A 70819-nucleotide genomic window follows, 5' to 3' on the forward strand; every position below is an offset into this window, starting at 1 on the left:
ACACACAAACCTTGTTTTAATGTATGAACATATTACAACAGACAGAAAACCAAGGTCAGGTCAAAGACCTGTGATCTGTGTGGAACTGAAACCTTTACAGACAAAAAGCAGATGGCATCTGATGAAAAACCCAGACTGAACACAGAAAGGCAGATTCTGAAAAGACTTAAATTGGTGGTTCCTGTTTTAGCCCATTAGCTAATCCATCGCGTCAACTTTTAGATTCCTTCGGCTGTTTGCTTCTGACCACAGCTGTCATGTGCTTATGTTTGTCTGATTTTTAAAATCATACCTCATTAGTCGGAGAGTTTACACTGTGACGGAGTGATGGAGAGATCATCACAGGCAGAGCTGAAAACTGTTCTTCAAACATAATAACACCAAAACTGTCACTTACATCAAGCAGCAAACAAAACAACCTCAACTCAAGGTCCACTTACTCACCTGATCCGGAGCTTTTGACTGCATCACTCAGTCTTTGTTAGCAGCTGTTATCAAAAACCTGAGCAAGCAAGCGACTGGACCTGGAGTTGAGATTGTAAGGCTAAATAAGTCAGTGTTCCCCAACAATAACAATAAGAAGAAGAGCTGCTGGCTGTGATGGATCATCTCTCTGCAAATAATTTGAAGTCTCTTCTCAGAGAAACAAACTGAAGCCACTGAACCAAACTGCTGCTCCTGTGCTTTAAGTTTCCACTGAGAGTTCACTTCATGCTCCTTCACAGTGTTTCAGTCGCCTTTATGTCCAGTTTGTAGAGATCAGCTCTGTCATTTAGCGGCCTCTCTGGACCGTCCAGTCTGACGGCTGGATCCCTTTCCTCTGGCGCCTCCGCCCACTCCACCTCCTCCTCTCTTCCTCCTGTGTCCTGGTCTCTGTCCGGTGAAACCTCCACCCTCCTCCCTGTTAGTGGACTGAGCCCACAGGGCGTCGTATCGGCCTGGTGCCTGGTATCCGGGCTGGTTGCTGTCCAGGGGCTCTCTGGAAAGGAGGATCCAGATGGCGGGCAGGTTCCTGCTCACTGTCAGGCTGTCGAGGCCAGCGGCGGGCTCCAGTGGCTCCCACACCTCCACCACGGTGCTGTACAGCAGCCTGGTGAGCTGGTGGAGCCCCTTCATGCGCCGCTTCACAATCTCAGCACAAGTGATGGCTTTGGAGACGCCCTTACCGCTCGCAGTGAAGATGATCTGTTTGCAGAGCGGGCGGCCTGGTGCTTCCTGTTGTTCCTCCACAGCCATGCCTCCCTCCTCAGGCGTGGGTCGTCCCTCCTCTTCAGCTGCTCGGGGTTTGGCCTCCATACGGCTCAGGGCGTAGCGCAGCAGGTTGCGGATCTTGCTGCCGTCTTTGACACGGACCTCTGGCGTGTCAGGGGGGAGACTGGTGAACGGACAGACAGATGGTTGTTCCACTGTCCGAGCCTTCCTGTAGTTCTCCATCTGCAGACACATGGAGGACAGACAGATGTTACCAATTAAAACTATTAACAAAAGGATTTTAATTTATTTGAACAACAAAATCATGAACTTGAACTGAGGATTTCTTTTGTTTGTTAATTCTAACAACGTTTTGTTTTTATTTTTTATTTGCACAACAGAATCAAGGCTGTTGGGAACCACTCAGCTGCACAAACCCTGTCCCTCTGCCACAGGGAGGCGCCAAATCATCAGATTAGAAATCATCAGACTCTGCTTCTCTGCAGCAGGTGACACTGAAGGTCTGTATGTAAATCCTGAATGATGACATTAGACAGGGCAAGAAGAAAGTGTCCATCTCCTCTATCACAGAACCGTTTCTCCATCAACCTGACCAGACAGGAGCCATGTATGTACTGACCTCCGCAGACAACACGCACATCATACACAACACCAGAAGACACACAACATTTCTCCTGTGTATCGCAAAGCATTTAAACCTGAAAGAACATTAATGGTTGGAAGAATTTTTGAGTCTCTTCGAACATGCTCGGGATATAACTGATTTCCCTCCACGGTGATTTAACGTGTAAACATCTACAGTGAGCTCCATGTTTCTATCAATCATTCAGACGTTTGGTGAAGTCTACCGTTAGTAAGCTAGCTCATCATCTGTACAAACGGAAACCAATAGCGTTAGGTGTGATGAATGTATGCCGAAATATGGAAGGCTTCGTATTGATTCAGTCGCTTGTTTTGTAATGTTCTGCCATGAGTCTATGTTCACCTGAGACGAGGAAAAGATTAAATCGATGGTATTCCCAAAGGAAATCGGCGCGATCTTCTTCTGACTGTAACAGACATTGTGAGGCTCGACACACGTCACGCCGATAAAGGAGGGCGAAACCAAACTTTAGTTACCGACCAGTCGAACAGAGATGTTCAATAACTGACAGAAAACTACAGCGATTTGTTATTAGCTGTGTTTGCAAGTGCGACTAAGCTTCATGCTCACAGCCTCGGTTTATCTTCACGGCATCAGCTGGATGCAAAAACACCAGAGTCATAATAAACTTCAACTCCTGTGTTATATTACTGCCTAAAATATATGAATTAAAAGTTCATAATCTTACCATAGGATTTGGTTTTTTTGGTCACTTAACTCTCCACATGTTTACCTCTCCTGATAGACTTTACGTCGCCGTAAAACGATGAAAACTATCGTAAACTGTCGTAGTTCCTCTGTAGGTCGGTTGTTTCTGAACAGCAGCTTATCACAACACCTGAGCGGGAAATGAGCAGGAGGAGACACAACACATGTACGGTTTATTTGGTTTTTGTTTGTTTATTTGAGATTATTATATTATATATTATTTCATCTGAAAAACCACGACATTAAAAAAAGAAGAATTATTAGCAGTGAGCGTTCCCTTTCTTCAGCCACAGGGGGCAGCAGAGAACCCGCTCCTGCTCAGAGAAAATGGCGAAGAAGATACCTCGCGCGAGAGCGACGTTGTACAGGCCATACAAAGGTGAGCTTTATGCATTGTTCGAAATGTTTTCACAATGTATTTTTAATTTCCACAAGAGAAAAGACTTTTAGATTTTGACTAATTCCTGAAACTTTCCAATGGGATTCATTGGACCTGGAAAAAGTCCCGATGTGTTTCTCTGAATGTATTTCGGGAGCTCACCTGTACCTGCCGCCGCCCGGTTAGCTCAGTTGGTAGAGCATGTTTCTCACGGTCGTAGGTTTGCGCCCCCCTCCGGACGGCACCACCTCCCATGGGCTCACCACCTGTGGGAGGTGCCGTAGGACTTCGGTGCATTGTGGACTCAGATAAGCGGCAGATGATGATGACATGACTTGTACCTGCCGTCAACACGCGCACGCGCACACACCAGAGTTAATTTTTTTAAATTAAATAATTGAATAGTTTGGTCTATAAAATGTCAAGAAGTAATGAAAAAAAATCCTAATTTTTAATTTATTTTTTATTTTTACAATAGCAGTGATTCAAAGTCCAAAATTACTACTTGCTTGTTTTTTTCCAACCAGTGATCCAGAAGATGAAGTTCAGTTTACTACCACAAATGCCAAGAAAGCAGCAAATCCTTACATATGTGTAAGTAGAACCACAGAATGCAAGAAAAAGACTTAAACACGTGGTTATCAGAATAGTTTGGTATATATATATATATATATATATATATATATATATTCTTTTTATTGACTAATTGTTGCGGCTTTAGTTGGAACTCACTTTCTCTAGTGATTTTTTCTCATTCTGATGTTCTTGCTGTGTTCTTATAATTTCCTCATTTAAAACTATAATTACCCAGAAAAAGGACGACGTGTTGAATGATCAGAGGGCAGCCCATCAAAGAAAGGTTAGATGTAGAAATACCTAAAATAATTAGTCACACTTGATTTAAACTATAACCGGATCAGTCATTCGCTTATGCAGTTAGTCCAGCGATTCACAATAATATTTAACAATATTTAAGTGTAAAAATGCCCAAATTTCTCTCATTGCTGCTTCTTCACTGGAGATTTGCTGCTTGTATTTGTGGCTAACCATTACAGAGTCAGTATCTTTGGGTTTTGGACGACTGGTCAAACAAACAAAGCAAGTCAATGTAAATCAGTTAAATGCGGTGGTGGAAGAAGCACTGAGCCAAGCACTGACCGACCAACCCTTAGTCTGATTACCTTTCAGCCATGACCAGCTAAAACGATAAAATACACAATGATCTGTGGGGCTGCGAGGTGATTAATGGGGTAGACCAGAAGAAATAGAAAGTATTTCTACACAACTTTGGCATCTGTGTGTGTGTGTGTATGTGTGTGTGTGTGTGATTGTGTGTGTGCGTGTTTTCTTTGGGGACTGATTTTCTTTGTCTTTTTCCATCAAACCATCTGGGAAATTTCGATGGAAATCTACTCCATTAATAACTCACAGACATCTGTTTGAGGTCACACACCAAAAACTGCTGCTTTAATCAGTGCATTGTATGCTTTTTATATGAAATCTTAAAAATTCAAAAGTAACTATGGGTTTCAGATAAATGTATTGGAGTAAGCTGAACAATATTTTGCCTCTGAAATGTTGTGAAGTATAAAGTAAGATAAGATGGAAATAATCATGTAAAATGCCTCAAAATAAAGTGCAGTAATTAGTAAATGTACTTAGTTTCTTTCCATCACTGATTATTTGAGAGGACAATGTGCAGATTAATGAGTAATGAAGAAAACTTTTTTTTTGTCATAGCAGGAAAAGCACAGGTGGAATAACATAGTTCTGACATTTAGTGGAGAAATCTTCTTTTTAAAAATGTTTTAGCTAAGCTGACAGAGTTCATTGATCAACAGACAAAAAGTCTAAATGAGCTAGAGTTGGATTAGGATCTCTTTGGCCTAAAAATAAAATAAAACAACATTACAGCGTCTGCAGCCGTTCTCTCTTTAACACACACAGTTTAATTGCTAATAGATGGAACGCAGCAGACAATGGCTCTGTTTCACACCGACAAAACCTGAAACCATGTTCCCACAGTGGAAAATAAAAAGACTCACACAGAAACACACTCAGAGTCCAGCTGGCAGAGCCACCGAGTCTCAGGTGTTGGCTGCAGATGAGCACTTAAGCTTTACCAAGGAAATTAAAGTGTGTCCCAGACAGATGCCTCTGAGTCCAACAGCAGAATCAGAACACCATCAGCAGTGACGTGGTCAGAAGTTACAGCATCTTGGTCAATAATAATGTTTAGCTGAAGCAAGTAGCCAGTCGATTGATTGAAATTTATTAGGGAGTAATAATAAGAATTGATTAATTCTTCAGTTTATTGTTTCAGCTTCAGCCGCTGATACAATCACTATTATGTGAAAACAGAAATAGTTCTGTGTTCAAGATTCATCAGGTTAAATTTCTGGTGACATGTTTAAGTGAGTGTTTTACGTTTTGGTGGTTTAAGCTAAATCTGAAAAAAAAAATGTTAGTGCAAAAGTACAAAGTCCCACTAACTAACTAACTAAAGACCCAGGACCTCAGTGTTTACTGACGTAGAGCACATGAATAAATACCCTTTATTTCACACTCGCTGAACTGGAGTCAGACATCTGTATCTGTAAGTGTAAAAGGAGATTAAATGAATGTCTTTTAGTTGGCTGGACCTTTTCCACAGCCCCATTCATCACTATCAGGCGCTGCATTGGCCAGCTGGTAAATTGAATCTGGTAAAATGACTCGTAGTCTGTAGCTTGTAACACTTTGCTAATTAGTTGTTTACCCCAAAATCATTTTAACAGAGGTGAAAGTTACTGCTGCAGCTGTAAAATGCTGCCGTGGTTTGGTGAATCTGGAAACCCTTCAGGCTGGACTGATGCCTGACACAAAGAATCCGTTACGAACACTCCCACTGGGCTGTTTATCACCACACCAACAGTTCCTCCCTTTGTTCTGATGAATTCCACAAAATGTTGGAGACCTTCCTTTGAGCTGACTCTGCTGCATGTCGACATGTTGGCCAAAAGTTCTTCACCTTCTTCTCCTCTGACTATAAAAAACCTTGGCAGAACCATCACTTTGGCGGTTTGTTGGAAATCTGTCTTCAAATTCTCAGGAAATCTGGACCTAATGGTCCTTTATGTAAGCAGCGTTTCCTATCCATCCTGGGTTTTATACTCTGGCCTGCCTCCCTCTGTGCTGTCAGCTGACTCACTGAGAAGAAAACGTATAAAGGAAAAGTTTCACCAAAACACAAAGGCAGACTGAGCCGAGCTCGCAGCTCTGTGAGGCTGTACTGTGAAGGTAGACATGCTCACAATGACCATGCTAACATGCTGATGTTTTGCAGGTGTAACGTTATTCATCTCAGTTTAGCTTGTTAGCATACAAACATTTGCTAATTAGCAGTAAACATTAAGTCCAGCTGAGGCTGATGGGAATGTGTTTAATCAGAATCAGAGTCTGAAAAACTTTATTAATCCCCATAGGGAAATTCTTTTATGTGCAAACTCCCAATTGAAAATGAAGAAAATTGCACAGAGAAATGTGTACATAAGAGAAAAATGTTTCTAGAATAAATAAAATTAAATGAGTGTAGTGAAAAGAAAGTAATCCAACGTGTTAAAGAAAAATAACAAAAAGTGCCAAAAGATAAGAAAAAGTAGAAAGAAGTGGAAGAAAATGGGGAGCTACCGTAACAGCCGGCACATGTAGTGATGCATGCACACTATTGAGTTTTGCAGCTTAAGAGTTGGACAAATTAAAATGTTGACCTGATGATGGCGCTGGAGGAAATCTCAGAGGATCGTCTGTAGGATTCATCACCTGAGAACCCTGGATGTTCGTTCAGAACTTCAGAACAATCCTTCCAGTAATTGTTGAGATGTGTCGGTGTGAGACAAAATGGTGGACTGACTGACCAACAGACTGACGGCATGGTTAAAACGCTCAGGCTCGCAGTTCATCTGCTCTGACTGTCTCAAGCATCTTGGTCAGCCACTGGAACTGGTAAATCCTGATTTCACCAGAAACGGCTGAAGCCCTGGTGGGTCTGAGGTGGGACAAGCAGTCGCAGTAAGACCGGTTGAGACATCTGTCTTATCAGGTCCAAGTTTTCAGCCATCAGTGTTATTTCTTTCCTGTTAACTAAAACATGAAGTATTTTACAAGAAAGTGTTTTATGAGCTGTAAACCTTCATCCCAGCTGAAAGGAGAAGACTTTTTCTTTTAGAGGGAGAGACTGTAAGAACACTCCTGTTTTCCTTGGTACTGACTGTGTAGTTGCAGCCTGATAGATGAGCTGCAGACTCCTTAATCTGAGGTGATAGGAAAGCTTGAGTGTTGATCCTTGACTGAGCTGTTGACTCTTCATGGTGTTTTAGCACCAGCTGGGACCTCTTTCAACATGTCTGTGATACAGGCTCTGAACCAGACTGTTACAGTGAAGGATTTACCTCAGTCTGCGCTCCTGCCCTCAGCTGTGTTCGTGACATCTGGACACTGACTGAAAGGAGGGGATGGTGGATACGAGCAGCTGAAACAAGTCTGAAAAGGAACTTCACACATTTAACTGTATGTGAGCTTACAGCAGTTTGTAAGCTGCGCCTTATAACAAAAAATACATCACAAAGTGTGTGTAAGAGTGTGTGAAGGACCCTCAGGTGGTGGGGGGAGAGTGAATTTTTTTAGTGGTATTTAGGCTTAAAATTCTTACATAAATTAGGGCGTGGTTACGTTGAGTGACAGCCCCATAGACAGGCACTGGCAGTTAGCTCTTTGCTAAAGCATCGGCTGGGCTAGGCAGCTACATCCAGAGGCCTCCGGCTACCTCCAGCGGTTGACAGGGGCTGCAGTGTCCGTGGTTGTTTGCCAATGTTAGATAGGTTTTGTGACAGTATGGCTTGTTGTAGTGTAGACTGTACTAACCGACCGTCGAAGGAGTCTGTGTGGCAGTTTTTTCGGTAAGTAAATTTTTCACTATTTTACCTGGATGTTTGCATTAATTAGCATGTATTAGCATATTTTGCCGCTAGCTTATGACTTCATTGCCGATTTCTGGTCGCTGCTGATACAGATAGAGGACCGGAGCAGCTAATGTTAGGAACGCTGCTGCGGTGTGTTCCGTGCTCTCAGAGTCCGTTTATTGTGGGAATACTAGGCTACAGTTTTATTTTTCTGTTTAAAAAGTCCGACATTGCATGGACAGAACAGCTCCGTCAGTCAGCGGCTGCTGTTGTTTGAGTGCTGCTGTAACTGTAAGTGGATAGTGGATGGAGGCAGCGGTGAAAGCTGGTAAATATTAAATATTGTTCCGAGCTAAGTGTACGGGTTCTCGGCCAGCTGACCCCGGCTGACCCGTAGAGTAACCGCCTCTCCACCAAGTATGGAAAGTACACTCCCACTAAAATCCAAGATGGCGCAGCTCCAATGCCCATGGTTTGGTCACAAAACCGACTCCCCGAAACCAATGGGTGACGTCACAGGTGCTGCGTTCATGTCTTATACAGTCTATGGCGGTGACCAGCTCTCTGTAATTCATGTTCCTGGGTGGAAGTTCTGAAAAAGAAAACTGATTTGCTGCTCGAGATGTTTTACTCTGAAACTCACATTAAACCTAAAATAAGCTCCGTTCTTTAAAATAACTCTTTCCAGTTTATTCTGTGGTTTGTTTTTCCGCCAGAACATACAGAATTATCTTTTTAAAAAGTTTGTTTTATTTGTGTGAAATCTTTAAGTATCCAGGAATATTGAAGAACATTCTAATATATTTATAATGTGTAAATTCAAAAACAGGGATGAAATAACAGGAAATGGTCTGAAGTGAAGCTGAGTCCTGCCGCTGGAGGACGTGGTTCGTCACACGACTCAGATGATTGAAGATGTTTGATGTCAGTGACTGGAAATTACATCAGTGTCTGATTTGTTCTGGTTGTTTGCAGCCAGATGAATGACAAAAAAGAAGAAACATGTTTTAATTGTTACCAGAGTGTGCCATCATGTTATTATTGGAAAGAAAACGTCAGCGTGCTTGGTGCTGTGTCTGTGCTACAGACATCAAGGTTACTCTGACCCACATTCACCGACTCTGCAGCTCGTTTACGAGACTCTTTAAGTCAGAAGACGTTTGATAACCCGAGCTGGTCCCCTGTGACATGAAGCCCTTCAGCTCACACACCCACATGTGTTTCTGCATGGTGTTCCCAGGACCAGAGCACCAACATCTGTTTTATTCTTTCGAAGCAGAAAACATTCAAAAATGAAAGAAGCCAAAGGTTGTGGCACATTTACCGTTCATCAAATTTTTAAAAATTTCTTATGAAGAGAAAATTGTTTAAGAAAGTTATTTTTATCCAATAACTTCGGAGCCAACTGGCTCAGGGGACAAGTTTTTAAGGACTTTACTCTTAAACGTAGTAATGGATTTACAAAAAACTGGTGCAACACAATCCAGAATGTGAGTAAAGCTGAGTTAAAGTAAGATATTAACACTAATTATTTGGCAATGAGCCTGGAGCAGCAAGATGAAGCAGCTGCTTTGATTCACGTACCAGCCAAAAGTTTGGACACAGCTTCTCACTCAGATTCAGAGGTTTTTCTTTATTTTTATTACTTTCTACATTGTAGATTCATACTGAAGACATCAGAACTATGAAGGAACACAGATGGAATTATGTAGTTAACAAAAAAGTGTTAAACCAACCAGAATATGTTTTATACTTCAGATTCTTTGAAGTTGCCATCTTTTGCTTTGATGACAGCTTTGCACTCTCTCTCACTCAGTTTCATGAGGTTGTCACCTGGAGTAGTAAAAGCTTCCAGTTCATCTGTCTCTTCTGCAGAATGTGATGGGAGGAGCACGAGTTCATCTGCCAGGGCTCATTGTTCCTCCTCCTCCTCCTCCTCCTCCTCCTCCTCCCTCATCATCCTCCAGAAAAGAGCCTGCAGCACCTACATGACTGAGGGACTCCTGTGTTTGGATGCACAGGGAGCTGAAGCAGAAGCAGCAGCAGATTGGTAAGTGACTTTGAATGTTTACTCGTGCAGAAAATGTACAAAACGGCAGAATTTAATAGCTGAACTCAGAAAATAAATGTGGTGAAATTTGACTTAGTGGACTCACCATGAGATCTGCAAAGTTCAGTTTGTTAAAAGTTCCTTTCAGGTGTCTTTAATGTCAGGAAGGACTTATTTTTGAATTACATTATTTTACTAAGGAAAGTTACTTGTTGCATGCACATTTCACACTTTACCTTCTGTTTTATTTAATGTTTTGTGACATGTGTCCGTCCGGTCCAAATTTGGATTAATACACTGCTGAAAATAGTCCCCAACAAATGCATGTCTTTCTTTTTGTTTGATTAAACTACAGTGAGCAGCTGTTTCAGAGAATTACTGAGCCTCGTTTACAAAATTAAACCATTTATTTTAAACAGGACAGACGAAACGAGAACTCATACTTTAACACATACGTCATGTAAAAAAAAATTAATTACAAAAAAAAAAAATTAAATAGGACGGAAATCAAAGTGCTGGGAAACAAATTCATGCATTGTTGATTTGGGTCTGCAAGTAAAGTTCTGTGTTGGGAACAATCATCCACAGCACGAAGCAGACGGATTGTTTTAGTTTAGCTGGTGCAGAAATCCATAGCAACAAGCTGCAAGTGATTAAATCCTGCTCAGAGCTTGAACGTGGGATGTTTGTTCTCAGTGAACTCAAACTGCAGACCTTCCATACAGAAACGGTCTGCAACGGCCTGATAGCATGAATATAGAAGACTCTGCTGCAGAGGTTTGACCTGCCGACCAGGTGTGCTGGAACCTGCTGAAGATTTTGAATTTGCATTTCAGAATTTCAGATGCTCTCTGGCAGATTCATGCTTAATAGTTTTGGCGTTCATGGGCTAAATGAGCTCTGCCCTGCTTTGCTCAGCCTGACTCTGAAGTGTCTTAGGTCTGACTGAAGTTAGTCTGGAGCCAAACAGCAGCAGGACATGTTTCCCATTCAGCTCTTTCTCAAACGATTCCCCAACATGAGACTGAAGCATCTCTGTGTTTCATAGTGTTTGTTCACAGTTCATAGAAGGTGGGTGTAAAGCCGTTTCCATAGCAACATAAAACCAGTGAAACTGTATGGACTGTTGAAATTTGCAGTTGCAGCAGCTGCTGTTAGAAGCTGAAACCTGATTACACGGACAGCAGCGCTGTCAGTTCTCTCTGTGCCAGTGTTACTTAAGTCAGAGCTTAATGAACGAACCACAGACTCTGGACTGTCCCCCTGTTATCACAGACAGGTGAACTAACCGCAGACACCTGGACCAGCCCCGTCCGTGGGGTTTATCTGAAGTCATCAGCAGAGCATTGACTGGTCCCTTCATGTGATGAAGCCGTTAACCTTCTGCTCTGACTCTGTGTTCTTATTTAAAAAGAGAAAGGTGCCGTGTGATCAAATACAGCTTTATTGTCTAGAAAGATGAAATATAACACGTGAAAGTCTCGTTTAGGCGTCTGCTTTGGGAGCATTTCAGAAAAAAAAGAACATCACATGCTTTTGTTTGTAAAGAGTTGTTTTTGTTTATCATAGATTTAATTTATTGTGATATTTTTATTCTTATGCTTTTCATTCTGTTTCTTTGAATCTTCTCCTACATGCTTTCTGTATTTCTGCTCCTCTTATTTTCTCTTCTATCAAACATACATTGATCAGTTAAATTATAGATTATAACCCAATAATATACATTATTCTGAAATGGGCCATTCTGCATAATGAGTACTTACACTTTTGGTACTTTAGAGTATTTTCACACTAATATATACTAATTTATTTGTACTTTTGAGTAACGTTTTGAATGCATGTCATGCCGTAGTGGTCGGTTCAACTTTCACCGTTTAAAGTTTGTAATGAGGAGAATGACAGCAGCCTTCTGTCATGGAGAATCTGCTCAGCGATCCTCAGGTTGTCCACAGTTGACCTTGTGAATGTCAGATTTGATTTGATTGTACCCCATGGTCCAGTCACTATGAGCTGTACTACTACTCTTACGGATATAACAGGAGTGCAGTATTCTGAAGTGGGCTTAATAGAATACATGTGAAAATGTACTTAATACAGTTTTTACAAAGCTTTCTTTAAACAGTCTTGACCAGTGTGTGTCATACAAATATCAAGTCGTATTTATTTGTTCTTAAAAAGGTAATTTAATGTGTAGTAAGCCAGTATTTGTCTTGAGTATTTATTATATGTTACTGCCAAAGAGTGAAGAAAAGTGCATCGGGTTAACGTATTTAGTTTTAAAAGTTTAGTCATTTCACATCAAAGTATGTTATAAAGTAATAGAAATCCAGGATTCCTGAGTTTGCTCAGTGGACTATTTAACTACTGTGGCTTCTGATTCCATCACTGTGGAACCAGAACGTTTACTGATCACCTGACAGGTAAGTACAGGCGACTGAAGCTGGATTTGGCCTAATTCCCAGAGCTGATTGGGTGTTTGTGAAACAGAGGGGTGTGTCCTGAGCAGTCAGACTGTTCGTGAATGGTTCCACTGATCTGCTGTGGTGACAGAGAGGAGTCTTTTCATGTCACTGTTTAACAACAAACATGTTTTTGTTGTTTTTTCCATCTTATAAAAAAAATGAAATCTTTCAGGAAATTAAAAAAAATCATTTCATTCATTTTTCCCTTTTAATTCATGAATTTCATTAAAATGTTATTATAATTTTCTCTCTCTTTGAACTACACTTCCCATATGCTTCAACTTCTTTTTTTTTGTTTTGTTTTTCATTCCATCAGTTGTATGAACTGACTTCAGCCTCAACACACTCAAGTCCCAAAACAACTCTGTTATATCTGCGTTACAGGAAGAGAAAAACTCATGAGCGCTCCCAAAATGAAGGGAAGAATGGGTCTTCTCTTCAGCTTCATCATAGCAGCGTATACCTATGGTGTCACTGCTCAGACAACAGGTGAGTTGTGCGTTTTTTTTTAATGTGAGATCAGGTACTGCTGTGTTCCCCTTCAAAGGAAAGTGGTGAATTAGATTTTTTTGAACCGTTTCAAAATCTTGTTCAGAAATGGCAGTGTACAGTTCAGTTCAGTAGTGTTTTATTAGCTCATCACAGTGAAGGAACATTTTGACCTGTGATGTTACTCCAGAATAATCATTTGTGAACAGGCACTGCTGACTTTATTCTTCTCCTGTCCAGTGTGTGAGAATGCCACTGTGGCTGACATCGTCTTCCTAATCGATGGTTCCTCCAGCATCACCAGCTTTAGGGAGGTCCGGTATTTTCTCCGCAGCATCATCAGGGCCCTTGACATTGGCCCCAACAAAGTCCGGATCGGCTTGGCACAGTTCAGTGGTACCCCTTACCGGAAGTTCCTGCTGAAGGATCACGTGGACAAGAGATCACTGCTGGCCGCAGTGGATAGGTTTTCCCAACGAGGAGGGGGGACAGAAGTGGGCAAGGCCCCGGACTTCCTCATTACGGAATTCTTCACTAAAGAGGCAGGGAGCAGAGCTGACCAACAGGTGCCTCAGATTGCTGTGGTCATCACAGATGGGGAGTCCTCAGATGATGTGGTTGCACCCGCCCAGCGCCTGAGGATGCACGGAGTCATTGTGTTTGCCATTGGGGTGGGACAAGCCAACCAGAAGAATCTCCAGGCCATCGCCAACTGGCCGCCAAAGCAATTCCTCCTCACCACGGACAACTACCGGACTCTGCAGAGGCTCGCAGACAGTCTCTTGAAGACTGTTTGCATCTCTGTGGTGGGTCAGAAGCGAGGTAAGGCAAATGATTAGAGGAAACATTATATACAGTAGCTGTCTATTTGTTCATTTTGCTATGAAAATATTAAAATAACTATGCAAGAAAAACTATTGGCCAAAAAACAGAATATGGGCAGGTGTAGGTAGGCTGTCAGTTGGAAAAAAAGCATCAGTGTACTGGTTCTGAATTGTCCAGTGTCAAAGCAGCAATAATACGGCTGCCACCACAGAGAGGGGCGAGACAAGGCCAAGGCTCTGACAGGAGTCATGCGTGTGCTAACACTTTAACAGCAACCTCTTTGTTTGGATCAGACTGAAACCTTTAGCCTGATAATCAGACTGTGCTGGACTGTAAATACAATGCAATCATTTTCCTGTTTTGTCTTCTTTCAGCCTTGGCGGACAGGTTTGCAGATATTTTCTTCTTGGTGGACAGTGGCATAGGTCAAGGACAGTTCTCCATATTTAGGCCAGAGCTTATTAAATTGATCGATCAGCTTAACATTGGAGCATCCGCTTACCGCATTGGACTGGCTCAGTATGGTGAAGATGTCAGGGTTGAATTCCTTCTCAATGAATTTCAATCCAAGCAGGAGACCCGGTCCAGTGTCCAAAATTTCAACCTGAGCCCAGAACCCGACGAACCACATAACCTGGGCAGCGCTCTGCAGTACGCCAGCACTAACCTTTTCATTAGTGAGGCGGGGGGCCGTGCAGAGCAAGGCTCCCGACAGTTCCTGGTGGTTGTGAGTGGAAAAGACTCGGATGATCCTGTGTTCGAGGCGGCTCGTATGATTGAAGCAGCAGGGATAACTGTTTTGGGGATGAATGCAGGTGCAACAATGGATGCTATATACCGTTTTGCCAGGTATTCATTTGATTCTCCCAGAGTGACTCTTCTGAAGGATATCTTCATGGCTGAGAAAAAGGACAACGTTACTGAAGGTGAGAAAATTCTCATTGGTACCATTATCATTATCTCATTTTCTGTATCAGCTACCATAGAGTCAGTGTTGAGGTCATTATCTCAGTGAGACCTGTGGCACTTTTGGGGCTGAACAGCAGTTTGTTTTGCCGGTCAGTGAAACTGAAATATAATTTAATGTTTGCTAACGTAACCTTAGCTCAGATATCAGTCTCTGCAGCAGCAAATTCAAAACATTACTCCCTGTAAAAACCACAAATTAGCTGTTTACGTTTGTCTTCCTGTGCTGCCTGTTAGCAAGAAGCAATGTAGCAATGTTTCAGCTAATACCTAGTTTATTGTTTGTAGGCTTTGCCTCCATTGGTGAGCTTCTCCGGACTTAATAGAAAATTTAATAATTTCATTTTACTGTTTGTTGAGAATAAAAATGCAATAATTATTGTATTTTACAAAAGACATCAGAGCTTTTAAGAATTATTCTGTCATACTACATTTTGAAATGAAGATATTAAATGCTGTTGAAACAAGGTGTTATATGCAAAGTAGATATCACTGTGTAAACAGTTGTACATTTAAAACTGTAAGTCACCAAAACCATGCTAACTGCCTAGCCTGTTAGACACTCACAGCACCATAAGCATCAGTACACTGGTCTGTTAGCAAGAATTAGTCTTTCAGAGTCACATCGTGAATGTTTCTGTTATTTGTTTTGTCTTCAAATATATTTGAATGAGTAAATAATTGCACTCCTTTAACAGATTGCAGAGGAGCCAATGTGGCGGACATTGTGTTCATTGTTGATGAGTCGGGAAGAATCGGAAGCCAGAACTTCGAGCCGGTTTATGATTTCCTGCACTCGATCGTAAGCAGCCTGAATGTCAGTGCGAATAGAGTTCGAATAGGCATTGTTACGTATAACGAGATGGCCACAGCACAAGCCTACCTCAACACATTCAGCAGCAAGGCCGGAATCCTGCAGTACATCAGCATCCTGCCGTACATCGATATCCTGCCTAACAGTAAAGGTATCAGAAACACTGGAGCTGCCCTGTACTTCACGGAGAAAGAAATCTTCAGTGTCGCAACGGGCAGCAGGAAAGGTGTCCAGCGGGTGGCAGTGGTAATCACAGATGGTGATTCCCAAGATGATGTGAGCGAAGCGGCAGCCAGTCTTCGTCGGGCTAATGTTACCATTTACGCTGTAGGAATCACAGATGTCAAGGAAGCCGAACTGGTGAAGATAGCATCTCACCCCCCCTCCAGGCATGTTTTTACTGCGAACAGTTTCACCAATCTGATACCCCTGAAGCAGGAGCTGCCGAAAATCCTGTGCACAGACATCATTAGTGGAGTGATCTCAGTCAGCATAAGCAAAACGGACACCAAAGAAGGTTTGAAGAATTGTTTTTTTGATGGTTTTGTTTGGTTACATGAATATTGACAATATTGACAATATTGACAATAACATGAGCACGAAAGTAAATAATAAGTAACCTAAACATTTATAGGCTCCCAGAGTAAACAGTGAAATCCATAAATCCCTGGTCAGTTTCCAGGGTGTAGTTGGTCACATGTCAACAGTCTGTCCACCTCAATCGTGCTTTTTGTGCTGTGAGGGTGTGAAACTGTATTTGTTGACTCACAAGTAGCTGTTCTTTAAAATTATCCTTCAGTCGAATATTTCTCAGTTTGAATGTTCATGTTTAACCTTCTCTGTGACTGTGAGAGAAGAACTAACTCCTGTAGCTGCTTTTCCTTTCCAGCTTGTACACAGAAGGAAGAAGCAGATGTCTTCTTCCTGATGGACGACTCAGGAAGTATTAATAACACAGACTTCACTGACATGAAGGACTTCATCACTGAGTTTCTTCACAACTTCCATATTGGGCCGAACCATGTCCGCATGGGACTTGTGAAATACTCAAAGTCAGCAAGTTTGGAATTTGACCTGACAACATACTCGGATGCTAAAGCGCTGGAGGAAGCTGTGAAGAATATTATTCACGAGGGAGGTGGCACACGCACAGGAGACGCTCTATCATTCATGGCCTCAAAATTTGGGAAAACACCGCGCACTCATGGTTACAAAGTGCCAGAGTACCTGATTGTCATCACTGATGGAGAATCCGAAGATGATGTCAGGGATCCTGCAAAAAAATTAAGAGAGCAAGGTGTCATCATCTACGCCGTCGGAGTGAAAAACTCAAACAGGAAAGAGCTGCTAAGCATGGCAGGTGACCCTAAGAAGACTTTCTTGGTCAATAATTTTGACGCCTTGAAGTCCATCAACAATGACATCGCCACAGACATTTGTGCTTCAGATGGTAAGGACAACTGAACTACACTCAGCTTAACCCGAGCCAAGTTGAAGCCAGAACGCCTGAATTTTGCTCTAGATGTAACAAAACTTTATTTAAAATCACTCAGACATTTGTAATACAGCAAAATTTGAAAAACATGTCCCTGGAACGTAACCTCAGTCAAGTGTATGTTGTGTGGTTCACTTGTTGTGTCTGGATGAGAAGGGTAAAAAAAATGCAAAGATTATTTTTATGTTTCTGGTTTGAACATGACCCGATGTTTCATAAGTCGTAGACCATCATAGGCTGAACGTCACCATGTCAACAGAAGAGGCCAAACAAGGGGCTGAGGTTAGTTCAGATAAGGCTGCAGTAATAGAGAGGACAGATCATTGCAGTTGAGGTTTTTCTGAATAAAAGTGATTTTAAAGACAGTATCTGTAAAGATCATGAACATGGAAGAAACCTAGTTAGCATTAAGTACATGTGGTACACAGGTAAGTTTAACAAGAAAAATAAAGGTTGTAACTTCAGCCATCAGTTTCTATAGCAGATGCTCATTATTTGTGTTTTTTTGCATTGCTCTCACCTCATGTTGCTGTGGGTGAATTCATGGCCATTTGCATACAATTTACATATTGTTGAGAGTAGGGTTGTGTAGTTGGGCTGGAGTTTTAGTAATCTGCAGTATTAGAAATGGCAAAGTGATTTTAAATGAGGTTTTGTCACTTTTCAAACATCCCAGAGGTTCCAGTTTCTCGTGCAGTCTGTGGTTTGTGTCCTGGGCCGAGGTATAATGGCCAGACTGAGCGAGACTAACAAGGCCCTTTGGATTCTCACTCATTTAGGCACAGGGTTCATTTGAGAAGTGATCTTCAAAAATCTTCACTAATTTTAGTTTATTGAAAGAAAAGGAGTTAAAGATGAACGCCACACCTATGCACCACACTAAGGTTTCTGTGTTCTGTGTCCACAGCTTGCAAAGACGTACCGCTCGACATTGTTTTCTTGGTCGACAGCTCTGGAAGCATCTCTGAGCAAGGCTACCAGACAATGAAAGACTTCATGAAGTCTGTCATTAGCAAGCCTGTCATTGGGCAGAAGGATGTGCACATTGGTGTCATGCAGTTCAGCACTACACAAAAACTGGAGTTTTCTCTCACCCGCTACTACAGAAAAGATGAAATGTCAGATGCTATTGATGCTATGACGCAACTGAAAGAAAACACACTCACAGGAAGTGCCATCACGGAGGTGTCCCAGTATTTTGATGCCACCAGAGGAGGGCGTCCTGATGTAAAGAAGAGGCTGGTAATTATAACAGATGGAGAGGCCCAAGATAAAGTGGAAAGACCTGCTGAAGCTCTAAGAGAGAAGGGAGTGGTGATCTACGCCATTGGAGTGCAGCAAGCCAAAAGAAGCCAGCTATTAAAGCTCAGCGGTTCATCAGAAAGGGTCTTTTATGAGAGAGACTTTGATACACTGGATAAATTAGAGGGCCAGTTGGTCTTGAAACTCTGCGAAACAGGTAAGAGCAGCACAGGACTGTCCCTGGAAGTGCTTTGCATTAAACAAACTGAGTTTGTAGGAGCACTGAGTCATTTGGTTAATAGTTTTTTCTTACCTTCTAAGTTTTTTGGTGTAAGTTTATTTGAGTCTGTACACATTCTGTACTGTATGTGTTCTACCCATTAATCTCTAAGTATTGACTCAGTGGGGTGCCCAAGCTTTTTTTTGTTTTAAGTTTATTGAATAGAATGGAACATTGCACTGACAGTTTCAGAAAGGTTCCCCTGATGTGTGTTATTTACCTTCTTCCACTTCACAGCTCAGGGGTCTGATGTGTTGATCAACAACTGCTGGACATAGTTGCTGCTCACAGCTATACATACAAACATACATATACTTTCTTTGTATAGTTTGTGCTAAGCTGAGCTAAACATGTCCCAGTCATAGTTGTATGAAAATGCATGGGCACCCCTGGGCAAACCTTTAGTAACACACATAGGCTGAGTTGGATGTATGTATGAATGTAGACATCTAACTTCTGGTTTGGCAGAAATCAGTGTACTTCCTAAAATATTTGATTGAGCTCTTTGAATTATCATTTTAATCTTTGTTCTTTTTTCTTCAACCAGAATGTAAGAGGACTGAAAGAGCTGACATTATTTTCCTTGTGGATGGCTCTGGAAGCATTGGTTCACGGTTTACAAGCATGCAGACGTTCATGCAGTCAGTAGTGAACCGAACCACAGTTGGCAGGACCCACACTCAGTTTGGGCTCATACTCTACTCCGATGATCCAGAGTCTATGTTTACTCTAAAAACCTATGACTTCAAACAAGACGTTCTTAATGCAATTATGAACATTAAGGCACCAGGTGATAGGACCTACACAGGCAAGGCTTTGAAATTCTCGTTACAGTACTTTAACGCTGAACATGGCGGCCGAAAAGAACTGAAGGTGCCTCAGATTCTCATGGTGATCACAGATGGCGATGCAACCGACCATGAAAACCTGCCTGCACCGTCTGAAGCACTGAGAAACAATGGAATCAGCGTCTTCAGTATCGGAGTGGAAAATGCAAACAAGACAGAGCTGGAGATCATGGCTGGTGGTGACAAATCCAGAGTTTTCTTTGTGGACAACTTTGACGCCCTGGAAACTCTGTACAAGAATATTTCTTCTGCTCTCTGTAATTCTACTAAGCCAGGTAAGTCATGGCACATTTACTGACACACACAATAGTTCTAAGTCCTCACAGGTAATATATAAAAGCTCATAGGTTTGCAACAAGACTAAATATGTCAGTTCAGCAAATTTACAGGAAAACATGACAGTGACAGGCCGACAGTTCCTACCTCTGCATGGAGCCCAGGAAGTGTCAGAAACTCAGTTTATTTTAGTGCTTGATGTACTTATCATGTTCCAACAGTTTAATAGTTCATTGCCCCCTCTCCTTGCTGGTGGACAACAGCACACTTACCACACTTCCCTCTGTAGCAATGAAGAGCTGCAGATCTTCCAGAGGTTTTTTATGAACTGAGTTACTTTCACAGTACCATCAAGCACAGTGGACTGATGCCCTTTTCCTGGTTTGCTTTGACAGTTTGTGACCAAGCCGACGTGGTCTTTCTACTTGACCACTCAAGCAGTATCAATATAGACAATTACGCCATCATGGTAAACTTCACGGCAGACCTTGTGCAAAGCCTTGATGTGCGTGAAAAGTTTGTTCATGTTGGACTTGCACAGTTCAGTGGTGATCCAAAGGATGAGTTTTACCTCAACCAGTACTCCAAGAGGGAAGACGTGGTCAAGCGCATCCACGAACTGGAATACCGTGGTGGAAACACAAATATTGGAGAGGCGTTGCGTCACGTTAAGAAGTACTTTGAGGTGTCACAGGGTAGCCGTAAATCTGCTAATATCCCCCAGAATCTGGTGTTGATCTCAGACGGTGATTCTCATGATGAAGTGGAAGATAGAGGCAATCAGCTCAGGGCTCTGGGGATAGAGGTGTTTGCCATCGGTGTGGGAGACGTCCACGACCTGCAGCTTCTGCAGATCACTGGCACCGCAGAGAGACTGTTCAGTGTGCAGAACTTCAAAGACTTGGCAACCATCAAGAAAAAGGTGCTCGACTCCATGTGCAAACCTGAACCACCCATTAACGTCACCAGTGAGTTGAAAAGTGTGACTTTGTCTCTCTGTCTGTCTCCCTGTCTTTCTCACCATATTCCTCTGTGTCTATGACTGTGAAAAGTAAAGACGTTTTCCTTTGGTGCAGGCTGCAGCATTGATATCGCCATGGGATTTGATATTTCTCTAAGAGCTCCTGGTGGGACGCTGGTCAGTGGCCACACCAAGCTCCAGACCTTCCTGCCAGAGATTGCCCATTACGTTTCCTCAATACCACACCTTTGCTGCGCTGGCACCGCACCTGTCAAGACCAACATCACCTACCAAGTGGTAAATCGTGATGGGGCGTCTTTGTATCAGACAGAATTTAAAGCCTACAGCGCAGATGAAGTGAACACAGTGATGAGCCTTCAGATGTCAGAGCCTACCGCATTCAACACCAACCTGCTGAACGCCTTCAAGGAGACCTTCCAGACCAAGTCCACAGCTGATGTGAAGGTAAGTCCCTCAGAATCCTTAGTTATGTTTCCATTCAGTCATCATGAAATTATCTCAGTGTGACGGATGCTTCCTCATTCTATGACACGCTAATGTGGCAGGAAGCAGGCCTAAAGTTTACCATGTTCACAATCATGATTTAGCACGAGAGCATGCTAAAAGTTGCTAATTAGCAATAAACAGGAAGTATAGCTGAGGCTGGCAGGAACTCCATAACAAACCAAGGTTTTGTTGACCTTGCTCTAGATGAAAAGTCAGTTTTCTCTGAAAATCACAGGTGTAAACTTTATGGTGGTGCAACAGCAAATGTCAGGGGATCATTACTATATAACCTCTGGGGAACATGAACAATTGTTCAAACTTTTATGGCAACCCATCAAATAGTTGTTGAAATACATCAGTCTGGACCAAAGTGGTGGACCAACATGAAATCACAGTGCAAAATATTTCTTTACATATATGATGGGTTACTCATCCACCACCCCCGACTCTGCAGTGCTAAAACAACTGGAATCATTTGTCGACACGTCAGAAAGAATTGATTCTTACCACAGACGTAAACAGTAAAAGCAGTCTAACCTGTCTGACCTTATCTTTCAGGTGCTGTTGATCTTCTCAGACGGACTCGACGAAGACGTGATGAAACTGGAGCAACAAGCAGAGCTGCTGCAGAAGTCTGGTAAAAACTGGGAGGCAGAGTTGTTTCCAGTGTTCTGATAAGTAGAAATATTGATGAATGAATCCTCCTGTTCTATAATTTCTTTACTGGAGTCATTCCAGAGCTCTGCTAACACGTTTTCTCTGCTTCGATTTTTCCATTCTGTCTTCTCTTTCGTCATCCTTTTGCTCCTCTGTAGTTTTTTTTTCATTCATGACTTCAGCCTGATTCTGGATCATCATTAATTCCTCTCCCGTGAATTTGCTCGGGACTTCCCTGAAATTAAGCTCTGAATCCTTGCATTCAGCCACTTCCTGACCCAGACACAGTTACTTCATTTAAAATCCAGTTTTTCAGTTTTTTGAAGTACCTTATGAAATGCATGGGGAGAAATGATATATGAACTCCTACAAATCTGTTGTTTAATTGTCTGCAGGGGTCAGCGCTCTGCTGATAGTGGCTCTGGAAGGAGCACGTAACCCTGCCCAGCTGCAGATGGTGGAGTTTGGTCGAGGATTCAGCTACCACCTTCCTCTCAGCATCGGCATGCAGAGTGTCAGCAGCACCATTCTCAAACAGATTGTAAGTCATTTGTGTTGCTGCTGAGCACAGGTGAACAGCCTCAAGGCCCCGTTCTGCTTCAGACACACCAGGTTTGTTCTGATTGGCCACACACTGGAAGCCCGGGTGAAAAGTCTCCTCCTGGATTCATCCCACAAAAATGAAAACCTACACCTTGCAACAACTCCAGTTTTCTCTGATTTACATGTTGTCTGTTGCTGTTTGAAAGAAATCAGGAAACTTGCACTGGTATTGTTTTCTCCTCTGTTCCCTGTCTGTCTGCAGGACGTAGTGTCACACAGGGTGTGCTGCAAAGTCATGTGCAAATGCTCAGGACATGAAGGCGTCCGTGGCTCGCCAGGCAAACCGGGGCCAAAGGTGACTGGGTTACACACATCTCTTAGCTTTGTGCATTATGTTAAGAACGTTTGGGAAAAGTTTTGGGAAGCAGTAAGGAGGCTGGTCTGTGCTGAGAGCAAACACAGACACACTGGATTCAGAAAGTAAGCAACAGTTCAGCTTCTGATAAACTTCAGAGTTAACCCCCCTGAATTTTCTACTCTTCTCTTCTGGGAGATAATTATTTATGTGTTCAGGAAGTGGAGGAAGTTTATGTTTGTGAACTTATTGTCCTCAGGGACACTGGTTGTTCAGGTGCAGTTATAGAAGACAGACAGACTTTACGAGCTTTCTGCCACTGAAACTGCTGTGTGTGTTTTATAAACAGGGTCTGCCTGGACAGAAGGGTCATTCAGGCTTTGTGGGAGATGAGGGAGTCATGGTAAGTGCTTCAGTTAATCCACACAGCGACCATACCAGCTTTGATGGTCAGGTTTTTGATGATCGTGGAAGATTTGTATCCTGCTGCTGAAGTTTGTCATGAAGTCCTGAAAATATGAGTGTTCCACACAGGAGAGTGCACACGGAAATTTGACATGTTGAACGGGACCTGTTCAGTCCTGTTCAGTCCACTTTGTCACCGCTCGCTTTGTTTGGTCGCTGCAGGGTGAGCGAGGGCGCCCTGGACCAAGTGGACCTCAGGGCCTCCGGGGCTGTCCCGGAGCCAGTGGACTGAAGGTACAGTACGAGCACATTAACACTGAAGATGGCGACTGTGCCAGTGGCAGTAAGAAGAGGCCACAGTCTTCATGTGTTTGTGTCAGTGAAATGTTGAAAATTGAACCTTTGAGGCTTCTGTACTGTGACATTGTGATAGTACATAATAAAAACATGTCTTCATTTGCCATGAGACGTTGGTGATGTGTTTAACTCCTGTTGTTTGTGTCTGCAGGGCAGCAGAGGCACCTCAGGCGACACGGTGAGTGACTCAGACAGTCAAAAGTAATTTAAGCAAAGATGTAAATGTGAAGAGCTGCATCTACTGGAGATGAAGATGTTTCGAGTCTTACTAACAGAGCAGAGCGTGAGGTGTAACAGCAGCTTGTCCTCCAACACTGCAGGGTGAGAACGGAGAAGACGGACTGGACGGAATCGATGGAGAACAGGTACGAATGCCGGCACCTGCATCTGTTCATGCAACAGCCACAGGATGCAACAAACAGTTACTTACATTACTGATTAATCTGCCAATTATCTTCTATTTCCACAAATGATCAGTTATCAGTTTGGTCAATAAAACGTCCCCTCACATATAAAGACCCATGGTGACGTCTTCACGTCTTGGTCTGTCTGACCCACGGTCCTAAAGATGTTCAGTTTACTCTGAGATAAAACAGACGCAGCGAATCATCACAGCGGACGAACTGGAACGTTCCTGCAACAAATCCATTATCACAGATCGATTTTCTGTCGACCAAAACATTACAGGAAAACTCTGGAGTGCGTGAGGAAACTGTTCAGGCTGTTTGTGTTTCTGTGCCTACAGGGAACGACGGGACTAGATGGAGCTGCAGGAGAGAAAGGACACCTGGGAAACCAGGTAAACAAACAAACAAAACCTGTTTATGTTCATCTCCCTGCGTGGTGCTACTGATTCCTGTGTCTGTGTTGTGTCTCTTCATTTTCATTCACTTTTAATGCACTGCAAAAAAACCTCATTACATTTATAGCTGGACGTAACGATGTCGTGTGTTGATAAAGATGATTTGAATAACAGATATTTTGAGGTAGTTCATGACAAATCTTGTTTTTCTCACTTCTTTCTATTGTTTTGGTCATTCACGCTGAGCGTCCTGTCTCACTGTGGTGACTGAAGCTCAGTTCACTGACTGGTTCGCTGAACTGTCGTTTTCAGGGCATCCCAGGTATCAGAGGGGAGGCTGGGCTGAAAGGACAGCGAGGACTGAGAGGAGATCCGGTGAGTATCTGTGTCTTCGATGTGTCTGGTGGGTGGGGGTGGGGGGGGGGGGGGGGGGGGTTAACAGTCCACATTATTATGTTGATTATCTGTGAAACTGCTGATCAGATTTATGTTCTCATTAACTGGAGCTGCTGGAACAGTGTTCAGCCCTGCTGTGACTCCTGATTATTATTATTATTATTATTATCATAATCATTGTTATTATTATATTGCTGCTGATTGAATTGAATGAACTGATGATTTATAGATAGTCCTCTCTCTGTTTGGCTCAGCCACGTTTTGTATCAGTTCAGTTATTATCAGGTGCGTTCGATGTCCGGTCCGACTGCCCCTGAGATCCCCCTCAGACCAGGTCTGTGGTTCACGTGGGTTTTTCCACGGTTCCGTCTTGGGTCAGATCCAAAATCTTGCCTGTGAAGACCTCTGCGGTCTGAGTCTGGTCAGAGATCGGAGCCGGAGCTTAAGAATGTTGCGACTGCACCTCCTGTGTTGCCCAAGAGGCTTATCTCTAAAAAAAAAAGAAAAAAGAAAAAACTGGTCGGTCTCAGCGTGTTGAGTTTCCTCTCTCTCTCTGAGCTGGGAAGATTAAATCTTGAACAGAGTTTGAGAAATTCACCAGTGGTTAGAGGCTCTTTGTCATCGCCACCTTTGGACTCTGAAAATAAGAAGTAAAGTAAACCGACCCCAGAATTGTTGCACTTCAAGAGAAACTATCATACATTCAGATTCAGGAGACATGGAGAGACATGTGACGGCAGAAATTCAACAGGTTTAACGATCGTGCATAAATTGTTGTACAAATGCTACTAAGGGACCTGTAGTAGTTGGACTGTTGTTTTATGAAAGAGAGTTCAGACTGAAATAAAGATCATTTTATCAGACGAATCCAGTCAACAAACCCCGGAACCAAGAACAAAGGCCTGCAGATCCCAGCAAAGAATTTCTGCAGCTTCTGGAGGAAATTGGCACACAAAAGGAAGTCACATCTTATTATTGTCAATTTGCTTCTCAGCTCATTACGTTTGCCAGAGGTCATTATTAAATGGCTTTAAATTTAGTATCTGCTCTGTCTCCTGTGAGAAAGCCTCACAGCCCAAGGGTACAGCCAGTCACAGCTGGAACACAGCTGCAAGCTCCACTGGAGGAAACCAAATGTTGTGTGAGGTTTATCTTGTGACTGAGTTAATACTGTGTCTGTGTGTTTCGGCTGATAGGGTGAACCGGGTACCGACAATACTGCCCCAGGAGCCAAGGGAGACCCCGGGAACCCAGGTTTACCGGTAAGACACATCACAGAATGCAAATGTCTGTCGCAGCACTGAAGAGGAGCCGGGCAGCACCAGGTAATCAGACGGCCAGGTAAAGGTGGTGAGTAAGGAACAAAGACCCACACCAGGCCTCGGACTCACGGCGGTGTGAAGTTAGAAGTATGGCGCCTCGTGTAGGAACCAGTGGCACGCACAAGACATTTAAGACAATCGGTTGCAGATGTTGATGTTTATTTATCAGTTTTAGACATGATGTTAATTCACAGGCGGTCCAGACCTGTGAAAACTGGAAGAACGAGAATATCCTCATCCCACATTAACTGAGATACTAAGATAAACTGAATAACAAACATTTTATGTGTTGGTCCTCATGGCTTTCCAAGGCGCTGTATTTATTTTTTATTCATCATAACATAATTCTGTAGGTCCAGATTTTCTGTTTCCAGGTGTTTTAAGTTTTGTTTTTTGGTTTTTTTTAAAGGAACTTCTTAATTAAATTACCTCAAGCTACATCAGCTACCAGTTTTCTACACGTCTGTGTTCAGGGTTTGGAATTTTACTCTGCAAGAACGTCTCCAACAAAACATTTATCAGCATTTGTCCTGAGCTATCTGTTGTTAATGCAACCGTCTCCATCCTTCATCACTGTGTTTTTAAATCCACAGGGTCAACCTGGAACAGATGGGCGTTCAGGTGAGGGTGGAGTCAGTGGATACCCGGTGAGATTTCTGCATGTTCACATCTACAGCAGCTTTATTCCTCTGTGTCTACACGTGTACAGGGTAGCTATATATGATCTCAGACATGGTAATACACACATGTACATACTGTACCTCATAGCTGTGAGCAGTGGTGGAAAGTGCATTTACTCAAGTACAGTTTTGGGATGCACCACTGGCTGTGATGATTTCAGGCAGGTTTTTACTGTGAATTAGAATAAATGAGTTACAGGTAAAGTCAGGTGCTAAGTGCTAACTGACCTGACAGTCAGTTAGCACAGGTGATGGGCTTGAGCTGCTGTTTTGTTGGTGTGAGGTTTCTGTCAAATCTCTGGGATCCCTCAATTTGGGTTTTTTTTTCTGTTCAGGGTCCAGATGGAAGAAGAGGCTCTGCCGGCGGGAAGGTAAGAGAGGAGATCAAACAAAGTTTCTGTGTCTGTTATAATACCATGAAATACCCTTTGTACTGTTGTGCCCTCTTTTTGCAGGGTACACCCGGTCAGCCAGGAGCTCTGGGACTCCGGGGCAGACCAGGTGCTCCTGGTCCTCAGGTGAGTGATCGGACAGCTGAGCCCCTGAGGAAGTTCTCTGAAAAGTCAGTGCATCATCAAAGTTGTCACAGTTCGTCGTGACTGTGAGGAACATGAGTGTCTGAAGCACATCTCCGTCCTTTCACTCAGAGTCAGGATGATTCATCCTCTGGATCCATGGATGTTTGTACTGAATTTCATGCCGATCTCCTCTGTAGCTGCCAGGCTGCAGCTGCTGGTGTGGTGTGGTGTTCTGTTTGTGTTGGTGGAAACAGGCATTGTGTGTCTCAGTATTGTCAGAGCGGTGCTTATGATGTCCGTGTGAACGAGTTAATTCTGACTTTCTCTGTTGTCTTTTTCTGTGGTGTTCACATCCATGTTTGTGGCTGTGTGACGGGAATGGCCTGTTTAATAACCAGCCCTCTAAACTCCAACAGATGTTGAGTGGACAGCCCTTCACCCTCATAGTCTTTGTTTCATCTTAAATCCACTGTGAAGGAGCAAATAACCAACACAGCGAAAACCGCGTGAACGTCCAAAGATAGACAGACAGTTTGTTTCTGCAGGGATGAAACGATGGCTCGTTTACAGCTGCACACAGCTGTCCCTCTGCCAAACACACTGATGCGCCACACAAACGCACTTACAGAACAACAAGAGACATTGATAAGGATTAGTGGATCAGGATGTGGACTCAGTGTACACGTGGTGCTCAGGAGGCTGGAGTTGGCAGCGCGAGTGTGGTGACTGGTTTGGCTGGTGGACAGACTTCCATGGAAAACCAGGGGAGCTGTTTATGAAAAGGGAAACCATGTGTCTCTGTCTCTCAGTAAGAAGAAAAGAAAAATAGTGCACAGTGCTGCCAACAGTTCTGCTCTCTGCTGTCCAGTTCCCCTGCTCTTAGATCATAGTTTGCCTTAGAAGGATTTCCTCAGAATTCTCAGGTCGGGTCGGAGTGGGCTGAAACTTGGCTGTGATCCGCAGCGCTCGCTCATGTTCGCCGTGAATGATGGGTGCAGGAGAGAGGCCCAGTAAAAACTTTATGGATTTTTTTTTTAATGGTCCACCACCGCGACGTGGCTGCCCACCAGGATTTGTCCCGGTTATACCTGGTGACCCTGATCCTGGCTCCCAGATCTGAATTAAAGACAGACATCAGTGAGTGAGCCATGGTCAGACAGATCAGCTGTGTGTGGGTTTTCCACAGTGTTATATAGTGAAGGCGTGATCTGAAGCATAAAGTGCTTCCTCTAACACTGATAATGTCTTTTTATGAAACATACTGCGTTTTCAGGAGAAATGAGCTGATTAGAGGATTAAACCACAACCTGTTTTCTCTGAGTAATGTGGCTCATTAGAGCAGCACGTTGCAGGGTTGGGAAAAAGAAGCTGGGAACAGCTGAGACGAACAGCCGCAGTTACATGGGGATGATTACCTGCTGTTTCTTCGAGTGTATGGAGCACCGTCCCAAACCGGTGCATGTTGTCTCTGCAGGGACCCGGAGGGGACAAGGGTGATCCAGGACCGAAAGGAATCTCTGGATTTCCTGGACCTCAGGTCAGTACATCAGCTCAACATTGTCCTGCTTTGTCTGTGTATTTACTTGTTTTTCATTGAAATGGCTTTAGGAAGGGTTCAGTGGTTACAGCAGCCAGGAACCGTCTCAGTGTTCACACGAGCAGGTCAGTGTTGCTTTAAGATGGATTTAAAAAAAAAGTGAACCTGACGTATTCACACTGGAAGTCAGAGGTATTCCAGGACACGAGACAAAATATTCTGAGGAACCATCTGGAAACATGAGCTGCCCGTTTTCTTTGTGTAACACACTGTGAGTGTAACAGGACAGGAAAAGCTCTCAGCTGTACAAAGATACTTCTGTGAGTAGGTGGTGGGTTGTGCAGCACCATCAGCACCACCGCTCCCTCAGGTATGCAGAGTCATTTAGATCCAGTCCAACTCAGCTCCCAGTCCAACATCTTTAGGCTTCGAAGTACAATCACGCCACATATTTCAGTAACAGTGATGTCATCATGTGGACAGCCGGGAAGAAAACGTGTTTACATGAACGGGACGGGTAATAATAAAAGTTTCTTTTCAAAACAGCAGCTATAAAATTTCTTATTCTCATTTGTTTTTTATTGTTTGATTTTTGTTTCATTCCAGCTAAAAGTTTTTTTCCCCCGTTTCTTCACTGCGATCTCACATTGGGTCTGTTTGGTTCTGATATGCTGACCTGAGCCTGCACCGTCATTATTTATGAGCTGAGTCAGCGAGTTCATAGTTGTACTGGAAGTAATATTGATCATTGATGAAAATACACCTGGGTCCACTTTTCAGCTCGGATAAATTCCTGGGCAAAGTTTTAGAACAGCCACAATTTTCCACTTTTTATTAAAATTACAGAAACTTAGGTCCAGTGAAAAACCTCCAATGGTTCAAAGGTCAGCGGTGACCGCGATGAACAGCGTGGTGGTTTCGGTTCTGGTCTGACTCTGACTCCGTTTTCTCTGTCGGTTTTCCTGCAGGGTGAACATGGACCACCCGGAGACCCCGGAGCAGCTGGACGTCGCGGCTCCAATGGACAGAAGGTGTGCGACATCATTTCCTGTATCTCATCTGAATCATCAGAAGCATCGTGTTGAGAGTAGATGAAGGCCCATCAGTATTACTTCTGGCTTTGGCAGCTGAGTGTAGTGGCTTTCACTCTGAGCTCAGCGCAGAGAGGATTGAACTTCATGTTGTTGTTTAAGGGTCAACCAGGAGATCCAGGTGTGAAGGGTGCTCCAGGACCACAGGGACCCAGAGGAATGCCGGTAGGGAGCTGAACATTTGCTGTGTTTGTAGATAATGTTTAACAGATTCATAGTCCAGACTCAGCCCGGCTGTACTGTGTTTCAGGGTGAGGATGGCAGAGACGGTTATGGAACTAAAGGATCCAAAGGTGCCAAGGTAGAGTCGACCTTAAGGACTTAAAATATCTCGTTCAGTCTGGTTTCCCTCCTCTCCTGCTGAGTGAGCATGATCTGACTGCCTGATGGAGATAAACATTACACCACAGCAGAGGAAGGTGAGCTGATTCAGAGAGCTGCAGTCGAAGCTCCGACTGTGGAAACGTGTGGAGAACATGGTGGAGAACATGATGAAGAACATGTGGAGAACACGGTGAAAACCTGACGTTCCTGTTAGTTTGATGTGTTGATGTGAGGAGGGTTCAGTCTCCTGATGTTTCCACTCTTCATCATCAGTTTCCTCTGTGCTCTTTCAAAGCTGAAGGCTGCCAGCCAGGCGTTTGTTTGTTTGTTTGTTTTTATTTCTGTCATTTCTGTTCAGATTTTTCTGTGCACAACTTCAAAACGCATAAAAAGAACAGACTCTCTGAGAATTAGAAAATCCTCCTGACAGCTGTGTTTCCCATAGATTATTAATTCTTACCTTCTCTGTAGGGAGATCCTGGTTTTCCTGGATACCCAGGTCAACTGGTAAGTCCACACATTTTCCAGGAACTGAAATCTAAATAAGTCAGAACATGAAAAACAGGCATGTTGGAATTTTCTTGTGCTCAGGGTGAGGACGGCGTGAGTGGAACTAAAGGATATCCAGGACGCAAAGGGAACTACGGTCGAAGCGTGAGTGACAGCATACTTGTATATATATATTTTTTTTACTTTATTTTTGGGTCACAAGTGATTTTTATTTCTTTTATTTTCTGACTCAGGGAAACTCAGGCAGGCCGGGAGCATCGGGCGTGCCTGGAGACCCAGGACGTCCAGGACACAGGGTAAGAGTGGAATCAAACCACCGTCAGGGCAGCAGGAGACATCAGTTAGCTCATCTAATCTGATCTGATCTGATCTCCACCAACATACAGTAAAACTGCATCTGAATATCAGGTCACTGAAATCCTTCTATGGAGAATCACTGTGTTAAATAAGCATGACAGTCACTGACATTCCTCTCCGTCCGTCCAGGGTCCCAGAGGTCCACCTGGCAGCAGAGACACTTCTGTAAGTCCGCCCACCTGTTGACACTGAGGGACATATTTTTCTGTGAATATGACAGAACATCTTCTCTGTTGTCTCAGGACTGTCAGCTGGTCGACTTGATCAGAAATAACTGCGGTAAGTGTTGGAGAAATCTCAGCCCAGCAGACGTTTGTTTCTGAGCCTCTTCATGAATCTGTTAATCACTTATTCTGTTTAAAGTAATAAAGTATAGTTTAATACTTTAAACACGTTAAAGTGTTTCAGTAACGTCAGAGTGGTTGAGTGAGTAAACTGCAGCATGTACTGAGCCGCGGCTGAACATCGTTTTCCTTCTCCACAGCATGTTCTCCTGGTATGTATGTCTCTGTGTCTCTGAGCGATGGGGTGAGTACAGTACAAAGGTTAAAGGTCAGATTTATACTTGAGATGCCAAACGAGTGAGATCATCAGGCAGAAATCAAACTTTTATCTCCACGGTCTTTATCTTTCTGCTGAACTGCTTCAGTGTCATTTCTCATGTGTGACTGTTGATTTTGGACGGAGAGAAGAAATCGTACAAAAGCTGATGGGAAAGTGGTTGAACTGTTCCTCAGTGATGTGTTGTTGTACATATGTTGTGCATACGTTGTGCATACGTTTCCTCTTGATTTATTTTCAACATGAACTCTTCCAGCTGAAACAGAGTGCCCGGCCTACCCCACCGAGCTGGTGTTCGGTCTGGACATGTCCCAGGACGTACCCCCGTCCCTCTTCGAGAGGCAGCGCACCGCCCTCCTCTCTTTGCTGGAGGACATCACCGTTGCCGAGAGCAACTGTCCCACAGGAGCCCGGGTCGCTGTGGTGGGATTCAGCGCCTACACCAAGTACCTGATCCGCTTCCAGGACTACCGGCAGAAAAAACAGCTGATCGAATTGGTGAAGAACATCGCCCAGGAACGCACGTCAAACCGGCGCCAGCTGGGGGCTGCCATGCGCTTTGTGGGTCAGAACGTCTTCAAACGTGTCCGTGCAGGAGTCAGGATTAGGAAGGTGGCCGTCTTTTTCTCCTGTGGGCCGTCCCAGGACAGTACCAACATTGTTACCAGCATCATGGAGTACCAGGCTCTGAACATAATACCAGCAATCATCTCTGCGCAGAGCAACGCCGAAATCAGTCGAGCAGTGGAGGTAGGTTTGACTTCAGCAGCTGATAAACTGGATCCCACTTTCACTTTAGCTCCGTCTGATCACATTAACACTCACTCAGGTGAGACACTCACCTGAGGGTCTCACCTGGGGAGGGGATCTGAATTTATCATGTGACAGAAGCTTTCACGTCCTCTTACACACTCTGCTTTCAGCCCCTGAAGAAATGAGCTTTTTTTGATTGGTTAGAAGAAATTTGGCGTTAAATAAAGACAGACTGTTTCATCTCAGGTTGATGACTCAAGAAGGTCCATCTTTACAGTGATGGGGAGGGACATGGCTGCTCCCCTGAGGAGGGTCAAGAACTGTGCCATCTGTTATGGTAAGCACTCGTTCACGGATTAACTATAATAATCACTGATAATATTCTGAATGAATGTGCTTCATTTTTTCATTTCTTCTTGTTTGTCTCGTGTGGGTTGTGCTAACAAAGTGCTGTGAGGTTAAACTGGCTGAGCACAGACATCCTGCTAATCAAAGTCGTATCAGAGATCCCCAGAGTCTGTGCTCGTGTGTGGATACTGAAGCTGCTCCTTCAGCTCGCAGTGACCGTCTGCTCCATGTGCCTGTCGACACAACAGGACCCCAAGATACTTTAACTCTTTTGTGGCAGCAACTAGTTTAGAATTTGAAGGAAGCAACTCACCATCTAACCACGTCTCCTGGCCTCAGACCTGGAGATGCTGACTCTGATGGGGTCAGCATGGTGTGAAACCTCCTCCCTCCACATCTGTCCGATGTCCATAGTGGGTCAGCTGTGTCTGTTTCACCACCTCTGTCAGTTTTTTTATGCTAACAACCAAATTCAGCAAATTCAGAATGTCTTTAAGAAGAGACTGTCTCACAGCGTTCAAGTTATCCCCACATTTAAATGGTTATTACATCTCACCACCTCACTTCCTCTGACTGTGGCCAATCAGAACCTCTGACACTTTGTTTATATGAAATCCCAGCCCGGCCATTGGCTGTGATACTCCACTAATTGGATGGGTGTTCCCACCCACGTGTATGTATGTGAACTCCATGACACTGAGCAGGCATCATCAACCAGAGCAGCCCAGCAGTACTCACAGCCTTATCTCAGGGCGAGTCTCATTCAGCTCCTGCTGCTGTGCAGCTGTGGAGCTTGTTAGCTGCCTCCACCACAGAGGTGGACGAGGTCTCCCCCATGTCTCTGACACACAGGGTGTGTGCTGTAAACTGTTAGGTCTGTCAGTGCTTCAAAGCTAGTTGGCTTCTCGATGATTACTCTGTTATATACTCAGACCCCTGCAGGCGTGCTGAAGAGTGCGCCTTCATCCAGGAGCCAGTGCAGCCTCAGGACGTCAATGTGGACCTGGTCATGGTGGTGGACAGCTCCAGGGAGATGCAGGCTGATGAGTACGCTGGCGCCCAGCACCTGCTGGGTTCTGTGGTGGAACAGCTGGCTGTGAGCTCGCAGCCCCGCCGAGCTGACAACCGGGCCCGGGTGGCTGTGGTCCAGCAGAGCGGCACCCGGGCTCCCAAGGTGGAGTTCAGCCTGCAGACCTATCAGAACCACAACAGGATGAAGACGCACTTGATCCAGAACATGCAGCAGCAGGGCGGCTCCTCGGCTCTGGGACAGACGCTGGACTTCACCCTGAGGGAGGTGCTCCTGAAGGCCAGCCAGCCCCGCAGGAGGAGGGCACTGCTGGCCGTGGTGGGCACCCAGACGGCTTACCAGGACCGGGCCAGACTCACGTACATCTCCAAGAAGGTCAAGTGTGAGGGGGTGGCCATGTTTGTGGTGACAGTGGGTGATCGGTACAATCGGACGCAGGTGGAGGAGCTGGCCGGTCTGCCCGTACAGCAGCACCTGATCCATGTCAGCAGACTACAGGCCGAAGAGCAGGGCTACGCCCAGCGCTTCTTCAGAGTCTTCCTCTCTGCCCTCAACAGTAAGACCGCACTCTGGTTCCCTCTAAAAAAGTATTCACCCCATTGGAGGTTTTCCCTTTTGGTCGATATAATTTGGCTTTTTTTACATTTATTTACAATAATTTATAATTTATCAAAAAAGAAAACTCTTTAATGTCAAAGTGAAAAGAGATTTCTACAAAGTGATGTCAATTAATCAAAAATATAATGTAAAATAAGTGATTGCATAAACATTCATCCCCCTTTAAAGTGACTGACCTGATCCAACAGGTCCAGCTGATCGGTGCTAGTAGTTTCACAGTTAGTGAAATCATCTGTATATTTGCCATGATTCCATTAATAAAAGCAACAGAAGAGGAAGTGAATACTTTTTATAAGCCCTGTAGTTTTCTCACGTTTGTTTTCATCGTCCAGTTCAAATTCATGTGAAACTTCAAACACTTTTCTTCATATTGTTTCTAAATTAACTCATTTTTAACAACAACGATGTCTTTGTCCTTCGCTTATTTCAGAGGGAGTGAACACGTATCCTCCTCCTACATTCAAACAGACCTGCAGCCGGCTGGAAGACCGAGAAGAGGCACTGACACTTGTAAACGGGTAACTCACACTTCCTAAGGATTTACACACAGCAGCAAATTAAACAGGATAGCAGAAATAACAGGTCTGTAAATCTACATTCAAACTGGGCTGAATTTGTTCCTTTGTTTTTTTAACATGGCAGTTATGAAAAATATGGCCATATTCTTTTTTGCAGATTAAAGCAAAAGCAAAATCCTTTCACTCTACACAGTTGATCAAAAGCTTAATCAGCCATTAATATAAGGTATTGATGAGCGCAGCTTTAAGAAGATGAGCTTTGTGGGTAAATCCATGCAGAATCTGACTGACTTTCATGTACTCTGATCGTGTTATTCAGAAAAATGTGAACATGAATGAGTGAATCTGGCGGCTGTGTGTCCAGTCAGGGGTCGGCAGAGCCTGAGGATGAGCTAGAAGAGTTTCAGGCACAGACGGGAAGAAAGACTCAGGCCATAAAACTGGAAGTCACCGACACTTTGACCGGAGGGCACGACCAGAGGCCACTGTCAGCAGCTAACCCCAACGGTAGCACACACACACACAAACAAACACACACACACAAGCAGTACACTCTCTATCAGGGCTGCATTAAAATATACCTGAGGCCTGAACTACGAAGCAAGTTCAACATACCCAGGATATCTTTTTGTTATCTGGCTTCTCTGAGCTGAACATGGATCACCTGTGCTACAAAGCTGCTTCTCCACTGGCTCCTTTAACTCTGGGTCTGCTTACCTGGCTACGAGCGCGTTCATGTGGAAAAACCAAAAAACAAAACGTTTAGTTTTAATGAACGATCGTGGGCACAGAGTCTCCTCAGGTTATTCTGAGCTGCAGTGATGGAATCAGAGAAGAAGCATCAGCACCGTCAGGAATTCTGTCCCGTTAAAGAACCTGTGTTCATGTCACGTGAAGCTGGAACTTTAATGATGTGGTTATTTAGTGAGAAACTCCCCGTCCGTTTTAGAAGCTGTTTCAATCTGGTCCTCTGAAGTTAACCTGCTTAACTTAGCCATCCAGCATAAGTTACCGTGGTGATGTAACCCGGTAAGAAGTGAGCCGCTGTCGTAACCCTGAGAACCAGAGTTAAACCTGAACTTACCTCACTGACCAAACATCCTGCTTGGTAGTCCAGGACTCTGGCATTATATTGACTGCAGTTAATTATCTGTCTGCAGAAAGTTTCATGTCTCATGGAATCAAATAGAAAATGAATGAAATATATACATTTTTTTGCCTTAAATTCTGAGGACTTTATTGTGAGAACCTGTTGGTGCAAAGCAAAGAGATGAGTGACATGCTCACAACAACCTCTCTCTCCTGCCTTCATCCAGATGCTTGTTCGCTCAGACAGGACCCCGGCAGCTGCCAGAACTACACCCTCATGTGGTTCTTTGACAGCAGTCAGGGTAAATGTTTGCAGTTCTGGTACAGCGGCTGCGGCGGCAACGGGAACCGCTTCGAGACGCAGAGGGAGTGTGAGGACCTCTGTGTGATGTAGGCGTCATGGGGAAGAGGAGGCGTCACAAGACATCAGCAGATCGATGAAAGAAAACGGACATTCTGTGCCAAGCATGAATCTGGAAACCCTTCAAAAACATGCATCTTCAAGGAGAAACATCCGGATTTAAAAGCCAAGTTCACAGCTGAGTGAGTTCACAGCAGTCCAACCGTGGAAACGCCTCCCTGAAAGTGACGCTGACCTGTGGGCTTTTTGTCAGGGCGGCGTGTTTTTGGTTTTCATCCACCTTCATGTGTAAATGCTTCATAAAGTTTCTTTTTTTTAACGTCTTTATGAGATCAGGTGCTATTTTTGCTACTGACCAGACACAGAAAAACAGGTCATGTGATTCATCCAAAGTCAGGAACATTTCTATTTTGTACAAGTTTCTTATACAAATCTATATTAATGCTGAGTGCTGTCTGATTCAGTAAGTAAAGGATCATGTTATGTCATGTTATCATCCGTGGTAGCTGCTCATCACTGCATGGAAGCAAGATGAAGTATATACTGTTCTGTTGATTACACTGCATCAGGCCCAAGACTATACAGTAATGTACAGTAGACTTAAACTGACGTCTGACCAGTTTCATCTTACAGAACCGAGCAGTTCTCCCTTTAATTTACAAGGTGGCGGCAAATCACTAGATTTGAGATCTTGCAGCCTGAGAGCAGCGTGCTGCAGGTTTCCTCACAGCGGAGATCTGTGTGCAGACTGCAGAGTGGTAGTGCTGGATCATCTTAGGTCAGAGGGGTCACAGCTGCTTCACTGGCTGAGCTCAGTGTTCTTTAAGTAGTTGCTGTAACACCTGTAAAACAGTTGTGGATCTACTCAAGCACTCTACTAAAGTACATGATAGAGGGAAGTTTTGTGCTTTTTATTGCACTACATTTATTTGACAGCTTTGGTGACTTTACAAATAAAGATTTTGCATAACAACAATATGTACATGTGCAGCTGGAAAAGTTAATTGATTAATAATTGATCAGCTGAGTGACAGAAAATGAATTCGATCAGTTTCATTATTTTTCATGTAAAAATACTAAATGTTTTCAGCTTTTAAATGTGAATTTACATAAACTCCTTTGAATTATTTAAACTTTCTTTTTGATGACTTTGAGGTGTGGACAAAATTTATAAACCAATCAATCGATTAATCAAGAAAATAATCAGGATCCATAATGAAAATACTCGTTCCACTTCAACCAGCTGCAGCAGTGAAATGCTGATGTAAATAAGATGTGCGTTAATGCCGGAGCTGTAATGATGATGATGATATGAGGCCGTTTTTCTGCACTGAATTGTGTGAATGCTCTCAGCTCCTACGTTTTCCTGTTGTTCATCTCCAAGAATCCCAGACAACCACAGACAGCCTACACACCAGACTTCATTCGAAAACAAGGCCACTTTAAATAGGACGTGTATTACAAAGTGCGCAAATCTTCAGAACAGAATTAGTGTCTTTTAATAAAATAGTATTATAATTAGGTCAATTATTTCAACTTGGAGTGAGATTCTCGGTTCTCACTGCTACCGACCATATTGGTTAAGAGTAACAATAGTTAAGAGGCTGAAGAACTGTTGGTATAAATTACACCTTAAATCGACAGTGTTTGGTTTGCTTGATGTATGCCGAATTGACACAGGGGTCATAATGATTCAACAAAATGTAGTGAAATACTCCGTCATGTGTGCAGCTTAACTGGGGACAAAGCCGATGATAAACGTCTGTTTTTTTTAATGCAGTTTGGTGCGGTGAAACCTTTACAGAGAAAGATAATTGCTAACATATGCTCCAGGCTAACAGACTTGGTTTATGTTAATACAGATGAACATTTTATTTCTAATGTCTGGTCATACATTTCTAAGGGGGAAAGTTGCATCGGGGGACTTGGATTTACAGCCTTTGTAAAATCCTGGCTACTGTGCAACACTAAATCTGTTTCTGTTCTAAATTCTGGAGCGGCTGTGTACTTTGACAAACAGTAGCTAAACCACCACTGTATAATCTCTCAGGGCTGTTCCCCAGTTTGCACCTTGAAAGCACTGAGGGCACTGGACACCATTTAACGAGACGGCACTCCCTTCATCCCAGAGAGAACTGCTCAATGGCGGTCCTTCAGTTTTCTGCATTTTCAGGCCCACAGAGCAGCCGACTCCTGGGACACGAGATCAGAACTGAAGTTATGTACTGATACAGCTCTCTGACACTTTCTGATTGTTGTTGGTCCTGATGCCTCAAAGATTTGTTCATGACTTTGCCCACTTTTTGTTTCATTGTGTTACAGCTGTTTCACCAGTCTTCTGGTGGCCTGTAAAACTGATTGACCACCACTGCAAAACTGCACCAAGGTGTTCCACCAGCAGACCCGGGAACCCGAGCTCCGTGAACCAGAGTGAAGCCAGGAGGCTCCCAGGCAGGAGGTGTGCCGCTTTGGTTATTTGTCTTTTTCTGTTGGGCTGACAAACAATAATTTCACATCAAAGTTCAGAAGAACTCTTAAACCATGTTGATCTTGTTAAAGTTCAGAATCCTTTTTATTGTTTGTGGGATCTTGATCCTGAACAGATTGTCAGTGGAGCCTGGAAACTGTTTCAGTTGTATAGAGAAGAATGTGAGACTGCCTCAGCTGAAATCCACACAGAGTCCAGCTGATGGTGCAAAGGAGGCTCAGGGGCTGACACAGCAAAACTAATGGACTGTTACTGTGAGTGAAACACACACGTCTGATCTGCAGTGGGCTCAGATGAAAAGGAGCATTTCACACATTTCATCTTATTATTATTAACATGATTAACAGTGCATTCAAAAATCCGGAGGTCATGAAAATCATTTACATCCATCCTTGGTGGAAGGTTTCATGACAGGCCTGTAGTTGTTGGGATGTTCTGATTTTTTGAAAAGCCACAGAGGAGCAAACTGTGAACCAGGAGACTGAACAATGGTAATGACCACTGTTCTAATGATCAGTTTAAAGCTGCCAGAACACACAGTAAACTGCCTTAACTTCATTACATCTGCAGCTTATTGCCTGGATTCAGCTCAGGCTGAGTGTGAACATTCAGAGGAACATAAACTGAAAACAGACATTGTTTTTTAAACTGTTCAGGGATCACGCTGTTGTTGCTCCAAGTTTCAGTCATTAACTCCAAATTCCCTATAACATTCCTTTTCCACCAACTGTTTTCCAGTCTGTTTCAGTCTTTTTTTGACTGGTTTCTCAGAAACACAACCTCTGGAGTCTGGAACCTGTTTCTGTCTGAGATAGCATCAGTACAGTAGAGGAGAGACTAACCAGCTGAGACTGATGAGACTCGTTCCTGTTGGACAGTTTGGACTGGATTTGTTTTCTAATAGAGACGTCCAGCATGGCTAAGGCTCAGTGAAGTTTTCAGTTAGTAAAAGTTAATGAGAATGTGACATGAAACTTTTTGACTTCCTTTGTGATTGGTACAGTACGCTGTGCATCTTTGTCCCGCTTTTCCTTTCACCTTCGTTCATGTGTGGAAAATCATTCCACCTTTTAATCATTGTGCTGTGTAAGAATGGAACCGTCCAACGTTAAGTAAAACGGATCCATTGATATTCTATTTTAGAGATTTGTCACTTGGGTTGGACTGCTCTGTTCCCAGATCAGTGTGGCCATAGATTTTAGTCTTGTTACAGTCTGCGGTTGTGGTGGATGTGGTTCTTGTCCTGACAGTGGAGCTTTAGACTCTGTGGTCTGATAAGAAGCAGCTGCAGGGGATGACCCAGTTTTCAGTCAAATATAAATCAAACCTGTGTGTCCTGCTGTACTGTGTGTATACAGTGTGCACCGCTGAGAGCTTCAGCTCATCCACCTCCATCGCTGAGGTTGACTCAGGGCCTGCTGGCACAAGATACAGTGAACATTTAGTTGTGTGGATTTTTACAGTTTGTGTTTTCATTTTCAGCCAGAGAGTGAGTTTGAGATCCTTGTGTGTTACTCAGGGGCGGCTGGCTAACAGAGGGCGATAGGGCCCCGCCCTCCTCCACCTACACGAAAAACATAAGCATTTGTTTTGCCGTTCCAAATTTGAATATAGAATTGTCCAATCAGCAGCCTGAACGTCATTGTCCAATCAGCAGCCGGTACATCATTGTCCAATCAGCAGCCGGTACATCATTGTCCAATCAGCAGCCCCTCGGGGCGGTTTCAGTCAGATTTAAAATCGCACCAGGCGCTCCCATAGACTTACATGTTCAGTTTTAAACTGCCATGCATTTCTATGTCTTACGGGAGGGCGTGCCCCAGCGTGCTTTCGTCATGCGCACTGATGAAGTCACGTGCGCCTCTCCGACAGCGCGCATACGCATCGCGTTCACGTTCAAGATCAACACGCCTAGCATCGTAACTCAAGGGAGCAACTCCATCGTGTCATTGCGGGAATTACCATTCTGTCGTCGGAGCAGCCAGGATAAATTGCCTATCAAAGAATTAGGACCACCCAGAGCAAGTTTAAATATCAAGCAGGAAAACCTACAGCCGCGGATTTTCACGGAGCTGGTGTGAGCGAGAAACGTGGCTAGCAGGATGCTAACTAGCTAACGCGCTGTTCTGCTACACCTGCCCTCTGATTCACCCGGATGGAAACACAGACACCGACAGGCACCATCTCTCTGAGAAGGAGAGAAAACATGAAACACCGAAGATGCATATGGACAGCTGCCTGAAACTTTGGTCTTTTGGGAGAGTTAGCATCGGCACACGGTTGGATGAGAGCTACATGATAGCTGTGTGTCGTCACAACGATGAGGTGAGTAAGAACCGCCATATTCTAGGCCGCCATGTTGACTGTGTCAGATTCTGTGGATGTTTGAGTTAGCCTCGGAGAGAGAGAGAGAGTTGGCCTCGGAGGCAACGATTGACTGGTCGGTTTAGTAGCGTCGCTAGACGCGGTGTTTGAGCAGCACTTAGAAACGGCCTGTTATTCTCTGTAAATGTTGAATTGTAAATAGTTGTATTGATTGGACATTGGCAGCTGAATATCACTGTATTGCAGTGCTTACTGTCCGACGTAATTTAGTAATGCCCAAGTTTGCACTTTATTTTTAACGTTAACTAAGTGTTGCTTACTGTCCGACAATGTTCTTTGGTAGCTTCACACCACGCGCGCATGCGTGAATTCGATGACGCGTGTTCGTACGTCAGCACGTACGAATCGATCTTTACAAAATAAAATGAATAGGAGAATCGATTTTATCGACACAGCTCTAATGATGACTGTATATAGGTTATGCCATGATGGAGACAGTGGGATTTTTGTGATTAATTGTAAAGCAGAAAGTAGAAATGAGGCAAACTAGTAAATGACAGTGTCTGTGTTGATGACCACAGTGGAAGTGTTTCATCATAGAACCAAAATAATTGTATTCAAGATATTAACTAGGAAAACCAAATTATACAAAGCAATGTAACATTGTAAAGTGACTTTGATCCATTGAACGGGTCATCTCAGCCATCATCGCAACAATTGCCCCCACGAGAGATTTTTCAGGAGCCGCCACTGGTGTTATTGTACGTACATCTGTGTTTAAGACACAATGTCAGCATATAACATAAAACATCATATGAAGTTGTACTGTGAACCTGTTTGCTCTGATGGATTTAATAACCGGATTGAGCGGTCGACCTTCGCTCTCAGTCTTGGCACTAATTCCACCTTAGTTGCAGCTGTAATGACATCCATCAGTTCTCCCTTTGAAACTGTTTATTTTTTAAATTTCTGTCTTGAGGTTATGGATGACACAACTATCCATAACCTCAGCATTGTGGTTACAGGTATGAAAAAATAAAAGACGGAGTCAGTGGATGTAAAGGGAGCCCTGGGAAAAACTGTGAAGTCTTCCAGGAACTGCTGCTGCCACTGATCATCATCCCGGTGAGTGGGCTGCTGTTTGTTCCTCCCGTGGATCCAGATGACCCACCATTATCAGACTGTGATAAAAGATATGAATACTCCAGTTTCACAGTGAGTTATATGATAGAACATCTGGATCACTACTGCAGTAACAGCAGTGATTCAGGGCTGAAGCACTGAAGCAGCATGTAACTGTTCAGGACATGATATTATATGTGGTTTATGTGTAATCACCAGTTAGTGCTGTCAGGTAATAAATCACACTGTCAAATGAATATTTGAAGTTGTGCCCTCTAATGAGCACTTCATGAAGACAAATCACTCATTTGTGGTCTTGAATTACAAATTTTTGGTTTGAAATGAGTAAATCCTGCTCACAAATGAGAAATTCCTGCTGTAGAATTAAAATTCCTGCTCTCAGATTAAAACTGGTGGTGCACAGACTGCTAATTCATGCTCTTAATACTTTGTGTGCATGAATTAATGGAACATAACATTAAACAATCGTTGACATTTTAGCATATTCTTGTACAACACAGAAAAAAGTGAATCGTTTCCTGATGTTTTTCAAAGTTTTGTTTCTATCAGTTATTGAGAAAGACTGAAATATTCTTTATCTTTATTTTAATAATGTGTTGTACTGTTTTTTTTCTCATGGTCCAAAAACAATTGATCAGAACCACAAAGTATAATTGTTCCGTGTCAGGTCTTCTGCTGTAATGTATTGTGCTGTAGTGGCAATGATTTGACCCCCACACACACTGATGTGACTCAGTTCACATTTTTTAGGTTTTCTTCAGAATTTTCCTGCTGACACACACACACACACACACACACACACACACACACACAGTTTCCAAACAAAAGCTGTTTAGGCAGAATTATACTTTACAAAGAGCTCTGCACAAAACTTTCCTCATATTTAATGTTGTTTACCGGTTTTTAACATGATTGACAAAAACATTGGTAATTGTTTAATCGGCTGACACGTATCAATTAAGTTTATGTTAATTGATAATATAAACTTAAGGCAATTTGTGTCATTTCTTTTTTAAACTAATCCCCAACCAAAAATGATTTGACCATATTCTCCCAAACAGGGAAGAAGAGAGAAAGACTGTCTGAGGACAGGAGACACTTTGTCTCTCGTCCTGTTGGAAAGTTTCCCTGAGATCCATTAATCCAAGGATGTAAGAGTCCACATCCCTGAAGCCTGCTCTCTGCTGGACGTCCAACATGAAGTACAGTAACACACAAACCCACATCAGTGTATTATGTCAGTGACACATGTAGGACATTTTAATGCTGTAATTCTTGGCTGTTTGACATCGAGAGACACTGTGAACTCTAAAGACACTTCCAAACAAATGTCAGACAAACAAAATTGTGTTGTTTTTTTTTTTATGTGACAGGAGATTGTACATACAAAGCTGATTTTTACAGAGACACAGCTGTCTTTCTACTCAAAGACTTAAATAACCTTTAACATTCTTCATGATATGATCCAAGAGTGAAATCATGAAATCCTTTGGAAGAATCTGATCCAGAGAAATGTAGTTCTGTGGTACTGAAACATGAATCAGTGACTTATTCCGCCCACCTCTGCTGGTGGGAGTGGACGACTGGGAGGCGTTTCCTGCAGAGACACGCCTGCACCTCCCTACATGTCTGCGGGACTCGTGTGTGTTGCGTGCAGACGGTGCGGACGCAGAGCGGCAGATCTGTGAGTGACTCTTTACTCTTGTGTGTAAATGGGAAAACATTCAATGCTTCACTTTGTTGTGGTGATAGGGAGAGAAATGCATGAGGAGCTGACACCTGGTACCTGACTCACCTTCAGATCTGCAGGACAGGTTTGGGATTTTAAGGCTGATATGTATCTAAGTGGTTTGGACTTTAAAAAAAAAAAAAAAAAAGCCTTAATCACCTTGAATCCACACACACTCACCTTTACTAGTGTTACTTCACTGTGAGGTCATTAATGTAAGAAAAGACCAAGTCTTGATCTGTTTCAGTTGTTTTAGTGTTTGAAGTCACTGATTCATTAGAATTAGTTTCTGTGTGCGTGTTATTAGTTTTGGTAGTGATGGTGCTTTTCAGTTAGCTACTCAGATTTCATGCATGATTTTACCAGTTAATATTATGTTTTTTTTAAGAATCAGCACATTAATAGAAGCCGACAGATTTAAAGTAAAAGTACGTGTGTAAACGAATGAAGGCTTGCAAAATGGAAACAGTCCAGTACCAGAAACAGCACCAGTACCTGTGTTTAAAAAGTTTGAAGCTCTAAAATCAGATGATCTTTGAGCTGTAAAATAAGAATGAACTGAAATGTTTTTCTGCACTTTGCTTTGATTTATTCCTTTGAAGGAACGTCCCTGAGACACTGATGTGTGAGACACTGATGTATCAGGCTGCTGAACTTATTTACTGACTCTGAGCTTTTATTACTGCTCATTATGAGCTGTGTGGTCAGTGTGTAAAAACGTTTCTGCTTTAAGTTCACCGCCTGCTGTCTGAGAATGAATAGGTGGCAGCTGCTGGTGAGTTAAACTGCTGCTAACTGGACATAAAGGACCATACCACTGTTTTTGTGTGTTTTAACTCTTTTCAATGTAGAATGTTTTTTTTTTTTTTAAAAAGCAATGTTAAAAGTCTCTCAGTGCTTCCTGGAGCCCAGGGTGATGTCTTCAGGTGTTTTCTGTTCTTTGATCTAAAATCCAAAACCCAAAGTAATTCAGAGGAACATCATGACTCAGAGAGAGAAGCAGCAGATCCTCATGTTTGAGGGACTGGAACTGGCAGTCGTGTACAGGCTTTACTTTGACACTCCAGACACTCTGAGTCTTGTTTTCTTTCCTTTTTCGCTGCATGTTGCAGAATGAGATGAAATGTGAAAAAACACCGGGCTGCTCCTTTAAGAGAAAAAGAGGGATATTATGAAACAAGAATGTGTTTAATGTTGCAGCAGTTTTTGTCATTAAGCTCAATGTAAAACACATGGTGACGCCAACAATTCACCACGTTTTCTCTTCTGAACAGATGAGCTGTCGATTTTTCTCTTTTACAGAGTTGTTTGTACTCGCTCTATATTTTTGTCTTTAATGAGCTTCCGTACCTCCTGTATCTCTGCTTAGTGTAACTCGACAGGATCGACTGCAGCAGAGCGCTCTCTGCGTCAGAGACTGATTTCACTGTAAAAACCCCTGTTCTCCTCCTCCACCCCTCCATCTGCAGCTCATCTGTTTCCTATTCAACAGTAGGGTTCAGCGTATAATACTTCTATAGGGGCCTAAACCGTGTCTGTGTCCAGACTGTCAGTTGTGTGATGGCTTTCCGCTGCTTTAACAAAGCAGTGTGCCACCAGTGCACCTCTGTGCAGGTGTAATTTAATTTTTTTTTTAATTACTTTATTGACACACACAAGCATACACATGCAACAGAGACGCTGCGGCAGGGGGCTGCCCGGGGAGCTGGGGTGAATCGGTGCCTTGCTCAGGGGCACCACAGCCATGGTCACAGAGGCAGGGGAGGCGTGTCTCCTTCACCACCACCGTATCCGTTTTTTTGCACTTAGTTGAGGGATCGAACCCACGACCCTCCGATCTCAGGCCGGTCCAAAGCCACACTTTTAACTTGCTGCGCCACGGCTGTAATGTTGGCAGCATGGAGCACAGTCCTGTTCCCCAAAGGGCCGCGTGGCTGCAGGTTTTTGTTCCAACCGAGCAGCAGCACACCAGGCTGGACTCATTTAATCAACTGGTCTCAGTCCTCAGTTGATTGGTCAAACTGTGTGTTCTTGATTGGTTGGAACAAAACCCTGCAGCCACACGGCCCTTTGTGGAACAGTTTGGACACCGCTGCTGTAATGTGTCAGTGTTAGCCAGCTAGCCAATGAACAACACAACCATGAAGGCAGCAACAACAGCAGGTAAACCCTCTGCACGCAGAGGACCAGCCGCGCAGAGCAGCACCAGCACGACACAAGTACGATAAATCAGCAGTGATATCCACAGTGCATGCAGCCGTGCAGTCTGACACGGCCCAGCCCGGCCAGAACAGATCAGCACATACGACCTGCCAGGTCACACACACACGTACACACACTCAGTAATGGAGGAGGTGTTTATGTTATAATGCATGAAACAGGGATCAACTGTCATCATTTCACGGCTTAAATCCTTTTACATAAAGTGTTGACATTATTTTCCTCCTGTGTGTTTATCATAGATCTGCCACACGTCGAGTGTGTGTGTGTGTGTGCGTGCGTGTGTGTATGTGTGTGTGTCTCTGTGTCTGTGCGTGCTACAGACAGAGTTGAGGCCTTTTTTGGTCCGTTTACATTTCTAAATGTACATGTCATTAACAGGGAGAGTCAGCACAGGCAGGAAGAGTGAGCTGGCCTGATTTGGATCAGGACTGTTGAGGTTTCAGGATGCTGGTCACTCCCCTCAGATACTTCAACATACTGTAGACAATGTGTGTGTGTGTGTTAGTTTCTTCATTGACCTTATTTTCCCTCAGCTGACTGTATCTCTGTTGCTTATATTGCCTAGAAAGCTTTTTAACAACCGACAGAGGAGGAATGTTGTTTTATGATAGAGAGAGAGAGAGAGAGACACTTTATTGATCCCAGAGGAAATGAAGGATTATTCGTCAGTGAGATTTAGACCACGTGAGAAAATGAGTCAGCGTGTCTCCACTGTGATGAATGTTTCTCCATGTGATGATGAAACTGCCATAAATGGTTTGTTACTTGTCATTGGAAGCTGGTTCTTTAGGTCCAACACCTGAAGACGTCACCTTCAGCTCAGGGAGATTTTTGATGTTTCAGTGACTGAACGGTCGTTTGCCAGCTGTGGACCTGCGTCGTTTCCTGAATCAGCAGAGCCTTGTCCCCATATTTGGAAGTGAAACTCTTGTTTCCTGTTTGTAACGCCACCTCAGACCAGAGAGCAGCTGAGCAGGTGTGATGCTGATTTTCACACAGACTCTAAACTGCACAAACCAAATGTTGAGTCTGTTCAGTGAACTAATATAAACAGCAGACCACACACTGTCTCACACACTGTCTCACACACTGACAGACGATTTCTCAGCAGAGACTCCGGCTCTGGGGTCGCTGGCTGATAACTGCTGTATTTTTTCCTGTTTATCTGGTCTCAGGGTGGAACGTTCCCTCAGACCAGGAACTCACTTCTTCACTTTTGTATACAGTGTGTGTGTGTGCGTGTGCGTGTGCGTGTGTGCGTGTGTGTGTGCGTGTGTGTGCTCGTGAGGACAGATCAGCACTGAAACATAGGATCAAACAGTGGAAACTAAACTCTCCAGCAGCATCAACACAAGCCATCATGTTAACAGCTAATTAGCAGTCACATTCAGAGTCACAGCTGGAGTAGCTGCAGTAACCAGCAGAAGGTAGAGCAGTGACAGTACTTCTGGTAGCAGCTCTCAGTTACTTTGTGTGGTTAATAACATCTTTATTTTGTGATCCAGGATCAGCAGAGTCTCTGGGCCTCCTGTCCTCCTGCTGAAGTGTCTGTGAGCCACACGCCGAACCTGTGCCAGGTAAGACGTCCTCACCAGTGTGGTCATGAATGTCCGACAGTGGTTTGGTTTTTGTGGTGCTGAGGTTCCACCTCTGGAGCTTTCTGCAGTTGCTACGTGGAGTGTTCATCACCACAAGAGGCTTTCACTGTGTCATAAAACACATATTCAAGGCTCGAAGTCAGCCGTAAAACCTCCTGTGTGTAATGAACGTGTCACTCCAGGCTCACGAACGTCACTTTTCCTGTTCTTCTGTGCTTGAATCTCAGCTGTGACAGTTTAACCTCGTCCAGTTACGGTCTGTCTGTTGATTTTTGTGGGTTTTAAGAGCAAACGGTGTAATTTTATCTGTAACTGAAGATGATGGTTAGTGGATTGATTTGCACTGAGGCCTTTTATTGGAAAACTTTGTGGACTTTGTGGTTCTGTAAGGTGCTGCTCACTAACAACTTAGCTTCAGCTCCACTTTTCTCCGGCATGTTCCCACTTTCTTCTTCTGCCAAGGGGATGCATAATGAGGAATTTCCTGCAGATTCCTGTCAGCCTGACTTTAAATTCTGATTTGCCGGATACTTTTTGTTACCCGCTCTCCTTCATGGGAGATTTGACCAAGACAGCAAACAAAGAGAAAATCTGCACCGCGACAAACGCACAATGTCAAACAAAGTAGAATGCCACGTTTAAAGAGAGCAAAATAAAGACACTTTGAACATTCATATCAATTTCTATCAATTATTTAGACAATCAAACCATTATTCAGCCTTAAAGTGAGCATAGAAAGCCAGTTGTTACACTGCTGATTGTTTCTTTCAGTTGCTATGACTGGGAGTCTTTAGCTCGTTTGCTGTGTGCTCCTCTTCTAAGAGCAGCTCTTACAACTTTAAATCATTTTCATCTTGGAAGTAAAATCCAGAGGATGTATTTCCCCCAGAGGAGAGGATGGTCCGGACTGAGCCGTGGCAGTCTGATGTCTTTATAAACAGCTACAAACATCTTCAAAGCCTCCGGGTGTTTCTGGCTGCAGTGACCTGACATGAAATCATTCCTCTGTGCTGTTACTGTGTCTGAGAGTTCAGCCCTGGGAGCAACAGCAGACATAAAATATTCTGCTCATTTTCTGAGGCAGCTCACATTATCAGATTTTACTGGAACCCCAGAGGCGCTCGCTGTGAACTCTGGGAAACCACCAGTATTTTCAGTCAGCAGAGATTTGGATTGCTTTCTTCTTCTCCATGTTGAAGAGAGGACGTGAGGTCCAGCGGTTCATGTCATGTCTTTAGTCTGATCAGAGGGAAGTCACCTGCTGCTCGTGGCTGCTCACCTCTCAGGCTCCATAAATATTTCTTCTTTGTTTTAAAACCACCACAGGGACAATGAAACTGGCTAAATGCTTTAAAGCTCAGCAGCTTGAACAAGGCAGAGCTGCCAGACATTTGAAGCGAGTGAAGGTTAAATCGTTGATGGCCTGGCAGCCATGTTGGCAGTCCTCAGTGAGCAGCTGTGCACAGCTGTTTCTGTCTCTAAACTTCTGGCTTCTGTTTCATCAGATTTAACAGACACAGTTAATTATTTATCTGGTTCTGACCGTAATGTCATCATTAGTCCATGTGAATCACTGCGTCAGTAACATCAGCCCGTTCTGCCCAGCTAACCCATCTAACCCAGCTGACCCAGCTAACCCAGCTGGCCCATCTAACCCAGCTGGCCCAGCTAACCCAGCTGACCCAGCTAACCCAGCTGGCCCATCTAACCCAGCTGGCCCAGCTAACCCAGCTGACCCAGCAGACCCAGCTGGCCCAGCTAACCCAGCTAACCCAGCTGACCCAGCTAACCCAGCTGGCCCAGCTAACCCGTGCACGCCAGCTATCACACCTAGCTATTGTTAGCATGTCAGGGTTAATATCAGTGTATTTTCTGAATGAACCTGCTGTGACTATGAAGCAAAAATAAAAACTTTACTTTTAGAATAAAAGAAGCCAAAAAAAAAAAACGGCTTCACGAACAGAGGACGTTTCTGCAGACAGAGCAGTGTGGACTTAAGCTGCAGGTCGTGACTCGTCTGGTCAGTTTTAAAGAAGCACCCACAACGTTATGTGGTTTAGTCTCGTGGAAGCTGGACAGTCACTGGGAGACTCAGATCATTTGACAGGAAAATGTGGGAAATCTGTACGGACCAGATGGCAAGAAAACTTCTGAACAACTTTTAGGGAGAAAGAAATGCCAGGTGGGTGTAAAGTTACAGGTCCTACTGAGGAAAGCCTCCTCTGTTAAAGACAAACTGTAAACCCTGTAAAGATCAGATGTCCTGCAGCAGCTGTGATGTTGGCCTGAAGTATGACGCTCCTGCATCAAAGGACTGGACTTTAAACACAGCTGCTAATATCCTCCTCCACTACTGACCAGCCTGAACCACAGTAACCTGCAGCTTCACTTCATGCTTCGACAAAAAAGGAAACATTTGATGAGCCAAATAAAATTCATGACTGTAAATGAAGCCGTTCGAGGGTTTATCATTAGATCATTGATGTTGCTGTACGAATCACTCGTCTGTGTGCACCTTATTTTTTACTTTCACTCTGTAAAGTCTATTCTTGCTTCAGTTGGTCACAGCAAGCTGATTTAGCAAAGATAGTGATCTTAAAGCTAGCACCCTAAGGCAGGTCCTGCTGGACTAGTGCTCAAGATCTAAATCATATAATCACAACATGCTGGTCTGACGCTAGTTAGAATCCTTCATTTTAGATCTAGGTCTTCTGAACTGCTAAAATCTGAAATGGCCTCCAGGTGACTCACATCCAGTTAGAAGCAGGCTGCTGTCCTGGACTGGGTCAAAGTCAAAACTTTCCTCCAGATTTCAGAACTATCCTCCTCGTGTTAATATTGTTAGATTATCACTTTACGTTACATTCCTCAGTCAGTTTTTATGGACGTTGTTTCAGCTCCTCGCTCGCGCTTCGCTTGCTTTCCCAACCTGCAAATGACTAATTCACATCTGTGTTAATTAGAATTAATTGCATCCGTTTGTGTTTTCCTGTCACTGTGTCCTTGAGCCTCACAGCGTAGGCAGACCTTGCATACCCTTCTCGGGTCCCCGTCAGCGTTGGAGTTCAGAGTTGTGGCTGTTTTCTGTCAGCACAGATCCAAACATGAGCTCCATACATTGAAATAACAAATTCCTTGGTTTAGATTAGGCAGAGCACAAACATCTGCCTTTCAAACACTGCAATCACCAGCGGTAAATCACGCTGGAGGGAAGAATATCCACAGCGCCGGTGTTTGGTAATGTAAAGCAGTGGGGGCCACATCCAGGGGCCGGGGAGCTTGGGTGTCCTTGGTGTTTGACAGGGACATTACAGCACACAGCTGAAGCTGGGGGGCTTCAAAAGCTGTGGATTCTTTTTTTCCTCCAAACATTAAGACAAGTTGCACATGTTAGTGTTTTGAAGCACAGTATAGACTTACACTGGGCTGCCTGTAGATTCTGCACTCTGACTGACCTCCATGTTCCTGCTGCTAGATCCGTTTCTGACTTTGAATTCTCTCTTTGAAAGTTCACCTTCTCTTCATCTGTGACATATGGAATGATAAAGAATCATAAACAAAATAACTTGGTCAGCCCACCTTCTTATTAGTGGAACATAGCTCCCTTTTATGGAGGCTTATTTTTTATGAGCCTTATTAGATACATTACAGGCCCAAAAGTAAGTGGACATGTCCTTCTCATATGTAAAAGTTGCACATCTCATCCCAGAACCATGGGCATTGATGTGCTGCTGGATCAGCCTCCGCTCTCCTGGTCTCACACTTTAAATCAGATGTTGAAATCTGGCTTCAGGGATTTTACCTCCTGTTCACACATATGGAATCTCAGGCTACAAAGCGCCGGCACTTCATCTGCTGGTTCTTTTCTCAACTTAAAGAAAATGTATTATACATTTCAGAAACAGAGAAAAATACCTCTGAACTATTCCTGAATCATTCACAGTGAGCATGGACACTGTGGCTGGAGATCTGGAGAGATCAGTGTTACACTGAATAAAATGTGGAGTAATGTATAATTAAGGTTATGCAACAAGAACATGTGGTTAAAGTGAACAAATCACTGTCAGAGTTAGAGCTGGGGTTCAGTGAACGGTGAACATGAGATGGAAACTCTCCTGCATGAAAAGCACTGTACAAAAAGCATTCAGTATGAATGTGTTTCCTTGGGATACTGGTCTGGGTTTACAATATACTGGTTCTCATCAGTACCAGTATACCAGTAAGTACTTCAGTTCCTGAGCAGTTTGTTTCTCTTGTTCACGTCCCAGGAGCTTGCTGGGACATAAAGACCGATGCTGACGTTTCAGGTGCTGGTAAAGTGTTTTTATCATTCATCCAGTGGGCAGCAAAGACAAACCAGCACCAGTTCTCCTCAGTACACAGGTTTTCAGGTACCTGTCAGGTGGGTTGTCCCAGCATCTTGGAGAACCTGACTCAGGTCCTCTGTGCATTTAGTCTCAGTGTCTCTGAGCTCAGGGCTCTGTGGGTCCAGTCCATCTGCTGCAGGACTCCTGTTCTTCTGGTCTGTGGAGACGGTTCTTCATGGTGAGAAGTGAAGTGAGATGACGTAGAAAAGGCATCCGGACTTTGATCACCTGGTCAGTGCAATCAGCGGCTTTCAGATGTGTTTTATCAGACAGAGTGGGAGCGAGGGGCCAGTGATGGCTGAGGCGGAGAGATGAAGCAAACCACTCTGCCTGTTCAAACATGTGCTCTCAAGATGTGAATCTAACTGCTGTGGTTGGAGTAATCTCAGCCTTGTCCAGGGTCAGTCCTAATTGGGATGCTGGTGGTCCTGCGAGGCAGGAGGCCTCTTGGTGGTACTGGGAAGAAATTATGGCTGAGGACAAACAGTGTGAGAGCAGCTGTGAGCTCCGTTATTGGCCTTTTATATACATTCTCCTCGTTAAAGGCGGTTTGTGAGTCTTTGACGGCACCCTTGTTGTGATCTTTAAGGGCACGTGCTTCGATCTGATAGCTAATCGAGTAATTTCAGCCAAGAATTCAGAGCAAGCAAACTCACTCCAGCTGTGCAGGTAATCCCTGTAGAGCAGCAGTCTGAGACCCTGAGCTCCGAGACTTTAACCTCCACAGTCCTGCTTCCTCCTCTGCTCTTGTGTATCATGAATTTTTATAGTCTTCTTGATTGTATACAGATTGATCCCACATACCGTATATCTGGATCTGGGTGGAAGGCGGGTACAGTGCTGGCACCTGATTTTGATTCAGTTTTGGTTTTAGTCATTTGACATTTTCATCTGGTTTTTATCACCGTGCATTTTTATTCTCTTCTGGCAGATGTTGTTTGATGTGTACGGTCCTCCATCCCTCTGAGGCTGGATTCATTCACTTGCTCTCTGAAACATCCTTGGCTCCTTAAAGCAAAATGATACCTGCTTGAAGACTTTGTGACCAGGGCCATCATGTGCTCCGAGTTCTGCCAGTTGATTAAGTTGATTTCTGCAGTCGTTGCTGCTTCTTGTCTAGTTTTTAGTGGGATTGCAGATGATTTCAGTCCATAAATCTGTGTTTTTTTCCTTCCACGAAGCAGTAATGTCAGCCCATAGGCAGAGTGATCTGATTACTCTGGTATCTCACTCCGGGGACCAGGGCTGTGGGCTCGAATCCCTAATTGAATCCATTTGTCTTCAGGTTTCAACATCTGTGGCAAAAGTTCAAAATGACTTTACTAATTTTTGATCGTCTGAGAACGAACCCTGGAAATCCTCCAGCACTGTATGGTCATTTCTGGAGTTGCTGAAAATTTCACTTTGAACAACTGGAATTATCCCACTGCACTGACACACTTCTTCTCCAAGTAGGAATATGAGCTATTACCTTAGTGACTTGTTAATTGAATCCCAATAAGCACGTAACGCCCAGTTCACGAGAGTAAAAAAGCCTGACGTGCTGCCCCTTTAAGGGTCAGACAGCCGGGTTCAGTCCCACTGAAGCTCTGCCAGTGTTGCTTTCAGACCCCATGCAGGACAAACCTGGACTGACTCCAGACCAAAACCTCTGCTTAGAACCAAACTGCAGCTTCCAAACTCCAAAATCAACTTATTGGAAGCTGATTCACTGTTTTACTTTTTGGGCCCCTGCAGGGTCGTCGCAGCGTGGGAGCGAGCGCAGATTCAGTTTGAAGTTGTGCACACAGGGATTCAGATACGAGGACAAACGTCTGTCACAGCAGCACCGTGCACTTTGTCTTCACATTCAGATCGAAGCAGCATCTTTGTTTAATGTGGTTGCTTCATAAGAAAAGGCAGAAGGTTGTAACTCAGAGCTGTGGGATTCAGTTTGGATGCCACATCCGTTTTCAGTGGAACGGACACACACTGTGCTGTCTGAAGCACTGAGGTGTTAATCGTTCCCAGTCTCTGATTTCTCCGACAGCTCACGCAAACATTTCTGCTCTGACCCAGGAAACACTTATCAACGGATTCATTGATCAGTCATCAGAAAACAAACTGACAGCTATTTTAATGATCAGTAAATCTAAGTTTTACATTTTATAGCAAGTCAGTCAGTATGAGGAATACGGGCAGAGCTCCGCCCATTTTCACATCTGTGCACATCTGGCCAGTCACTGAGGGAATTAGACATGACTGTAGGTTACTGAGTTACATCTGGGTGATGGAGAGCTCCCTGTCCGATCATCTGTCCGGAGCTCCTGAGAGGTCAGACTCTGGCTTTCAGCCGAGCTCCAGTGAAACACTTGCACTGTACTGTCATCAGTGTGTCAGGGAGAGGAAATCCTTATGATTCTCCAGCACTCTCTGCTCAGCCCGAGTTCAGTTTGGACTGAGCCTCCAAACAATGAGGCCCCACATTTTTTTTTTTTTTAACATCAAACATTTCCTCTGTACAGCTGAACCGGAAAGAGCTGCTCAAACTCTGGCTAAATAAATAAAATTGGAGTGGAGCGCAGAGGTCCGTGTAAATAGACTTGTATGGATAAGCGATGCAGAGACCCTCCTTTCAATCAGCCTGACAGTGGAGCGCTCTGCTCTGATTACCTTCACATGCTTCACATTAGAGTGAACCCCGTTACCTCCACTCGTGGGGCCTCAGCCATTTGGCAGGTGATTAAGCACAGATTTTAAACATGTTTGTGGGGGTGGGGTGGCCATGGACACAAACATGCATACATGCACAGATGGAAACTCGCACTGGCTTAACGGCCTCACATCACAGAAGGCCTATACGTGCAGTACAAGTGCTGGTTAATGTCATTTTTACTGCGCTGCCTTCACACTCGATGCCCCGAGTGAAATCCTCTCCAATCCTGAAGAATCCCAGAAGAATTTCTTTGAATTCTTCAGCAGTTGGTACTAAACCAGCAGGCAGGAGAAAGGAGAGGAGTGGGGAAGGTTCAGGAAAGGAGAGGAGAGGAGGACGGAGGGGAAGACTGAGTGGAAATGTCCTAATTTCCAACACGTGGTAGTTTAGTTTGCTCAGTAGAAAAAATACAGATGTGGACAAACATGTTGTTATATTTCTGTGATGGCAGAACATCTGCTGATACTTGGTCATATTGTTTTTCTCATACATCACATCCAGTGTGTTATTCTGCTGGAGATGGTGTATCATCTGTGCGTGTCTGTGTGTGCTGATATTTCCTCTGTGAACGAAGCTCTCCAGCTCGTCTTTGTCCTGGTGTGACTATCTGAGCAGGAAGGACAGACCTGAACACAGAGCAGAGACTGGGTCGTGGTGGTAGAGAGCAGCAGGAAGCTCCTGTGCGTCTGCAGGTCTGCTCTGTACAGCAGAGAGATGGTGCAGTGAGAGTGGCCTCATCCAGCAAAGTCTCACGACATTTCAAATAGTTTCTCACCCATCTGACCTGTGATGTGGCCAGACAGTGTCTGCTGCCCACGGATCACGGCAGGAAATGGCAGCATCAGGCAGTAAGCACAGCCAGATGGCGCAGACTGCTCGGAGTCTTCTGGCTCTTGTGCGGCAGAAATGGTTTGAATTCATTTGGCTGCCGGAGCCGCAGGCTTCTCTGGAACTGCAGAAGAAGAAGAAGAAGAAGAGGGATCATGAGCACGCTGAAGGAATTATGAAGTTTGGCTCGATTGTTGTGTGAGCTGCAGAAAGTGTTTGTCCCTGATCATCGTGTCTCTGCACAGACCAGTCCAGGATCTGTGACTGAGTCTGTGTTAGATGGAGGATGAGGCAGAGAGAGTGCAGACACTTTCTTTTTATTTGGACGTCTTCTTTAATTTGTTTTGCATTTTACTTTACAGAGCTGCATGTTTCATTATGAGTGAGTAGAAGAAAGAGTTAAAACCTGAAGGGATGAACCCGACCTGCATCTGAGCCACCTGGACCAGTGGAGAAACGTTTCTCTCTCTTACCCACAGTCACTCCACCTCTTCCTCTGTCTGTTTCTGTGACCTGTAGTGACCCAGCAGTTGTCCTTGTTCTGAGTTTGACTTCCTGACACTGTCCTTCAGAGTCTTCTCTCCGTACGAGTCTGTCAGCCACAGAAACTGGACTTTCTGATTTCATGATGCAGCGCTGAAACCTCGCAGTCTGAGTTTCCAGAGAATCCTGGCAGGTCCAGCCTGCGCAGGGAGAAAGAATCTGTCCAACATGTCTCCACTGAGACGGTCCATCTGACCACTTTGACAGCAGCATCACCTCATCGACCTCATGGAGGCGGAGCGTCTGACCTCACATCAGTCAGCTCATCCAGATGTCATGATGAGATTCTTGCTGCTCAGTGAGACAGTGCAGCGTGAACCAGTGAATATGGCTGAACAGAACCTAGAACACTGAGTGGAGGGTGGAACATTAGAACTTCATTGCTCTTCTTGTCTTTTTTAAAGTTTACTCTTTAGAACATGAGGTGTTTATAGCAGGTGCACTGCTTTACCTTCTCTTACACCCTCAGTGACGGGTTGTAGTGAATGAGTGTGTGAGACAGTGATTTTGAACTTTCTGCTTCCACACAGCTGCACAATGAACGAGCCAGTGGACTGTACTGGGCTGTGATAGGCTGACAGACCTGTCAGTCACAGGCATGTACACACAGCCATAATGTGACCATACATTTTAGAGTTCACAGCATGCTAGTCACAGTTCCCCATTAGCACAGAAGTGTCCCCACACACCTGCTTATTCACAAGGAGAGACATCGGAGGAAGGACGACTCACGGTCCCTCTGATGGACGCTGTAAAAACACAACGGCAAACTATCAGCTCTCATCTGCCAAGTATAGCTGTGGAAACACACCTGGCTGGGCAGCAGCTGCTTTAATGATAATAATATAAGATGCTTAAAAACAGAAGACAGAAAAGTTATTTTTCATTCTGTTACTGTGTCATATCTTGTCCGTCCATGATGATCAGTTCCTCGTCTGCTTTGTCTCCAGTCGTCGGTTCCTGTACATCAGTGGACACACACAGTCACTCCCATGTGCTCTGGAGTGATTTATTTTCTCTGCTGTAATACAGATAACGCTCGTTCGATGATTTATTTGGTGTAATCCCAGAGCTGCAGTCGTGGTCTTACGTCACTCCTCGGAGATGAGTTCATGGCAGCACACAGGGACGCATCGTTTCAATAATTATTCTGATACTGCAGAAGACGCCCACTTTACACACTTCTCAGCCGCCAAACGTGAAAAGGCTCCCTGATCATGACAGGCAGAGAGGGACTCTGACTGAACCAGACTCTGACTGAACCGGACTCTGACTGAACCGGACTCTGGCTGAACCGGACTCTGACTGAACCGGACTCTGACTGAACCAGACTCTGACTGAACCGGACTCTGACTGAAACTCACCCCTTAGTTTCTACCTTAAAGTGAAGTGAACCACTTAAAATGTCCTTCATTTGTATGAATAGCTTTTGAAATGAAACCGTTTTTAAGTTTAGTTTTGTTCTTGGCCTTTTCAGATCTTGGTGCTTTGTAGATTTGGGTAAATTTTGCAGCTGATGGTCTTGGTAATCGGATTGTGATTTAAATATTTTTACGTAGCTGCATTAGATGATCTGAGTTGACTGTTGAAACAGCACATGCGGTCAGTCTGATGTTAGGTTGATGCGCACACACTGAAAGTTTTTAGTGAATTCCTCTTTTAATGTTGCATTTCCCAAAATATCAGACTGTTTTAACTTGTTTGTCTCCCGTCACGCCACAGCCACAGCTCAGAGGTGTTTTTATTTTGGGAAAAGCTCACTAATGCAGAGTCATAGTGGGTGTGTCCTGTTTTCATGTGTGTGTGTGTGTGTCGTTGTAACGTGACTTGCTGGAACAAACACGGCCCCCCCTGCTGTGACTGAGGGCCCTCCAGATGGGAAGCAGATTGGTTCTCTGTGGTTATGGTCGTCTTTGTCTTTGTGTTGCAGGAAGAGAGAAACCCGAGAGCCATTCAGCCAGCATGGAGGGGAGGCGTGGTCTTCTCCTCAGCCTCATCATGGCAGCGTGTTTCTATGGCAACACTGCTCAGAAGACAGGTGGGGATGATTATACAACTATGACTTAACTTCCTGCATACCAGCACGTAAAGGATCGGGCCCCTGCTTCAGCATTACATCACCCTGAACATCTGTAAAACCACTTTATACATTTTCTACAGTTTATATGCATGTACACACACATACACACACATACACACATACACACACACATACACACACACACACACACACACACACACACACACACACACACACACACACACACACACACACATACACACACACACACAATGGGCTTTACAGCACAGATGTGTGTGATAAGTTTTGAAGTTCATGTTCACTATAAACATATACGGAGCACCGTTACTAACCCTGGATATGATGCATTAACGGGTTCATCAAAGCACAGCATCATGGGCGTGATGGGTTTGATTACCAACGAGTCCTTAATTGTTCTCTTATGATTCCCTTAAAACCCTCTGAAACCTGATGATGGCCTGGGTTTTGTTTTTGTAGACTGAAAATGTATTTATCTGGAGGACTCACTGTGTGAAGTGGCCCTTTGGCGTCTCTCTGTCATGGAGGATGGCAGCTGTAGTCAGCTTGGATTCCACTGCAGACCCAGAATAACAGCAGAACCAGAGCTGGTCCCTAATCAGGATTTTGGTGGATCTTTGCTTTAAGTGCATTTCTATCTAAGTTTCGTTTGGGGAGACTTTCTCGTTTGATCCTTGCTTTCAGAATTATCTAACAACACGTTTCCCCCCTTAGTCCATTTTCATCCCCAACAACTACAACATTAGTTTGGATTACAGTCAACTTTTGATTAACCTGACCAGTATTGGTATTATCATATCAATTCTTCTGTAACCAGTGGGAAACACAGTAAATTTAAATATATTCGAAGTAACATCCAGAGGTGTTTGGGAAAAATCTTAAGAAAACTATTAAGGTGAAATAAGTATTTCAGGCCGTGAACATTGAACAAGGTTTGTGTGAGATGAGGTGATGTACTGATGTTGAAGACTTTGTGGTGAGAAGCAGAGGAGATGTCAGAGGAAAGGTAGGGTTGAATGAGCACTTCACGCACGTCGTTCTTCTGCTTGTACCCTCAACACTTCATGAAGGAAATGAACACGAGCTGTAAGCAACGCAACTTTCACTTTTCATTTTTCTCACGCTTTGGCTTCCAACAGTCCACCTAAAGGTAAGTGCTTCCAGCGCAGGTCCCTGCGTCTGTCCAGAAACTATCCACAACCTTACACCCAGCTGATCGTTTGTTTCCCTCTGGCTTGCACACGCGCAGCCCCCCCACTTCCCTCTGTAGCCCACACTGGCTCTCTTTCACCTCTGGCTGCCATGCTTTCGCAGAGCCAAGAACTGCTTGAGTAGTAAGAGCTTTTCCTGTAGTACCCTGTGACTTCTTTACTCCAAGACTTCACCATGACTTGACAACCTTCCCCCTCAGTCTGCACACAAGAGGCTGTAGCTGACATCGTCTTCATGGTCGACGGCTCGTGGAGCATCGGCACCTCGAACTTCGAGCAGATCCGTCAGTTTCTTTACACGCTGGTCAACAGCTTCGACGTCGGGCCTGACCACGTCCGCATCGGCCTGGTCCAGTACAGCACCAATCCACGCACCGAGTTCCTGCTCAACACCTATCAGAACAAAGTGGACATACTCCAGTACATCAGCAAATTGCCTTACTTGGGGGGCGGCACCCATACAGGGCAGGGTTTGGACTTCATGCTGAAAGAGCACTTTGTGGCAGCAGCTGGAAGCCGGGCTGACCAGAACGTGCCGCAGATCGCTGTGGTTATCACCGACGGCAAATCTCAAGACAACGTGGAGTCCCATGCCCAGGATCTGAAGAGAAAGGGAATTATTTTGTATGCAATTGGTATCAAAGATGCAGATGAAGACCAGCTGAAGGAGATAGCAAATGAGCCGTACAGCCAGCACGTCTACAGCGTGTCAGATTTCACGGCTCTGCAGGGAATTTCTCAGAGCATCGTCCAGACGCTGTGCACAACTGTAGAGGAAGCCAAACGACAACTCCTGCAATTGTCTCAAGGTAAAACGTGTCATACCACACACAGCCGGTGGTGATTTCCTGATCTGACTTGAGTGTTATTTAGATGATAGAAATGGTAGAGCCAAGACTGGTGTTTCTGTTGGAATCCCAAAAAGAATTTAGTGAAAGAAAATCCCCCTGACCAAGAGAGAGTGCTGATAATGAAGTGAGGTCATTTTACTCCAGTATATCAGCAGCTTTTCTGGAGCTTCTGACCTTATTTGAAATTCATTGTTGTTGCGCCCTGTGTGAAGCTTTTGTTGTTTAATTGTCACTGACACCATCAATGAGGTGTTTCTCTAGTTTGTTTTTTTTTTCTACATTGTCTAATTGTAATATTCTAATGTGTTGCTGTTATTTTGTCCACTCTGTTTATATAAACCCATATGCAGCTGGTCCATAATCATTCGTTTCCACACGTTCACATTAGAGCTGAGCATTTCAGACAGTTTTTATCTGTGAACTCAAGGCTGCATTAACAATGGCTTTGAAGGAAAGTAACACTTGCACAGACATGTTCCTTTTTCCTCCAGATGTTTACTTTCTTCTTCCTCCTGTCCAGAATGTGCCAAAGCCACTGTGGCCGACATCGTCTTCCTTGTCGACGGCTCCTCCAGCATCGGCATCTCTAACTTTCAGGAGGCCCAGCGGTTTCTCCAAAGTGTCGTCACAGGCCTCGACATCGGCCCTGACAAAGTTCGAGTTGGCTTGGCTCAGTACAGCGATGAACCTTACCAGGAGTTCCTGCTGAAGGATCACATGGACAAGCAGTCCCTTCTGGCTGAGATAAGCTCATTTCCCTACCGAACAGGAGGCACTGAGACGGGCAAGGCCATCGACTTCCTCATAGACAATTACTTCACAGAGGAGGCCGGGAGTCGAGCCAGCCAACGAGTGCCTCAGATTGCTGTGATCATCACGGATGGCGACTCTGCAGATGATGTGAACGCGCCTGCCCAGCGCCTGAGGCAGAAGGGAGTCATTGTTTTTGCCATTGCGGTGGGACAAGTCAACCTGCAGGAGCTAAAGGCCATCGCCAGCCGGCCTTCAGATCGCTTCCTCCTCACCACTGACAGCTACCAGGCCCTGGAGAGGCTGACGGAGGGTCTGCTGCAAACTGTTTGCATCTCCATGGAGGATCAGAGGCAAGGTAAGGCCAAGGATTAGAGGAAACCGTTATTTATCAGAGGAAGACAACTACCCAAACATCTGTTTGTAGAACAGGTATTCAATTAATTATTAATTCTATGTATCATTAATAATGATACATATAATTAATCATCATATGCTTAAAATACATTTATAAAATACCAGCTGTAATCTAGTGGTAATGGACACACTGGTCATGGGGAGTGTTCAGCTCAGCCTCAAACCCCAGTTCTTCCTGTTAGTTCTCCTTTTTTCCTCCCGTCTCCAAACATTTATGAAACACATTCACAAGCTTAGAATAGGTTAAAAAAATGTTTCACTCAAGCTGAAACAGTACTGCACACAGTGTGGACGTGAACATGTGAATCATGAACTGGATTACACAGCATTTCAAATGTTCCTTTTTTTTCCTCGAAGGAAAGAAAAGGAAATTAAAATGTTTTGAGCCTGCAGATGTAACACACTCTGGTTCCAGTGGTGTTTGAGGTTGGCTGGCAATAACGCAGTGTTAGCCAAAATATGCAACATTAAGAGAGAGAGGCTCTTTGGGAAATGGGAACAGAAAGCATTGAATTTACTGTTATACAAGTTTAGGGAGGGAACTTTAGTTTTCCACAGAAATGGTTCATTGGCCTGGCAGACATGGCCTTGTAGCCTCATAGCCTCCTCGTGCTACATTAAAAAAAAGTTTTAATCCAGATAAGAATCACTATCTGCTGCCAGCAAAATGCTGGTTAATTTTATAATGCTGAGTCAACCATCCCTCAGCATCCTTTGCTGTCCAGAAACTGTAGTTGGTTCATTTGAGATTTACCAGCCTTTGCAACTTGTATGAAACATTCTTGTGAAAGTCTCCTATTATCAGTATCTTGTAATTCTTCAGGAAGAGCAGGAAGAGTTCATGGCAAGATACATAATGATTTAGATTTTTCTGTGCTGTTATTCAGAGTCACTCAAAGTTTATCATTTCTACTTTTCTTTCTGGGGAGGTGGTCCGTCATAAAAGCAGAACATATTACTCTTTTTTGGTTTGTTTTCTTTCAGCGTTGACCGAAAGGTTTGCAGACATTTTCTTCCTGGTGGACGGTGGCATGGGTTCAGCAGAGTTCCAGCAGGTCAGGAGCATCCTCGTCCGGCTCGTCAATCAACTTAACTTTGGAGAATCTGCCAATCGTCTTGGCTTGGCTTATTATGGCCAAGATACCAAGGTGGAATTTCTTCTTAACGCTTTCCAAACCAAAGAGGAGACCCTACTTAACGTCAGGCGGCTCCGCCAGCGCCGGCTGCAGCCCAACGAGCAGCGTAACCTGGGCAGTGCATTGCAGTACGCCAGCACTCACTTTTTCACCAGTGAGGCAGGAAGCCGGGCAAACCAAGGCTACCAACAGTACCTGGTTGTTCTAAGTGCAAAAGACTCAGATGATGACGTGTATAAAGAGTCACGTCTGATCAAATCAGAGGGAATAACTGTGGTGGGGATTAGCTTCGGTGCATCGATGAGCGAAATGCGTCTCATAGCCACAGCGCCATACGTATACCAGTCTACCAGCAACATTGTGCCTACACTGAAGACTATTTTTGAAACAGCGGAAAAGGAAACCGGTCTTAGTGGAGGTGAGCTTTTTAATTATGCTTTTGTTATTAAAATCAATCACTTGAGATCAGAAATGTTTTTTTGCAACCATTTATTTTCTGTCACTCTTTCAAATTTTCTCTTTCAAAGAGAAACGTGAGCCGTTTCTTTCTGACAGGTGCATCGGCCTGTTTGATTACCGTGTTAGCTTTGGCAGTCACCTTCTGCAGGTGAATCACAGGTGATCCAGTGTGCACCTGAGATCTGAGGTGATCATTTGCCTGTTTTGCTGGAAATGGTAAGACAGTGGGTGGCGCTTTTTTGAGACAGCGTCTCAGGCATGAGAGATTTGGTGTTTGCCTTCATCCCACTTTATTGTCCACTCCATTGTCACATGTTTTAATTTTTAGATTTTTACACTTAACAGGCCCAGAGCTTCAACTTTTTTTTTTTTGCCTGTCACTCTTCTTGCTGTAGCCCGCTGTCCCCTGAAATCTGGAAGCAGGTCCAGTGGACTGTAAACACTTATACCTGGAACACTGTCCAAAAAAAGCTGCCCACACCACTTGTTACTGAATGTCCTCTTCCAGCAAGACAGGTTCATGAAAGGTGTCACCATCACCTGTGACAATGATGCACATCTGTCACCAAGGAATTGATGGCAAGGCAGAGTTTTTCATGAAGAAATGAATGTTCCTCGTGAGTCTGCCCTTCACCTTTAAAGCTATGTGAATGACTGAGTGGCTCACAGGTGAACTGGTAATAATGAAGTTATGATCTCTCCTTTCGCAGATTGCAAAGCAGCCAAACTGGCAGACATCGTGTTCATTGTTGATGAGTCGGGAAGCATTGGAGCCCAGAACTTTGATCTGATTCGCGCTTTCCTGCAGTCGATTGTGAGCGGCTTGGAAGTCGGTCAGAGTAGAGTCAGAGTTGGCATTGTGTTGTACAGCGACATTCCCAAAGCACTGGTCTACCTTGACAACTTCAATGACAAGAAAGAGATGCTGAATTTCATCAAAATCCTGCCTTACCGTGGAGGTGGTACAAACACTGGAGCTGCCATAAATTTCACCCGCGAGAGTGTTTTCATCAAGGAGAGAGGCTGCAGGAAAGATAAGGGCGTCCAGCAGGTGGCGGTGGTGATCACAGATGGTGAATCCCAGGACGACGTGAGCAAAGCAGCAGCCGATCTCCGTCGAGCTGGTGTCACTGTTTACTCTGTAGGAATCAAAGATGCCAATCAGGTCCAGCTGGCAGCGATGGCGTCTCATCCCCCAAACAAACACATGTTTATTGTGGACACTTTTGACAAGCTGAAAACTCTGGAGCAGAGCCTGCAGAAAACTCTTTGCCATAACATCTTTCGCCAAGCCATCTCCGTCAACACAAGAAGAACTGGAATCAAAGAAGGTCTGAAACAGTGTCTTTCTTTGATTTTGGGTTTTTTTGCTTCTGTTTATTGGAATTTTGCAGTTTATGAATCAGATAAATATATGCAAATATAAATACATTTTAAGTCAAAGTTTAGAGAGTGTGTTAACAGTATTTAGAACATTTCATCCAGCTGATGCTTTGGCAAAGGCACCCACAGTATTTTTGCTTTTTCTTTTCCAGGCTGCGTACAGAAAGATGAGGCAGATATCTTCTTCCTCATTGATCACTCAGGAAGTATTTACCCCTCAGACTTCCAAGACATGAAGAAGTTCATCATTGAGTTTCTAAACACCTTCCGTATTGGGCCAGAGTATGTCCGCATTGGGGTTGCAAAATACGCAGATTCGCCAAACTTAGAATTTGATCTGACAACCTATTCAGATACCAAGTCACTGGAGAAAGCTGTGGAAGAAATCAAACAAATAGGAGGCGGGACAGAGACAGGAAGAGCACTGGCATTCATGGGCCCATACTTTGAGAAAGCGATGGCCAGTCGTGGGCACAAAGTCCCAGAGTACCTGGTGGTCATCACTGATGGAAAATCCTCTGATGAGGTCAAGGATCCTGCAGAGAAACTGAGGGCTCAGGGTGTCATCGTCTACGCCATCGGAGTGAAAAATGCAGATGAAGATGAGCTGCGAGAGATTTCCGGCGACCCCAAGAGAACTTTCTTTGTCAATAATTTTGATGCCCTAAAACCCATCAAGGATGACATCATCACAGACATCTGTTCTACAGATGGTAAGAAAATATGATCAAAAATAAACTCCACCAGACTGGAGTTTATCAAATCAGCTACCATAACCTAACGTCCTCTGTCTCTATGGTGCAGTTATGCTCTCAAATTGGGGTCAATAAGATTTTGAGCTTGTAAAACAAGCAGTTCTAAAGTTTGTAGTTGTAAATCAACCTTTGTAGACCTGTAAAGTGAGTCTGTAGGAGAAATTCAGCTTTGCACATGTGGAAAAGATTTGCATATGTTAAAAAAAGACTAAATTAAATATATGAACAAATATTATCAGTGCTCTGGAATTTGTTTTGAACAACACTTTACAAGCACAAAGTCTTTTTGACCCTAAGTTGAGCCCATGTGCTTCCCATGGGTTTTACATCAGTTGAAAATGAAACGACGCAGCGCAGTGATGGGGCTGGTGTGTGCTGCACTTTACTTACTTGCCGCTGACATGATGCTGTTCATACAGATCTGTTTTCATTTCCTGTGAACCCTTGAAAAAAGCAGAAAGGGCGCATGCTCTAACATGACTGTGTTACTGTGTCCACAGCTTGCAAAGACATACCGGGAGACCTCCTCTTTTTGATTGACAGCTCTGGGAGCATATATCCCCAAGACTATGAGAAAATGAAAGAATTCATGAAAGCTGTCATTAGCAAGTCCCTCATTGGGCAGAATGAGGTGCATGTTGGTGTCATGCAGTTCAGCACTGAACAACAACTAGCGTTCCCACTCAATCGCTACTACAGCAAAGAGGAAATGTCCAGAGCCATCGATGATATGCAGCAGCTAGGTGGGGGCACGCACACGGGTGAAGCCATCACCGATGTGTCTCAGTATTTTGATACAAACAGAGGAGGGCGTCCTGGCCTGAGGCAGAGGCTGGTAGTGATAACTGATGGTGAGGCCCAAGACGAGGTCAAAGGCCCCGCTGTGGCTCTGAGAGCCAAAGGAGTGGTGATCTATGCCATTGGAGTTGTGGATGCCAACACCACCCAGCTGCTGGAAATCAGCGGGTCCCCAGACAGGATGTATGCCGAGAGGGACTTTGACGCCTTGAAGGACTTGGAGAGCCAGGTGGCCTTGGAGCTCTGTGACCCCGAGAGAGGTGAGAGCAGACTGGGACAATCCCAAAAGGCTGTGTGCATTCAGAACATTTCGGTAGGATAGTGTAAGAGTTTGTAAGCCACAGGTTTCTTTCTTTAACACACTGCTTCACATCTCAGAGTTGGACTGGAAACCCTGACTGGTGCTGACTTCAGGGCAACAAAACAACACTAATGTTATTGCTGAACAATACTGTTCCACTAAAAATGATTTTTAGGATGGATTGGTTAGTAGTTTGCTAGCTACCTACACTGAACATGCAAATTAGACAGGTTTGATGTTCGTAGAAGGTGGTCATCGTTGCAAATAATATTTATTATAAAGTAAATGCACTTCTGACTTCTCATCTTTCTTCTTTCATTTCCTCTGGACTCATTTGCTCTTTTCCCTTTTATTTCCAACCAGATTGTAAGAAGACAGAAAAAGCTGACATCATTTTCTTGGTGGACGGCTCCACGAGCATAACCCTGCCCAAGTTTAGAAGCATGCAGAAGTTTATGGAGTCAATGGTGAACCAAACCACAGTTGGATCAGACCTGACTCGCTTCGGGGTCATTCTCTACTCCACCAACCCCAGATCTATATTTACTCTGAAACAGTATAAGTCCAAACGAGATGTTATTCAAGCCATAGCAGCCCTGAAGTCCCCGTATGGAGACACCTACACTGGCAGGGCCCTGCAGTACTCGTTATCGTTCTTTGATGCGGAAAATGGTGGCCGGGCAGCTCTCCAGGTGCCTCAGATTCTTATGGTGATCACAGACGGCGATGCTACCGACCGTAACAGTCTGGTTGCACCATCCACGGCCCTGCGAAACAAAGGGATCAGCGTCTTCAGTATCGGAGTGGAAGGAGCGAACCGGACACAGTTAGAAATCATGGCTGGTGGTGACACATCCAGAGTTTTCTATGTGGACAATTTTGATGCCCTGGAAACTCTGTACAAGAATATAACTGAAGTCCTCTGCAATTCCACCAAGCCAGGTAAGAGTCAGAAGTGTCGTAGAACCTTGGTACTCAGTAGTTCAGGAGGAAAAGCATCCTAAAGCTAGTTTACATCTCCTGAAATCAGTTTTCATTAGAATATTTAGAGGGTCCACTCAGGCCACAAAAAATAAATCCCAATACTTTTTCACTGAAACCTCTGTCCGTGTTCTGCCCCCAGTAGAACATGGAGAGAGCCTTAAACCACAGTAAATATGAGTGCTAAGAACCACCAAGATTATTCAAGTGTGCCGGGAATATGACGCGCATATTTTCTAACAATGTGGACAACGTTTCTCTCTTTGCTTTTGCAGTTTGTGAGAAACAGAAGGCTGACCTGGTCTTCCTAGTCGATCAGTCTGGCAGCATCGACACAGGCGATTACGCCATCATGAAGAACTTCACAGTAGATCTAGTGAACAGTTTTAAAGTCAGCAAAGATTTAGTGCGTGTTGGCCTCGCCCAGTTCTGCAGCAGCTTTCAGGACGAGTTTTACCTCAACAAGTTCTACACCGAGCAAGAAGTGACCAAGCACATCATGGATATGCAACAGACCGGGGGAGGAACCAACATTGGACTAGCCCTGGAATCCATCAAGGCTTATTTTGAGGCATCACATGGCAGCCGTAGATCTGCCGGGATCTCCCAGAATCTGGTATTGATCACAGATGGTGAATCGCAGGATGACGTGGAAAACGCAGCGGACGACCTCAGGGCTCTGGGGATAGAGGTGTTTGCCATTGGCATTGGAGACGTCCACGACCTGGAGCTCCTGCAGATCACTGGCACCCCAGAGAGGCTTTTCACTGTGCAGAACTTCGGCAGCTTGGAGTTGATCAAGCAAAAGGTGGTCGACACCATCTGCAAATCCAAACCCCCCAAAGACCCCACTAGTGAGTTAAAAAGTGTGACTTTGTCTCTCTGTCTGTCTCCCTGTCCTTCTCACTATATTCCTCTATGTCTGTGACTGTCAAAAGTAAAGACACGTTTTCCTTTGGTGCAGGCTGCAGCATTGATATCGCCATGGGATTTGATATTTCTGGAAGAACGGGAGCTCCTGGTGGGACGCTGGTCAGTGGCCACACCAGGCTCCAGACCTTCCTGCCAGAAATCGCCCATTACATTTCCTCAGTGCAAGGCCTGTGCTGCGTCGGCCCCACACCTATCCAGACCAACATCGCCTACCGGGTGGTGAGTCGTGATGGCCGCACCCTGTATGACTTCAGCTTTGAAGGCTACAGTGAGGATGTGGTGAGGAAAGTCATGACCTCGAATTTGGCGGAGCCGACTTACTTCAACACCGCCCTGCTGAGATCCTTCGGTCAGAAGCTCGGCGAGTCCAACGCAGGGGTGAAGGTGAGTCTGGGCCAAAGCACGAAGTGTTACACACACATAAGCTGTCTGTTGCTTTGTTGTGTTGACATCCCCGTCTGAGACATTGTTTGGGAGAGGTGATGCCTTTCTGTGAAGCTGCAGCTTAGTCTTTGAGGACTTTCTGCAGGAAAATTACTCTAAATTGATTTACGGATATTGTCATGTGGTCGTTTAAACCTTCTGGGTCTCGTTGTGCTTTTCCATGATGCCAAACCACAAACCTGGTGCCAGTGAAGGATTAAACCAACCATCAAAAGTATTAGCAAGTGGAAGCTGGCCAGTAGAAGAAGCCTTAACCCTCCAACCTGTCATACTTTTCTTAGATGCAACATCACCAGGCTTATCCTGAAATCCAGGAAACTCCTTAATTATACAATTGTATATTTTACCTAACACTTGTCTATATAAAAGGGTGAGGCAATGATTACAGATTTTTTTCTTTACCTTCAGTGAGTAATGGTCAGAATAATTTGCGTACCTGTCAGATTAAGGTGGTGAGATACAGAGTGTAACGTGACTCATCTCATCCATCAGGTGCTGGTGATCTTCTCAGACGGACTCGATGAAAACGTGATGAAACTGGAGCAAGAATCAGAGCTGCTGCGAAAGTCTGGTAAAAAAAAACTGAGAGGCAAAGGTTTTTATGTGAAGATCAGACACAGTTTGCAATTTTTCTGTTCACCATACGTTATTATTTTTAAATTATCAAGTCAGTTATGTGGATTTTTAAGACCCTATTCCTGACCTTGACATTTGCTCTCTTCATCTGTGTGGGTATTTTGGTGCCATGGTGCACAGGTGGGAGCAGAGGTGCAAACGGGGGTGGGGCGGTGGGGGGTTCATTCCAATGGGGCAGCAGACAGGTTGTTGGTATTGTTAAAATAAGGCCCTTAATTTCAGGGAGTGTTTCACAGTTACAGCTAAGAAATCACGCAGAAATGTTTTCGTCTGCAGGCGTCAGCGCGTTGCTGGTTGTGGCCCTGGACGGAGCGCGAGATCCTGCCCAGCTGCAGATGGTGGAGTTTGGTCGAGGGTTCGGCTACAAACTTCCTCTGAGCATCGGCATGCAGAGTGTCGGCAGCGCCATCCTCAAACAGATTGTAAGTTTCGTGTCTCTAGCAGCCACAGATAGCACAGCCAGCCCCTTCACATCAGCTGCAGTGAAATTCTACCAAAAAGTGTCTGAGTGACAAACATCCTGTTTATTCAGTTCTCAGGCAGATCTCTGCACGAAACCCTGAAATCTTTCCCTGTGCCTCCAGCCTTTGTGCTAAGCTACGCTAACCCTGTACAGTGTGTGGACTAACCACGACCTGACCCTGCTCTGACTCTGAACAACCGACAGCAGGATTTCCCAGAGTTCCTTAATGTCCCACTGAAACATGCAAGCTGCTGATCAACCAGCTCAGCTGATACATAGGTCAGATTTCAGTCAGCGTATGTGTTTTTAAGCTGCTGATGCTGTTAGAGTGGATACAGCACGCTGCTTCTTCTTCAGTGGTACACTGAAAATAACGTCTTTTTCTCAGGTCAGAGCTGAACGTTGAGAATAAAGTGGCACAGATTCTTCTTCTCTGTGTGATGAATATCTCTGAAACTCATTTGCTCAGAAAAGTTTTTCCTGTCCTGGCGTGTCTGTTTGCAGGAACAGAAATCAGGAGAAACCCCTCAGGGGAGTGTTGACTGGAGAAAATATGCAAATTGTTCCCCCTGTTAAGGAACGGCCACAGGCAAAGGGAAATAAATAACAGGAATCCAGTGAACTTCACTGGGCTTTTCTTTTTTCACAGCCATTTTTAAGGACTCACTCATAACATGTTCATGACAACAGACTGTTTTTTCAGTGAATTTACAGTTTACAAAAGAATAAAAACAAGCCTTTAATGGAAAACTAATTTTATTTTGTCGTCGGTCCAGATTTTTGTTTTACATAAAAAAGGAAAAATGTTTTAAAGGAAACTTAACTAACTTTGTTATTGCTAAAAATAAAACCTGCTGTTTTATATTTTTTCTTGTCAGACATAAACGTCCATATACAAAAAAAACAATGAGAGACAAAACTTTGCAAAAGAGCCGACATGTAAATGTATATCTCCTTGAGTTGAAAGTGGTTTCACTGTTTGACTTTGTCCCCCACTCTCTGTCTCTCTGCAGGACATGGTGTCAGACAGGGAGTGCTGCAATGTCATGTGCAAATGTTCGGGACACGAAGGCA

At 44.2% G+C, this 70819-nt stretch overlaps 3 protein-coding genes across 6 annotated transcripts in view; 2 read left to right on the plus strand and 1 right to left on the minus strand.

The window, feature by feature from the left end:
* The window catches only part of rpp25l (ribonuclease P/MRP 25 subunit-like), a 2640-nt gene extending 1 nt beyond the window's left edge, over positions 1–2639 (minus strand). The window contains exons 1-2 of the mRNA XM_041044631.1: positions 2544–2639; positions 1–1434 (exon numbers count right to left, since the gene is read on the minus strand). The exon at positions 1–1434 is cut by the window's left edge and continues 1 nt beyond it. Coding sequence (XP_040900565.1) covers positions 769–1434; positions 2544–2546 — 669 coding nt within the window. The 5' untranslated portion in view covers positions 2547–2639 and the 3' untranslated portion in view covers positions 1–768. The remainder of the gene's footprint in view (positions 1435–2543) is intronic.
* A 7166-nt stretch (positions 2640–9805) lies between these two features.
* On the plus strand, positions 9806–37581 carry LOC121186035 (collagen alpha-6(VI) chain-like). Of its 2 annotated transcripts, XM_041044623.1 has the most exons (39): positions 9806–9932; positions 12779–12883; positions 13124–13705; positions 14083–14634; positions 15373–16005; positions 16378–16938; positions 17891–18442; positions 19053–19628; positions 20025–20597; positions 20706–21055; positions 21656–21734; positions 22150–22295; positions 22560–22652; positions 23002–23055; positions 23280–23351; positions 23566–23592; positions 23735–23779; positions 24160–24213; positions 24529–24591; positions 25809–25874; positions 26528–26581; positions 26950–26985; positions 27070–27132; positions 28607–28669; positions 29638–29700; positions 29863–29925; positions 30011–30061; positions 30556–30591; positions 30676–30738; positions 30828–30890; positions 31081–31116; positions 31194–31230; positions 31436–31447; positions 31769–32262; positions 32512–32602; positions 33546–34199; positions 34692–34779; positions 35144–35286; positions 36096–37581. In XM_041044623.1, exons 1-39 carry the CDS (start codon positions 9896–9898, stop codon positions 36260–36262), a joined length of 7497 nt encoding a protein of 2498 aa, XP_040900557.1. In that variant the 5' UTR covers positions 9806–9895; the 3' UTR covers positions 36263–37581. The 2 variants fall into 2 exon arrangements, with proteins under 2 accessions (XP_040900557.1, XP_040900558.1); XM_041044624.1 differs by lacking the exons at positions 32512–32602; positions 33546–34199; positions 34692–34779; positions 35144–35286; positions 36096–37581 and having other exon boundaries at positions 31436–31479; positions 31769–32096.
* Positions 37582–43831: 6250 nt separating this feature from the next.
* LOC121185636 (collagen alpha-6(VI) chain-like) overlaps positions 43832–70819 on the plus strand; it is a 45250-nt gene continuing 18262 nt past the window's right edge. The window contains exons 1-15 of one of the 3 annotated variants that reach the window (XM_041043906.1): positions 43832–43869; positions 47643–47714; positions 58099–58206; positions 59639–60247; positions 60810–61397; positions 62441–63010; positions 63762–64382; positions 64587–65147; positions 65690–66247; positions 66652–67230; positions 67545–68123; positions 68234–68586; positions 69139–69217; positions 69559–69704; positions 70759–70819. The exon at positions 70759–70819 is cut by the window's right edge and continues 32 nt beyond it. In XM_041043906.1, coding sequence (XP_040899840.1) covers positions 58131–58206; positions 59639–60247; positions 60810–61397; positions 62441–63010; positions 63762–64382; positions 64587–65147; positions 65690–66247; positions 66652–67230; positions 67545–68123; positions 68234–68586; positions 69139–69217; positions 69559–69704; positions 70759–70819 — 5380 coding nt within the window. In that variant the 5' untranslated portion in view covers positions 43832–43869; positions 47643–47714; positions 58099–58130. Of the gene's footprint in view, positions 43870–47003; positions 47114–47642; positions 47715–58098; positions 58207–59638; positions 60248–60809; positions 61398–62440; positions 63011–63761; positions 64383–64586; positions 65148–65689; positions 66248–66651; positions 67231–67544; positions 68124–68233; positions 68587–69138; positions 69218–69558; positions 69705–70758 lie in introns of those variants that run through there. The other 2 variants (XM_041043908.1, XM_041043907.1) reach the window with 2 other exon arrangements.

This window comes from Toxotes jaculatrix, chromosome 8 (assembly GCF_017976425.1).
Source record: "Toxotes jaculatrix isolate fToxJac2 chromosome 8, fToxJac2.pri, whole genome shotgun sequence".
Classification (NCBI taxonomy): Eukaryota; Metazoa; Chordata; class Actinopteri; family Toxotidae; genus Toxotes; species Toxotes jaculatrix.

Bases quoted from the DNA above. Each gene is read 5' to 3' on its own strand.
- LOC121186035 (XM_041044623.1), top strand. From the start codon at position 9,896: ATGCACAGGGAGCTGAAGCAGAAGCAGCAGCAGATTG. The intron at 16,006-16,377 runs GTTTGAAGAATT...TTTCCTTTCCAG, and splicing joins CAAAACGGACACCAAAGAAG to CTTGTACACAGAAGGAAGAA. The intron at 30,592-30,675 runs GTAAGTCCACAC...TCTTGTGCTCAG, and splicing joins CTGGATACCCAGGTCAACTG to GGTGAGGACGGCGTGAGTGG.